The sequence below is a fragment of the Clarias gariepinus genome, chromosome 17 (assembly GCF_024256425.1).
Source record: "Clarias gariepinus isolate MV-2021 ecotype Netherlands chromosome 17, CGAR_prim_01v2, whole genome shotgun sequence".
Classification (NCBI taxonomy): Eukaryota; Metazoa; Chordata; class Actinopteri; order Siluriformes; family Clariidae; genus Clarias; species Clarias gariepinus.
This window is the reverse complement of record NC_071116.1, coordinates 25102309-25174397: the sequence shown is the minus strand read 5'-3', so window position 1 is coordinate 25174397 and position 72089 is coordinate 25102309. Positions and strand designations below refer to the sequence as shown.

Below are 72089 nucleotides of genomic sequence, written 5' to 3'. Positions count from 1 at the left end.
CCTGCGCCGAACCGGAAGCGGAGCGACTCCCGCAGCGTTGGAAGACCTCCCGCTCATCAGCCCGGAGGTCTTCCAACGCCCGTAGCGCGTCACCCTCCAACGAGAGGGCCACCCGGACGGCTGTTTCTGCGTGGGGATCGACGGCGCCGTTGTAGGTCGGCAGGCGCAGCTGCAGGTCGCTTCGCTGGCGGACGGGGCACGGAGCTGTAGCTTGCTCCGGTCCCGGCGCTGAGTCACTGGAGGAATTCCCTCGGAGGTCCAATGCCGGAACCTGGAACGCGCCGCTCCGCTCCGGTCGCCGCTCTTTGCCCGCGCTGGCCCCATCAGGGAGGGTCTTCTTCCTCCTCAGCTGCTCTGCTACTCAGCGGCCTATTTGAATCCTCCGGATTTCCTCCGGGGTGTGCTCTAACCCGCAACTCTCCATCCCACTTCTGACACCAATTGTAGCGTTTTTCACCACTTTGCAGGAACTTGGAGAGACAAGTCAGCTTCCTGGCTGCCCAGTGCAATGGCTGGGAGTATTTTAATTAGCTTGAGACACAACAGCACATTCACAATAAACAAATCACAAACCACAAGACACACTTCTAACCCACACGCACACAACCTAGCCGAAACCACCAACCCAAACACCTTTCCCCAACAGGGTGACAACATAACAACCCCTCCCGCAAAGCATAATGGTTCCCAACCGAAACCCCGCCCACGCCACTATATATATATATATATATATATATTCATTCATGTCTATTTTTGATTTAAACAAGTTTAAATCAAATTCAAATCAAATTCAAATTTTATTTCTCACATACACAGTCATATACAGTACGATATGCAGTGAAATGCTTATACGACCGCCTAAAAACTATATATAAGGAATAAATATTAATAGAAGAAATAAAATACAAGGGAAAATAAATGTAAGTAGTAAAATTAACAACTGTACAAATAAGCGCATGTAAAAATATCACAAAAATAGAATATAGGAATATGGGGGGGAAATATATATATAAAATTTTAAAAAATGTTTTAAAGTGGCATTGAAATGTCTTAAAGTGTCAGAGTGGCAAAGTGTCATGTGCAATGGCAAGTAAACTTGTATTGTATAAAGTGACATGTGCAATGGCTTCAGATATGTAAATATGTATTGCATGAATGTGTCCATGATTGTGAAAAAAATCAGTGTCAATGTTTAAAAGACATTACTCCTGTGTGGTGTGATGTGATTGAGAGACCTTATCGCCTGCGGGAAGAAGCTCCTCCTCAGGCTCTCTGTGTTGGCCTTCAGGGAGCGAAATCGCTTCCCAGACCGCAACAGAGAAAACAGTCCATCGTTGGGATGGCTGAGGTCCTTCACAATCTTCCTGGCCTTGGTCCAGCACCGCTTGCTGTAGATCAAGTGCAGGTCAGGGAGCTCGGAGCTCGTCTGTCCTGCATGGTGCTGTTTCCAAACCAGGTCGTAATGTTTCCCGTCAGGATGCTCTCTATGGTACAGGAGTAGAAATTCCTGGGCAGTCTATAGTCTCTCAAGCGTCCGAGGTGGTAGAGACGCTGCCAGGCCTTTTTACCACGGTGTTGATGTGACAGGACCATGACAGGTCCTGCGTGATGTGAACACCGAGGTATCGGAAGCTGTCCACTCTCTCCACTGGGTTCTCATTGATGATGGGGGTCTGGTAGTTCCTCTCCTGCTTTGTACTAAAGTCCACTATCAGCTCCTTTTTCTTGCTGACGTTCAGGAGGAGATTGTTCCTCTGGCACCAGTTCTCCAGATTTACAATCTCCTCTAGGTAGGCCGACTCATCATTGTTGGTGATCAGGCCTACCACTACAGTGTCGTCAGCAAACTTGATGATGGCAGTGGAGTTGGTAGTGTCCACGCAGTCGTGGGTGTACAATAAGATATGATATGGTCGTGGGTGTACAATAAGATATGTTATCAGGACATTCGCTTAGTTAACACTATTAGATTATAAGTTGCCTACTATCAGGTAATTAAATCAATTTAAGACCATTTAAACCGATATTACATTTTCCCCATGTCTCCGCTGCGTGTATTCATTCACAGGCTGCAGCACACACACAGGGAAATAGGAGACAGTTGTTTAGGAGTGGATTAGAGAGAAGTGAGCTGTTCATTTACTATAAAAAAAATAAGTAACAAATCTAAAAAATATATAAAAACATAATATGATCTGTTCTATAGCCTATCTGTTTTAACTTAGTTTTTTTTTATTATTTATAAGACAACCTTTCAGTTTTGTAAATATTCTAGTTATAGTGTGTTAAGTTTTCCAGAGCGCACCGGCAGAAGTTGACTAATGATTGTGAATGCGTCGGGAAAAACAGCAAGCAGCCCACTAAACATTGGACGTCGGATAGACGTGCAGATCACGTCTATATTGGGTCCGTCGGTCCATGACCAGTTCTGGACATCTATTCGACGTCCAAACTAGGTCCACTATTTGGACGTCCAACCATGACCCAACTTTGACGTCATTTTGACGACCTAATCTGGCTTTTTTTTATGTCATTTTGACGTCCAGACTAGGTCCACTATTTGGACGTCCAACCATGACCCAACTTGGACGTCATTTTGACGACCTAATCTGTCTTTTTTTTTTTGGACGTCATTTTGACGACCAAACTAGGTTCACTATTTGGACGTCCAATCATGACCCAACTTGGACGTCATTTTGACGTTCAACATTTGACCTAATCTGGCTTAATTTTTTGGGACGTCATTTGGACGTCTATGGCAGTGGCTATCAACATATGATTATACATATGAATACAGATTATTTATTAACAAACAAGATTTATTATCTGTATGACTATTTATTTATTTTGTAGACCATATATATATATATATTTTTTTTTTTACATTTTCCTGTTTCCCTAACAGTTTTTATTTTATTTAAAGTAGCCTATAATCAAGTCATTTAAATTTTTATTTTACATTGTATTGTGGCGTAGGCGGGGCGACGGCTGACGACAATCATTTATTGCGGGAGGGTTTTTGTGTGTTCACCATGTTCGGGAAGTTTGTTTGGGCTAGTGGCTTCGGCCATGTTTGTGTATTAGGGTGTGTATGACCTGTTAAATGTTCTCTGGTTCATGCTTAGGCTGAATTAGGTGTAGGTTCCGGGTGAATGTGTAGCTCATGCTATACAGTGCTGTGTGTAAATAAAGTACTATCAGCCATTAGCATTGGGCAGCAAGCAAGCAAGCTCACTCGTTCTCCAAGATCCTTCCGGCGATAAACTGCTACAATATTAAAATAAATAAATAAATATATATATATATATATATATAAAATTATGTAAATTATATTCTATATAAATAAATCATGATAGCCTATCCACCTTATTCCTATCTTACGAAAGACTGTAATTAGACGTCCAAAAATGACATGGAAAAGACGTTCCACCGACGTTAACATTAAACGTGCCGTAATCGTCGAAAAAAGACGTCGCCTGGCGTTACAAAACAACCCCATCAATAGACGGAAATTGGACGCCCAAAAATGACGTGGAAAAGACGTCACTACGATGTCACGTTGCGCAGTGGGAGACTGACTCTGACCATTTTAAAAAACGTTTGTGTTCATTTTCTGACGCACTTAAGTTCACCAAAAACAATACAGAACAGCACAGCTTATTTCCTTATTATTGAAAGCTTATTAGCTTTTAAACATTTACAAAATCATAATGTTTTTTCGTTATTGTGAGTGCGCTTAAATGAAAGTCTTATAAAGGCTTTGTAGTCTTATATAGTTTTATTATAGTTTTTGCACATTTATCAGTGTCCTCATCTGTTACATTTTTGAGGACAATAGGTTTTTTAGCCACGGCGTGCGCCTAATATCACTCCTCGCTCACTAGTTAGGCGGCCTCCCCTTCAGATATGCGAAAGGAGCGGGGCTGCGGAATTAGGCACGGCTGGTGAGCTATCCTTGCTGATAATCCCGCGCTATAAAATACTCGGAGTTTGTTGGGTAACAGTGGGTTTTACTACAGGGAGCGAGTGCGACGCCCGCGCAACAACACGGAAGTGCGGTATGCAGGCAGGGCAAATGGAACGCGCCCCAGGGACTTCAAAGAAGCGAGAGATGGGAGGGGCCGGTCCGGCCATCTGCGGAGAGCAGAATCAGTGCAAGCGGACGGAGGCAGGAGCTGCTGTTCTCGCGGGCCCGCATGCCAACCAAACCTACACGTGCACATTCCTTCCTTTACATTCTCACTTCTTTAACCCTTTTCTTCCAAACCCGTTACATGGCCCAAATGTAGTCAACAATATATATATTAAAAAACTTTTATTTTTGTTTTAATGTTATTTGGAAGTAAACAAAATAGTAATAGCTAAAATAGTAAAATGAATAGTTGAAATATTAACAAGGGGAATGTTTGATGTCATGTGGGCATTTTACAGTAAGATTTGTATTGAAAACTTCTAACTAAAAAGTGGCAGCTGGCACGCCTAAAATAGACGCAGATTAATGTTTTTAATAACCTAAATAAAAATTCTCCTTTTTAATTTCCTACATCATAATTTCCTACATTTTCTACAGTCTAATCAGCGTTCAACCGCACCAAAACGTTTTCCCGAGCGCGAAGGAATTATGTTGTACTAAATAATATTTATGCAGTAAGGGCCTCTTATTTCTATTAATCCTGGGTTGTTGTTTTTTTAGTGTTACTGTGTGTGCTTTACAATGCCAGACAACATTCAAATATAAATTATTCACCCTTTCCAGGTGTGAATCAGCTGTTCACACCTTTCAAGAGAAACTGAAATGCACCTCTCCACACTTTAAAAACCTCTTGAATCTGAGGCTCTTCTGGAGACTTTCAGTGATTTAAATTTGTTTAATTTTAATCTTCTGGATTCTAGATTCTAAAGTTGACATTGTTACCGTTTTTTTAATCCTTGGAATGGAAGAAATCGAGATTTTCCGTATGATTGCATAAATTGCATTGTTTTTAATCACTCTATACACAATAATATTCTTTGAAATTTTTTATTTAAAAAATAAAAACGGGTATGGGTCTATCTTGGTTTATTAATCCCCATGCCTGGCTTAGGTTTAGTATTCAGTGCGCACCGTTTGTACATCTGTTATTTTAACTATATCATAACACTCAGAAAGACCTTTTATTTGGGGTTAAGTGACTGATGTGCCTAACATTTTTCAGCAGATCCGCTGTTTGACTAAATAATCCTTGACTCTTGACCACTTTCTCTCACTCACACACACATACGCACACACACACAGCAGACCAAATCGTCATTAGCACGTCCCTTCCCCAAACAGCGCAGCCATTTACTTTCTTTCCATTTATTTACATCTGAACTGAGTCGTTTACATAAGTCACTAATCAATAGCTCATCATATCAATTTATTCATACAGATGTTCCTGTTTTACATGGAAATTTACAGATTTGTTACAGAATGATGACAGAGCCATCAGAACAGTGGCAGCTGGAACACCTAAAAGACATGCAGGATTATAGAATAAAAATGCTTTTTACATCTAAATAAAAATGCTTTTCTAAATGTGGGCTATTGTTATTTACTTACAATATTTGTTAATTTAATTTAAATGGGGTTTGGGCTCTGGGATTTTGAGCATCGTGATCCGCAACTTTACTTTCTGTCACAGCGTGTGCCTGTGATGGGTGTGCGCCCAAATCTACTGTCGCTACTCGCTTACTCCGTAGGCTCCCTGAATAGGCGGCAAAGGGACAGGGCTGCCTATTTGTGGCGGCTGGCTGATTATTGTAAATATATAGTATACAATAACATTTCTGCTTTTTGACAACATGGTTGCAGCAACAAAATGTTGTTATTCAACAAATATTTATAAAGATCCAGCAAAAAAAAAAATAAAATAAAAAAAAAAAAAATAATAATAATAATAGTAATAAAAAGAAAACCTGATTAGAAAGTCATGGATAAGCGTTGGCTTGAATGACAACCCATTTAGCGTTATACAACAATTTTCTTACTAATGGTATGCAAATAGACAATGAGAGAAAAAAAAATCTAAGCCATTACTTGTTTGCATTGTCTAAGAGGTACTTACTAATACCTTAAGTACATGCCTTGGACATGACATGGAAATGCAATTAATGTTCTTTTGAAAGTAATAGTGCCTAATCTTTTGATTTACTGAGGTTAATGTTTGGGAAGATATAGCTTGTTGAATACATATTGTTTAATTACACCAATCAGCCATAACACTAAAATCCAAAACACTGCCCAATGTTGTGTAGGTTTCATGTCTCTATAAGCCCTCTGGTGGCATGCTGTAATGTCTGGAACTGAAAAAATTAGCCCCAGATTCTTAAGGTGGATTGCAGGGAGGCCTACAGTATATGGATCAGAATTGTTTGTCTAGCGCATTTCATGAGTGCTTGATTTGGATTGGATTCTGGGGAATTTGGAGACCTGATACAAAGAGGTTGGAGACCTTCAACAATCTTGAAATCGTTGCCAACTAGGTCATCTGTGGCAGGCTGTGATGCTCTGGGTAACCCTGGGGATACATTTCTATTTTGCACTTTTTTCAGCAATTTGTGCTCCATTAGCTTTTTTCTTGGTTTTTTTCCTACAGCCATAAATGAGCCATGGGTACCCATAGTTATGTCAACAGTTTACTGGAATATAATTGATAATCAATGTAATCAATGCTATTCAATTCACCTGCCAGTGGTGTTAATGTTGTGTGTGTGTGTGTGTGTGTGTGTGTGTGTGTGTGTGTGTGTGTGTGTGTGTGTGTGTAAAATCATTTACCTTTTTGGACTCTTTTGACCCAGCAGGCAGCATGGCTCACAGAAATGAGAGCAAGTAGGACAAAACCCACAAACACCGACCTCTTCAGCAGCTTATGCAAGAAAAAAAGGCAAATAATTCTATATCCTTTGAACTTTTTTAAAACTTTAAAAATAAAATCAGATGAAAATAGAATTTATAATACAGCACACCTGTTAGGAATTTTTGTTAACAATTTACATTTTCTATTATGGTTTCTATTATGGTTTAATATATATATATATATATATATATATATATATATATATATATATATATATATATATATAATCTTCACATACAGTAATATCTTTTTTTAAAAGTTTAGGAGAAATGCAATATAATTTCAAAATAATTTACTAAAACAAATGTAAATTTTGAATACAATGAAATTTGGAAATAACCAAAGTAGCTTAACATTTTATTAAGTTGAGACAATCCTATTTCAAAATTTATTCATCAAAGAGAATACATGGTTTTAAATACAGCAGAATAAGGTGTGGAGTTACCAGGATCACATGACCAAAAAAAAGTAGGTAAATAAATAGTTATGACAGGCATCTGTTTAAGACAAACTCACTATTACACATAGTGCAATTACAGACAGATGCAGTTTTATGGTCACTTTTGTAATGTTTTTTGCTCAACTACTAAGTTTTTTGCCCAATTTATACTATTTGCACATTAAACTTTTTTTTAACTTGTGAATTTGAAACTTTATATTGTTTTTATATATCATGCAGTTTTGTTTTTTTTTGCTCCTAGCATTGCACTAGTAACTTCTGGTCACCTCTCACATTACCCTGTGTGTATTGACTATATGTAAGATATAGTGTGCAATTGACCTGTCTTTGTGTTACCATTTCTATTGCTGCTGAATATATAAATATATTTTTTGGGATCAATAAAGTATCTAACTATTTATCGCTATCTCTCTCATTATATATATACAGTATAATTAGAGGTTATTCCAGGTATTAAACCATATGGGCCAAAAAGCAGTCAATCACTAAATATCTATATACTGTATACACAGTACTGTGCAACTGTGCACAGCAACTATGTTCATATCTTTTTCTTACAAAGCCCCAAAGTCATGGAATAGTCTTCCAGTCCCCTAATGTTCGGGACTCAGACACAGTCTCAGTGTTTAAGACTAAAAAGGCTAAAAACCTATTTATTTAATCAAGCATTTTTATAAATAGTTCTGCCTTAGGTCAAGGAGCAGATCTGGGGGACAAATAGACGTAGAGTATTATGGTGAACTGGTATGATTAGATGCTGTCCTCCCCACTCTCATTGATCACTTATGTTTGTTCACGATAAGGTGATGTCCTCATGTCTGTGGGAGCCCTCATATCTGTGTTTCCTTCTGGCTATAGTTAGTCCTGCCAGAGTCTCTGTTAGCACTCAACAGTAAATATACATTCAAATTATACATTATGTGACTGTGACCATACCTAACTGTTATCTCTCCTCTTCTGCTCTCTCTTCCCTCTCTCCCCCGCTCTCTCTTTCCCTCTTTCTGTCGAGCTACACATGTCGTTCCTGAGCTGCCAGTGATCCAGACTCCCTCTGCCCTCCGGACCTGTCTGACCCATCCTGGTGCCCCGCTTCTGGTTGGAGATCTTGTTGCATTGATGTGCTGTGCGTTTCTTTGGGATGTATCTCGTGTCTGGGGATGGTTCTCGCTACCTAGAAGACGGTTCTGGCCTCGACTGGTGTTGGCAGCTGTTTCTCTGAGGACTTGACAGTTCGATAGTTCATACAAGTCTACCTAAGTTGTTAATAACTAACTGGACTCCATCAATTAACATCAATTAACATCAACTGTTATGCCGAACTGCCTGCCACCTAACACACAGTATGAATGCAGATCAATTCCTGCTCTCTGTTTCACCCAGATGAGGATGGGTTCCCTGTTGAGTCTGGTTCCTCTCAAGGTTTCTTTCTACTACCATCTCAGGGAGTTTTTCCTTGCCACTGTCGCCCTCGGCTTGCTCATCAAGGACTATCTGACGATTTTGATTTATACACATTCAAATTCCATACAAACTTAAATAATTCTTTTGATTGTGTATAGCTGCTTTGGGACAATGCCAATTGTTAAAAGTGCTATACAAATAAAATTGAATTGAAAATTGAATTGAATTTTACACCAGTGTGAAGTAAATTTTTTGTAATAAAATTTGCTAAAATTTATTTTTAAATACTAAAAAAATCTAAATGAAATGAACATTTGGCTTCAAACCAGCATCAGTCCTTACACTTGCACAATTGCACCAAATTTAGTTATAATAACGTACATCTTTCTGAGAAACGTTCCACCACATTTTGGTCTGTGCCTGTGTGCATTTGTGGTAATTTAACTTCTTCAGTGAGGTGAGGCACAGATGTTGAGTGTGGAGGCTTCAGGTGCAGTCAGAGTTCCAGGTCATCGCAATAGTGTGCAGTGTGACTAAACATGCAAAGGTAGAGGTACAGAAAAATAAGACAATCCAAAACACTGTCCAGTATGGCAAAGCAGAGTTTAGCGGACTTTCTTATAGTTTTAAATAAGCACACCCAGAAAGCAGCAGAAAAAAGGGAAGGAAGTGACTTGCTACCTCAAAGACCAGAGAGGAGGAATGACAAAAAGTAATATAACTAAAGCACATGAAGATATAAACTCCCAGAGTACTCTAAGGATAAACAAGCTAATACCGGCTTTTAAACCATCTGGTAAAAAAGAAAGAATCATTTGTATGGTAATAAACTAAAGACTTTGTTCTGTAAATGTGAGCTTGAGCATTACTGGAATAAAGGTCCACATTAACAAACAAATTTTAGCATGTTTGTTTATATATTATTTTTTTTTAATTATTAATTAGAAAGATAATGCCAGAACACCCAGGAGTCTGCTAAGCCCTCCTGTCCAAACAGGACATACGAACGGTTCAAAACTTACAAAATCACAAATGTATATGCCATAGGTTGATTGGATGTTATGCGGCAAATCCCTGTATTATGATAAGGTGCTGTTGAAAAAAGCAAAAACTGAAACTTGTAGGGGACGATGCTTTACATTATTATGTATTTATTTTTAATGTTATTGTTTTTAATGGTTCTCATGATTTTAAACAAACTTTTTAATTATAAAATAGGCCAAACTGTGGTAGGTGTAGTTACAACTTTTTGCGAAATCATCCAAAATTGAAACAAAACTTATAATTTGTTTCAAAATTATGTAAAACTATTTTCTAACCGCATGTAATAATTTTTACTTCTTTTTCAGAGATATTAATTTTACAGTGAAACTGTTCATATTTTGCATCTAATCACCTTCCCAGGACTCCAACAGCACCATTGGACATTTGCAGTTTGTTCAGCAGAATCCGACCCGGTAGCATGTCCTGTTCACATGTTTGTGCTTATGATTTAAATCGAAACTAGAGCCAGTGTCCAACTAAATACAGTAAATATAGGCAACGTTTTTTTAAATTAATCATCTTTGTTTAACCTGGCAATGACAGTTAATGTAAGTGCAAACACAAGATTAGACAAACTCATTGTGCAAATTCTGCGAAGCTGTCATTTGATTGTTATTAGTGGGCTTGTGTGTTATTGCAACAATACCTTTTTCCTAGGCTTTATTTTTTTTATTCTAGGAGTTGCCACGTCAGATCACTTGATCTGCAAGTTCTGGCACAGGTTTTATGCTGGATGCCCTTCCTGTTGCAACCTACCCAGTTTCTCTGAGCTTAGGAAAGGCACTGGATCTCAGTGGCTGGGAAAAGATTTAAGCGGTTGGAGTTATTAAGGGCCTAGCAACCAACAGTAATGACTTAGTGTAACATGTTCAAACCCCCATCCCTATGATCAGCAACCATCAGCAACCTCAAATGTCTAAGGCACAACTGCCCCTGTAACAATTCATAGATAAATAGATAGATAGATAGATAGATAGATAGATAGATAGATAGATAAATAGAATATTTCATGAGTACTGTAAATTGCAACAATAATGATATTTTACTGATTAACCATTGATACCTATTCATTGCATTGAAAAGGATTGGTTTTGTTATATTTGGGCACTTCATTTTCTTTTCTAAAGCCACAAACCCAGAATGCATACTTGTGAAAAATAAAAAAACATAAATCTCTGTCCCCAGTCAACTTTAATTATTTTATTTTAATTGTCAATTATTTGTATCATTACTATGCTATATATATATATATATATATATATATATATATATATATATATATATATTTAGCATAGTAAAAAGACTGAAATCCCTTCCTCATCAGCTGTGTCTCTGACCAGGTTGAAGTTGGTTTACAGTTAAAACTTGTGTGAAACCTGGGGACAAAAATCTAAGAAATGTGTCAAGTGTCATTTTTCTGAAGTTGTAAGTTGAAGAACAAACACTGATATGTGTTTTCAGAGCAGGTGTGGCAATATGAGCTTGTTTGAATAGTGGATGTATAAAAACTAGGCAGGGTTCACTAAGTCTCAAGAGAAAAACATGCACAGCCAAATAAACAGTAATAATCATGGAAAACAAATTGATCTGAAAGGCAAATCCTTCATAAGGATATGCATGCCTGATGTCTGACACTAGTTATAAAATTGGTAACCTATTTCATATTGTAAAAGTTATTGTGTTTAATTACTGCTAAATGTAGTACTGTATGGTCTGCAGTACTGAGAGGAGAGCAGCTACATGCCAAAACTAATGTTAACAACTTTTTGTTTCCTTATAAATTGCTAGAAGTAGTTCCTAGGTATTACTGAAAAGCAAGCTACAAAGCTTACTCGATTCTTATACAAGGCTAAATCCCAATACCCTTTTTAACCCTTGATTAAGGGTATTACTTGGTGTGTAACAAGTGATTGGAAACCTAGTAGGGTGTACATTCAACGATATTTGGGATTTTACCCAGGAATCCAAAAGTTGATATTCCAAAACAAAATAGGACAAAATATAAAAATAATGTCACAGGTTTAAGAGGGCTGGTGGATTTAAATGCAGGTGGAGTTTTTAATAATAATATATGGCTGAACAGTGCACAAGACAAACATGGCAGATCAAGGCTGACTTTGTCAAAAAGTGGGTAATGACATGGCTTGAGCTCCATAGTGAGAATGCAGAAGAGAGGGAGCTGGCACCAAGGTCCTACATTTAACCTTGATGTGAATGATTGCTGCTGAGTGCCGTTATGGAAAGGGAAAAAACAAAAGTGGATTCAGATCCACACGGGTCCATGATAGTAAAGAGAGTCAGTTCACCTGTTGATGTCTTGAAGTGTGTGAAATCGGCTCGTGACAAACAATAGCACAGTCGAGGGACGAAGCGTGAGGTAGTTTCCGTGAAAGCAATCAAAGCCAGATCGAACAAATCCGAAGCGGTAGACGATAGCGAAGTCGAGGGGAGAAGCGTGAGTCGGTGTTCGTGAAGCAATCAATACCAGGTCAATCTAATCCGAAGTGACAAATGATAAGCGAAACCCGTTAAACAAAACACTTGGTAAAGGTAGACATGAATCATAGAAAATAACCGTGAGAAAACTGTGCTGTGGAGCATGCAATAATCCGACAGCAAGATTGTGCGCTGCGCTTTCTTAAATGCCAGTAGAAATTATTTGTGATTGGGGAACCGGGAGGAACGGTTAGGGCTGCGGAGCAACGTCGGCCCGCTTGCTTTTTATAATTCTTGGTTGACTGGAGAAGTTGTCTTCTGGCTTGTAGCCAGGTTCTTCTGCAACGACGAACAAAAAGCTGGGCAAAAGTAAGATTCAGTATTCAAAGAACTTTATTAATCCCAGAAGAAAATTGTTCAATTTGTGACCTCCTCCTCCTGAGAAGGAAACAAGACAGGGTAAAATTAAACCTGGAGAAAAATAAGGACCATGCTTAAGTCTCTTAGCTGTTTTCAAGTACTCCAGGTTTTTATGATCAGTCCAGACTAGAAAGGGGTGTTCGGTTCCCTCCAGCCAGTGTCTTCACTTCATCATTGTCTTCACTACATCATTGGAGATCAAGTCTAGAAGTGGGAGTAGGCCAGTCAGTGACAGCTTTTACTTTGGTGGGGTCCGTCTGGATCATGAGAGTAGAGTCCTGTAGGGTTAAAGGCAGTCTTCCATTCATCCACCTCCCTTATTCGGACAAGGTGGTAAGCGTTTCTAAGATCCAGCTTTATGAATATTTGGGTGCCTTGAAAAAGTTCAAAAGCTGTGGTCATAAGTGGGAGCAGATAACGGTTCTTGACTGTAATCTTGTTAAGGCCTCTATAATCAATGCAGGGCCGAAGGGCATTATCTTTTTTCTTGACAAAAAACAAAACAAAACACGCCTGCAGGGGATGAAGATGGTCGAATGATGTCTGTGGCAAGGGACTCTGTTGGGACTCTCCGAGGGACTTTGCCCTTGCTCCCCTTCACCACCCCAACAACACTGAACATCTGGAGCTGTAGGCCTAGCCCAACACTTGGGGCTGTACGGAAACATAGAATAAATAAGATGGGACAAGATGGGACAATACTTGGACCCAGTTCCTGTTCGAGAGACTGTGGGACCAGGTTCTCTACGTCCAGTCAGGTAGCGGCCTCAAAACAATAATTCCTAACTAGGAATAGTTTCTATGATTTGTGTGTCCTGAAAAGTGAACAACTGTCTGGAGAGGGTGCCGGGTTTGACACTCGGGTTTGAACCAGGGCGGTATGACAGCAATGAGAAAAATGAGAAAAAAAGAGTGACCATCATGCCTAATACGAATTTAGTTTTTTGCTGATTCATAAATACTTAAGGTTCTTATGATCCCTTCAGACAAAAAAAGGGTGTTCCCCTTTCTCCAGCCAGTGTCTCCATTCTTTGAAAGCCAGTTTGAGAGCTAACAGTTCATGGTCCCTGATATCATGTCATGGATCATGGATGTGAGTTGATAGGAAAAGAAGAAGCAAGGATGAAGCTTATTATCTTTGGTTGATCTCTGAGAAAGAACGGCCTTAATTCCAGTCTCATATGCATCAACCTCAACGACAAAGTGAAGAGAGGAGTGAGAATAAGTGCTGTGGTAAATCAGCTCTTGAGCAGGGTTTGGAGAAGGCTTTGTCTGCTAGGCGGTTCTATTGAAACAGGGTTTTTGTTGAGGTGTGTGTCATGAGTAGACCCTCCACCATAATGCGGTGAAAACTGGCGAATCCCAAAAAGTGTTGAAGTTCATGCCTTGACGAGGGCCAGATGGTGACTGCTCTCACTTTGGTTGGGTCTATGCATACCCCAAGAAGGAAGTGGATTTGCATTGAAAATTACACCTTTTTATACCTTTGATATAAAGTTTGTTCTCTAAAAATCATTGCAGCACCTAATGTACATGGAGCTTGTGTTCCCGTAAGGACCAGAGGAAAATCTGGGCTCTTGATCTGATCAATTGACCTGGAAAATGTTTAATTATAAGTCACCTCTTTATTTCAAATCAAATTGGCTATGCTTACTTTTCTAATACTTTGATTTTACCTTACCATACCAAGCTATTTCATATGGTAGAGAGCAAGGAGAACAAAAAGCAAGTAATCAGGGCCCGGTTTCTCGATAACGCACAATCTTCGCACACCAAGAAGAGTCTTAAGATATATCTTACGTAAAGTGATAACTTTTCTAACTGTATTTCTTGAATTGTTCCTTAGGAGTTTTCTTAAGTCGCTGCCTCTCACGTCTGATGTTCCAAGGCGCTGTCTACAGTGAAGGTTCTGAATTAGCTGACATCGATTGCTCAGGAATCGATTTTTGACCCCTTTTGTATGACAGCGTTAGGAAAGACGGCACTTTCTATGCAAACGTTGCACTAAATTCTTTTAAAAGCGTTTATTTCGATATGGGTTAACTTATCAATAGCAAGCTATAATAAACAAATATATAAAATAAATCACCAAACTGTCACTAACCTGTAGTGACAGTAAAACGAACCGAGTATACAATCATAGTTGATTGACAAACAGCTGACTACACTCTTCACCAGCTTCAGAAACAATGTGAAGCATGTCAGTGGTTGGGGTTGTATAGAGCACTTATGGAATGAATACGATGAGATGACAGAGTAGAGGTTTAATACCCCTATCTTACCTACGGTGGCCGTAAGTACAGTTCATCATAATTTAGCGCGAGTTTTGGTGCCATGGTTACATTTCCATTTTACCACACAAAAAAATTAAACATGTTTAACATGCAGAAGCTCACGGACCTTGCAGATCTTCGCGGAACGTCGGGTGGTAATTCGAGACGGTGCCTAATATCCCTATCTCAGCTATGCGCTTTGACTCACGGTAAGATGTGATGTTAGGCCCCGTGAGTTGCCGAGTTAGCCCGCCGACGTTCCGCTAATGTTCCGTGAAGTTCTGCAAGGTCTGCAAGCTTCCAAGACCGGCAAAAAAGTTTAAACATTACATTTTTAACGCGGAAAGATGGAAATAGACGTGCCATAATGTGCTTTTATACATCGCTAATTTATAAAGACTGCTGCTCAGGGGCGGCGACTAGTGTCTTCAGCTAAAACTACGCTAAGAATAAGTTAAGGTTGGTCCAGACCACCCTTATGAACGTGTGCTTCGCCTGAGAGATACTTAGCGTACGAACGTTTTGGGAAATGCGCCCTAATGTTAGGAGAGAGGTTAAGGAGGTTCTTAAGGTACAACTTAAGAACTACCTAGCGATAAGAAGCTTTCAAGAAACCGGGCCCAGTTGGAATATCGCTTTCTCTCTACTCCGTTAGAAGAACTTTAACTCATTTTAGATTTTGTGGTTTTTAATTTTCAACATACAAGGTATTTAATTATCACAAATGAATTAGGTTGTATTAAACTCCCATAAGCCATCAACAGGACAAAACTATAAAACCTACATTTCTTACACTCACTCCAGCACTTCACTCTGTTACAGCTTAGAATGACATAAACTTAAACCGGACTATATGTCACAAATCTAATTTTAAAACAAAGTAATCCTGTAATATTAAAGTGGAGGGAGTATATATTTTTCCAAAATTACATATAAATAAAAACATAAAAGGCTCTATTCTTATTGGCTGTAAAACCTAATTATTAGTAGTTACTACTAATATTGATAACTAAAATGTTTCATAATATTATTTTAGACTTTACCAGCCATCCACTATGATATAATTAGTAATATAAAGCTTTAAAATATTAACATGAATGTGTAAAATTTATTGACATTTAAAGAAGACTTCAAGACATCAGTAAAACATTTGAATAGTGCAAACACTTTAAGCAAGTCCGAGGCCCTGTGAATGACGATCCCATGCAAGTTGACTCAGAGCTCACTGTGGAATGTCAGCTCGTGGAGTGCCAGAGCATTAATATAATAATATCTAATGATTGATAACATGTCGCCATTTGCAGAAGAGACACATTTGTCTGTGGAAACTGTATACAGTAATTCACCAACACCATTTATACATTACAGGAACTCGGATGTGTTTTTTTTTTACTTTCTGCATGTTTGGGGCATTAAAGGACTTCCTGGGAGGCCAGCATTTCAGACCTGAATGAAATGAGAAAAAAACATGGCAGTCTGATCATGGCTCTGAGGTATTAAGACAAATTTCTACTTTCATGATATCCTAGCATTAGTGAATCACTGTGATACAGCAAGTGCATTAGTGCAGAGGGGATTATATAAAGAAGTAAAGGTAGCTTTTACTCTCAAAATTGTGTTCTGTTATCCTGCACAGTCAAAACTCCCGGTTTGACATAAACACCATCTGTTTAAATATCATCTGATAGTATTGTCACTGTTATCATTACAGATATCATGTCACAGAGAAGGTTTGTAAACTTTTTTTTCTGTAGTGGCTTAAAGAAGCTATTTACATTTACAGATTATAATCAAGTAAGACCAAAGCTGATTTTAATACAATTTGCGCAAAACCTTCTGTAACAGTTCTAAAAATTAGTGACATCCCTGAGGCATTTTGTTAAAATGTGGAATTTTCTAAAGCTCCATCTGGAGAGAATAGCAAGTGTGATGTCCAGATGGACCACATTAAGCTCCAAATGAGGAAACTAAGGTTAGAAATTAAATTAGTTAGGCAGTGAATAAAGGTGTCTAAAATAAATTAAGGAAAGTTAAAGAATGTCTTTGTCATTTTGTGTGTGCATCTTGAGGCTAAATTAAAGACATGCACATAAATACCATTTAGTTTGGCCTTTTTAAATACTAGTAAATAGTATTTGCATTAAAAAGGCATCGGGAGCAGCACCCTGGCTTATCATTCGCATGCTAATTTATATGTTGTGTGTAAAACTGTACAGTATTTACTGTATTTGTTAACCATAAAGAACATTCTAACCTTTTGTTCTCCACATTTAGAAATATGTATAAACAAAAGAGATTTATTCCCCAGTACAAAACATCAACAGTTTTTATTTGGTACATCTAAGTGCAGTTGCGCAATGCCACTAATAAACTGTGTTTTTATGAAATTCTCAAAAATTTGTGTAAAATAAGCTCTAAATCAATATCATTTCCTCTTTCAGGCATGAAATTCCTGTCTTAGTAGAACACGGTTTGTGTTGTGTAAGTCCTAATGGCACACATACAACAATAGCATATGTAATCAAAATAGCTTGTTCATTGTACATCTTTATTGTTGTAAAGCAAGTGGTAATTTTTTCTGATCACATAATATTTCAAATAAATCCGAGTAAGGTTCATTGTGGTAAACTACTAATTTGTGCATATTTTTGGAAAAAAAAAGAAGAAAAAAAGAAAAAATATAGCAGTGGGGTACACTGCCCAGGCTAAAATAAAATAAAATAAAAAGGTGCACACACTAATACTGTATTTGATTACAGCACACAATGTGGTGGTCAATTCATGTGTGAGAGTGATTACTCATGCTCATGCTTTCACAGTTTTAGTCCTGGATGTATGCCTGTGCCATCAGAAAAGAAAAACTTCATAAATGTGATAACCTGGTCATTCTGTATGTTCAGGTCATCAGCTGACTTTATTTTATAGCCACATAACATTGCTTGATTAGGCCTGAACAACTGAAGCCACTACATTTTATAACAGAGACTTGTACAGTGTGCAATATGCTTTGTGGTGCTTTGTTTCATGCTTTCTTGACGCGCCCATCACTCTGGAATAGCATCATTTTATACTCATGAGAGGACATGGCCTTTTTCCATTGCTCCAAAGTCTTCATGCTTCCTACCAAACAGAAGAAGCTCAGGTTTTGGCACTATCCATCCAAGTTTTACTAATCTGTTTTTTTTTTAACATTTATTAATATTTTTCTTTAAAAGATTCAGATTTTCTTGCCTTTAATAGACTACCTGAATAATCTTTTTGGCTCTCACTTTTTGCAAGATTTTGGTTCTCAATATAGTTCTCAACACATTTAAATCATGTATGAAAACATGGGCAATTGTGTTCCCTTTCAAAAGCTACACTCGATGCTGCGTGAAAGCGCTATGGGAAACGTTTCGTCGTGACCGGTTGTGAAACACGTGTGTGTCAAACACGCCAAAATTTTTGCCATATATAACCTCGATCAAGTGATGTCACTCGATTAGGTGCACCTGGAGGTTATAAATAGGCATGAACCGGAAACATCCTCAGATCTTTTCATCTTCAGGATCCTCTTTTGTGAGTGTGCGTGTGTGCAAGCTTTTTTTTTTTAAAGAAAGGAAGTGTCTTATTACTCACCAGAAAGATGGCAGAGTTAGACACGAGTCCGTCCCTCCGTGTAAAAGAATATCTCGCTGAGGGCGTTCTCCTCGCTTTCTGTTTTCAGTGTTTGGGAGAAAAGCACTCTATCTCGGGCTTGAGGGAGCAGGTAAGTATTGCGATTGCTCCCCATTAAAGTCCCTCGCGCTTAGGTTCGCATTTTTTAAAAATGAAACCCCGAGCCGCGACACATTTTTCCCGTGCATATCTGGCGGAAGCGTACGAGACAGAATTTTCCTTTTCCCTCGCTCTCTTGCCGGATCATGAGCCTTTTATTTTCCACTTCTCAAGCGCGCTTTGGCGCTTCTTGTGAAGGGGGGAACAACTTCTCTCTCGCTTCTGCGGAGATGGAAACTATCACTTCAGAGTGCTCCTCTAGTGATGAGCCAGTGTGTTAGTTGTTGTTAGAGGTGGTAACGCGCGGTCTAATGTGTACATCTCAATTCGTCGTAAAAATAAATAAATAAAATAAATCCCCCAAACGCTCAAGGTCAGACGACAGGTGCCTGTCAGGTGGCCGTAGTAGGGGCCTCAATGATGGCCCATCCCCTTCCTGGCGACCTTAATGAGTTAACTCTTTCATGGAATAAGCTGTATTTATTCTGTGTTTTTGTGCTATTGATATCAATTTGTTCCAGTGTCATTGATGAAAGCGCGGTCCTTTATGATGATGTCCCAGATCAGAGAGACGCTTGCTTGCTATCTCTCTCCTGGGAGCTCACCCCCCCGGGAAAATTCCACACTCCCCACCAAGCGTGTAGACTAACATCTTTGTTGGTGGAAGGAGATTTTTCATGCAGCGGGTCAGCCTGGTGCTGTCCTGCACACAAGGGCTTTGCAGGCATACGAGACTGACCTACTGAGAGCTGAGCACTGGCAGGAGGCCATGGTTAAATCTCCGCCACCACTGGTGTTTCGGGGAGCAGCGGTCTTCAGTAAAATGTTAGGTGTTCGGTCCCTTCCTCCCATGTTCAGGATGCCAAACATCTAACACACCCACCTAGCCAAAGTGTCAAAATTTGTGCAAATTTTAGAGAGGCCAGCAGTGGGGAACCTGCTGCCAGGTATGTCTCTTTAGGTACGAAGCACTGTGGAAGAACAGCACCCTCAGGAGACCTGCCGCCACTGGTGTTTCAGGGGACAGCAGTTTCCAACAAAGTGTTAGGTGCTCGGCTCCCCCCTGTTGTGTTTCAGGACACAGAACACCTAGCAGCCACCACCATCACCACCACTCCTCCACCTAGCTAAGCGACAAAGCTACCGCCCCTTCGGAGAAGCTGCAGCGTGTAGGCTACTGCCAAGCATTTCTCCTTGGCTACAGGATTCAATCATTGTGTTTCAACGGCGTGGGTTTTCCACTTCCGCGAAACCACAGTGTGCACCTCTGTTAATCCCAGACGGAGCCATTCGGCGTCAACACGTCGCCCTAGCTCACTTCATTTTCTTAGGGTGGAGTTTTAACGCCACAGAAAGCGTCCTCCTTCCTACATGAGGTATGGCGTTGGGTGTCATGCAAAATCCAACCACAATGCGGGCACAGCTATCTCCTGCACGCACTAGATCCATTATAGCAACCTAAAGGAGTCCAAGCTAGGCCAGGAGGTAACTTCACCGCTCCTAGAGTGGTTTCAGTGGTGGCTAAGTGCTGGGGTTTTTATCCAAGGGCCAATCCCCAGAAGCAATAAGGCATATGCGCAGAGAGCTTCGTACCCTTTCTATGGAGCTAGCACCTCGGCATCGACATGTTGTCCTAGCTCACCTCGTTTTCTCTTTCCTACACAAAGTATGACATTGAGTATCATGTGGGATCCGACCGCAATGCGGGCAGAGCTGTCTCCTGCGCATGTCTAATCCATTTTAAACACTTTAAAGGAGTTCAAGCTAAGCCAGGAAATAACTTTCACCGCTTCAGTGGTGGCTAAGTGTCGGGGGATTTCATCCAAGGGCCAATCCCCAGAGACAATAAAGGTTACGCGCCGAGAGCTTCGTACCCTCTCTATGTGGTTCAGACCCTCGTTATTGACTCTGGGTCCCACTTTTTGTCCGTGCTGTCGTGGCAAGTTACTAACGGCAGATGGTTTTTCCTCACGGGCCGGAGTGCCAAGGGATCTGGAGAGGTCATCTTCTCGTGTGGCGTATCAACCAACTTGTATTGATGACTTTATTTTTGGCCCTGAAATACTCCCTCCAGCAATCAGGAGGCTAGCACGTCCTAGCACGGATGGACAACATTACGGTAGTCTTGTAAATATCGCCCGGGCAGACTAGATTTACTACATTAGGGAAACCAGCTCACTAGGTTCTGCTTTAAGGACAGGACAATTCTGTCATTTACATTCCAGGACATAAAACATGTAGACCCAGTCCACTGCCAAACTGTTTCAGTGCTGGAAGTTTCTGCAGGGAAAACTAACCTCGGGCTTGTGCCCTAGTACACTTGGAACGTATGCAGCCGCTATTTTGACCTACGTCCTGACTGATGGGGTTTGTGGAACGCACCCCTTAGTTGCCGGCTTATTGGCAGGCCTCATCAGCCTTTCTATGGTGTTTAGGCTTTGCCAATTGGCTAGCTAGAGCTATTCTGCATCCTCGCCCAACTACCTTCTGCAGTTGTTCTCGAAGCCTCTGTCCTCCGCCGTTACAGCTCCAGAGCAGTAAGACTTCATTCACTGTGTCTAGTTCATGCTCTTCAAAATTTACAACACACCACCGCACTGCCGAAGGGCAGCTGCCACTGGACGAGTCGGGTGAGAGATGCTACATTTACATTTACATTTACATTTAGGCATTTGGCAGACGCTCTTATCCAGAGCGACTTACAAAAAGTGCTTTAATGTTTACAACATTGGATACATACTTACACTGGGTTAACTAGGTTAGTAACTAAGTACCATTAGTCCAACACAACTGAGAAGAGTTTTTTTTTTTTTTTTTTTTGGGGGGGGGGGAGGGGGGTTAGTCCAAGTACTGTAGAAACAGATGCGTCTTGAGTCGTCGTTTAAAGATAGTCAAAGTCTCTGATGTACGGACATCTAGAGGAAGTTCATTCCACCATCTAGGTGCCAGAACAGAAAAGAGCCTGGATGAATGCCGCCCTCGATCCCTGAGAGATGGTGGGATGAGGCGAGCAGTGCTGGAAGATCGGAGGGAACGTGGTGCAGTGCGTGGTGTAATTAGCGCAGAGAGGTAAGTGGGTGCTGGGCCATTTTTGGCTTTGTAGGCAAGCATCAGTGTTTTGAATTTGATGCGGGCAGCTACAGGAAGCCAGTGCAGGGAGCGGAGGAGTGGGGTGGTGTGGGAGAACTTGGGAAGGTTAAAAACGAGTCGTGCTGCTGCATTCTGGATCAGTTGCAGAGGACGAATCGTGGACAAAGGCAGGCCTGCCAGGAGTGAGTTGCAGTAGTCCAGTCTTGAAATAACAAGGGACTGAACAAGCACCTGAGTAGCCTGTGAAGAAAGAAATGGGCGAATTCTTCTGATATTGTAAAGAAGAAATCGACAAGAGCGAGTAAGGTTAGCGATGTGTGGGGAAAATGACAGATGATTGTCCACGGTTACCCCAAGATTGCGGGCGGTGGTTGAGGGAGTGATTTGGTTGTTGTCCATGGATATCACAAGGTCTTGACCTGGAGATGAGTCACAAGGGATAAACAACAGTTCGGTTTTACTGAGATTGAGCTTCAGCTGATGAGCAGCCATCCAAAATGAGATGTCTGCCAGACATGCTGAGATCCGGGTGGAAACCTGAGTGTCAGAGGGAGGAAAGGAGAGGACAAGTTGGGTGTCGTCTGCATAACAGTGGTATGAGAATCCATGCGATGATATGACCTTACCAAGAGACCGGGTATAGAGGGAGAACAGAAGAGGACCAAGTACTGAGCCCTGCGGGACACCAGTAGAGAGTCTACGTGGGGCAGATGTAGATCCCCTCCATGTTACCTCATATGACCTATCTTTAAGGTAAGAAGCAAACCATTGCCACGCTGTTCCACGAATTCCAAGGCTTGTAAGAATAGATAATAGAATCTTGTGGTTCACGGTGTCAAATGCAGCTGACAGGTCCAGGAGGATGAGGACAGATGAAAGTTTAGCAGATCTAGCAGCATGGAGCTTCTCAGTGACTGACAGAAGGGCAGTCTCTGTGGAATGTGCCACTTTGAATCCAGATTGGTTTGGGTCATTAAGGTTGTTCTGTGAGAGATAAAGAGACATTTGATTATAAACCGTTCTTTCAAGAATTTTGGAAATAAAAGAGAGCAGTGATACCGGGCGATAGTTGTTAACTTCTGATGGGTCCAGGCAGGGTTTCTTGAGGATGGGAATAACCCTCGCCTTCTTAAAAGCGGCAGGAACATGACCAGATGATATGGATTGGTTGATGATGGCTGTGGTGAAGGGAAGGAGGTCTCGTGAGATGGCCTGGAGCGTTGTGGAAGGGATTGGGTCTAATGAACAGGTGGTGGGGTTAGATGACGAGATGATCTGTTGAATCTCGTCAGATGACAAGTTGGAAAATTCTGCTAAAGGAGGGAAGGAAAGGTCCTGAGGTTCTGCCGTAGGAGTTTGGTTGAGAGCGAAGGACTGGCGGATTGCTACAATCTTCCCATCGTAGAATGTGGCAAAATCGTCAGCAGTCAGAGAGGAAGGGGCATGAGGAGTCGGTGGGTTGAGTAGTGAGGAGAAGATGTTGTGGAGTTTGCCAGGATCATGTGCAGACGCTTCCAACTTTTGTCTGAAGAAGGTAGTTTTGGCAGAAGTCACATCACATGAGAATTTGGAAAGAAGAGTCTGGTAAGAGATGAGATCTGCATCAAGCTGTGATTTCTTCCATCTTCTCTCTGCAGTTCTTAATTCTCTCCTGTTGTTGCGCAGTACATCAGATAGCCAAGGAGCAGGACAAGATGTCTTCCTTGGTTTAGATGACAGCGGGCAAAGGAGATCTATGGATGAGGAGAGAGAGGAGAGGAACGTTTCAGTCGCAGTCTCTAGTGGTAAAGAGGAGAAGGAGTCTGGGTCTGGGAGGAATGATAGGGTGTATGAAGACACAGAGGAAGGGGAGACAAATGATGAAAAACTGAGATGAGACAGGGTGATGGGCGAGAAGGACCACCTCTTGGACAACAGGAGACCCGTACCACCACCTCTGCCAGTTTCTCGTGGAGTGTGAGAGAATACATAGGCAGAGGATAGGGCAGCCGGTGTAGCTGAGTTCTGAGGAGATATCCAGGTCTCAGTTAGTGCCAGAAAGTCAAAAGAGTAATGAGTAGATGCTAGATGCTAGTGCCCTAGCCTATGAGGCACATGGCACACTTCGCCTCTAGTGTTTAGGGCCCATTCGACCAGGACATTTGCCTCATCAATTGCTCTGGCAAGAGGGTTTTCTAAGTATGTAATGCAGCAGCCTGCCTTTTTCGCAAGACATCTGTCAGGCTTCAAAGTTGGATGCCAGGCTCGCGGGTCCTCGAATCAGCATCCTAGAATTATGTCTAAGACTCTTTGGGGGCACTGTGCGCACACTACACAACCCTGGGGGTCCAGACACTTGCAGTGCGGCGGAGTGGGTATTCTCATTCCCATAGTGCTTTCATGCAGCATCGAGTGTAGCTTTTAAAAGTGAACATCTCGGGTTACTTTGCTGGAACCCTGTTCCCTGAAAAAGGGGAAATAAGATGCTGCGCTCCAATGCCGCACTGCATGCGTGACTGGACATCCTTCAGACAAAATTGACCTGAGGATGTTTCCGCTTCATGCCTATTTATAACCTTTAGGTGCATTTAATCGAGTGACATCACCTGACCGAGGTTATATATGCCAAAAATTTTGTCGTGTTTGACACACACATGCTTCACAACCGGTCACGATGAAACGTTTCCCATAGCGCTTTCGCGCAGCATCTCGTTCATGCTTTTTCAGGGAACAGGGTTATAGCAAAGTAACCCGAGACGTTTATGGTTATGGCAAATGTTTAGCTCCTATATGTAACTAGTTAGGTTTGGTTACAAGAAAAACTGTAATATAGTAATTTTAGTTGTACTAATAATTGTATATTATGGTTATGATGGATCCAAGATGGAGGCGCGGCAGTAGCACGCAGCGGCTGTTTCGGAGCCAAAATGGTGCCACATTGTTTACGTTTTGTGTGTAGCACGTTTATTTTACTATGTGTATGGATATCGTTGCAACTGGTATCCATACATACAACAGCCAGACACTTTTCAACCTAAATAACCTGGTTAATGATATCCACGATGAGCTGCGGGAAAAGCTACGCAACCTCGGCTTGCTGCATGAACCAGGCCTCGAAGCCTCTGCGTTGCCTGATGCTGGAGGCCGAAGGAAGGGTCATCGGAAGCGGTGCGCGAGGAAGCGGAAGCGCGGCAAGCGGGCGGGAAACAAACCCCGGGTGCTAGGCTAAAAACAAACCCTAGCCGGCCGGCTCTCCCGTCCATCCTCTTATCTAACATCTGCTCCCTGGACAATAAACTGGACTACATCCGACTCCAGCAGGCTACACAGCGTGAGGTTAGAGACTGCTGTGTCTTTGTTTTCACGAAAACATGGCTCAGCGACAGAGTACCGGACGCCGCTATTCAGCTAGACGGGCTAGCCTCGTTTCGTGCCGACAGAAATGCAGCTCTGTGCGGTAAGACTCGCGGTGGCGGCTTGGGTGTTTACATCAACACGAAATGGTGCAAGAACTCTGTGCTAGTTTCTAGTTATTGCTCGTTGCTAGTGGAGTTTGTGACTGTTAGATGCAGACCATTTTATTTACCACGGGAATTCACCACTGTTTTCATTATCGGAGTGTACATTCCACCTAGTGCTAATGCTAAGGAAGCGCTATGGGAACTGTATACAAAGATCAGTGAACTGCAAAATACACACCCAGATGGACTGTTTATTGTTGCTGAAGATTTCAACCATGCAAGTCTCAAGTCAGTGCTTCCTAATGATTCCATCAGTATGTGGACTTTGCAACAAGAGGGGAAAACACGCTGGATCTTGTTTACAAAAACATCCCCAGTGCATTTCGGGCAGAGCCCCGCCCCCACCTCGGCTACTCAGACCACACCTCTGTTATGCGAATTCCAGCATACAGACCACTCGTCAGGCGCTCAAAACTGGTTCTGAAGCAGGTGAAAACCTGGCCAGCAGGAGCCATCTCTGCTCTTCAGGACTGTTTCGAGAGCACTGACTGGAACATGGTTAGGGAGGCTGCAACTTACGGCAACTTCACTGACTTGGAGGAGTACACGTCATCAGTGACCAGCTACATTAAAAAGTGCACCGATGACGTCACTGTCTCCAAGAACATCATCTCACGACCCAACCAGAAACCGTGGATTACTGCGGAAGTGCGTGCACTTCTGAGGACCAGAGACTCTGCCTTCAAAGCGGGAGACAAGGTGGCCCTCAGAACAGCAAGAACCAAACTTTCTTGGGCCATCAGAGAGGCGAAGCGCGCACACGCCCAGAGAATCCACAACCACTTCAGAGACAGCGGCGACACACGGCGCATGTGGCAGGGCTTACAAGCCATCACAAACTACAGGATGACATCACCTGCCTGTGACAGTGACGGCTCCCTTCCAGATGTGCTGAACAACTTCTACGCTTGGTTTGACAGACAGAACGACGTGGCGGCGAGAAAGACCACCCCTCCTCCGAACGACCAGGTGCTGTGTCTCACTACAGGTGAGGTGAGAAAAACTCTAGGCAGAGTCAACCCACGTAAAGCTGCTGGACCAGACAACATCCCAGGCAGAGTGCTCAGAGAATGTGCTGAACAGCTGGCATCTTTAACATCTCTCTGAGCGGCGCCATCATTCCCACGTGTTTCAAGGCCACCACCATCATCCCCGTGCCCAAGAAGTCTACTGGGTCCTGTCTTAATGACTACCGTCCCGTTGCACTCACACCCACCATCATGAAGTGCTTTGAGCGGCTTGTCATGAGACACATCAAGACCCTGCTGCCCTCCTCACTGGACCCACTGCAATTTGCGTACCGTCCTAACTGCTCAACGGACGACGCCATCTCCACTACACTACATCTTGCCCTCACACACTCGGACAAGAAGGACACATATGTCCGAATGCTGTACATAGATTTCAGCTCAGCATTCAACACTATCATTCCCCAACAAATTATTAAGAAGCTGAACCTGTTGGGCCTGAACACCTCCCTCTGCAACTGGATCCTGGACTTTTTGACAGTCAGTACGGATCAGAACCTGCACCTCCGGAGCACTGGGGCCCCACAAGGCTGTGTGCTCAGTCCCCTGCTGTTCACACTGCTGACTCATGACTGTGTAGTTCGCTGATGACACGACCGTGGTGGGTCTCATTAGCAAGAACGACTAGTCAGCGTACAGAGAGAAAGTGCAGAGGCTAACGGAATGGTGTAAAAACAACAACCTGTCTCTAAATGTTAACAAGACAAAGGAGATGGTTGTTGACTTTAGGAGGACACAAGGCGACGATTCTCCGCTGAGCATCAACGGCTCCTCTGTGGAAATCGTTGAAAGCACCAAATTCCTGGGTGTCCAATTAGAGAAGAACCTCAGCTGGTTCCTCAACACCAGCTCCCTACACAAGAAAGCCCAACAACGTCTCTTCTTTCTGAGAAAACTGATGAAGGCCCAGCTTCCGCCAGTGATCCTAACCACCTTCTATAGAGGAACTATCGAGAGCATCCTGAGCGGCTGCATCACTGTCTGGTTTGGGAATTGTGCCATATCAGACCGCAAAACCCTACAGCGGGTAGTGAGGACAGCGGAGAAGATCATCGGGGTCTCTCTCCCCTTTATTGAAGACATCCACACCACACGCTGCATCCACAAAGCCCCCAGCATTGTGGCTGATCGGACACACCCCTCTCACACACATTTCACACTCCTGCCATCTGAAAAAAGGTACCGAAGCATTCGGGCACACACATCCAGACTGTGCAACAGCTTTTTTCCACAAGCCATCCGTCTCCTCAACAAAAAGGGACTGAACTGACAAACACAAACACACACACACACATACATTATCACACAGCTTAACTCAGTTACCTCAAAATATTGGGACTGGACTGAATAATCAACACAAGTGCAGACACACTGACCTACACCACCAAATTATCGGACACACCAACCTGTAAATGCTTCACTGTTTATCTCTTATGCACAATGATCATTACCGGACTTGCTGCTGTTTTAAGGAATGTTTATGTTTACCCACTACCTCAACACCATAGTTCTGTTATGTCATAGTTGCGCCTTGTCACTTTGTTGTTGCTCTTGTTTGCATATTTGCACGTGAACTTTATGTTGTCCATAAAAATGTTATACTTAGCTAGTTAGCTTTTGTTAATTTATGTTGTAATTTATGTTAGGTCTCTCTGTCCTGTCTCTGCTAGCCAGCTTACTAGGCCTCTTGGTTAGCTAGTTTAGTGTCTATGTTAATTTATGTTGTAAATTTATGTTGCATGTAGCACCTTGGTCCTGAAGGAACGTTGTTTCGTTTCACTGTGTACTAACTGTTATGGTTGTAATGACAATAAAGCCTACTTGGACTTGAACTTGATGTATATAATATGTAATAATAATTACATTTATTTTAAAGATGGTCAACAAGTGTGTCTCGAGGCTGCACCCTTAAATATGTTTATCACACCTGTACATCTGACCAGATTCATCTCGCTAAAAGTGTTTCATGTGGTGCTGCTGGAAAGTGACTGTCAAGATGAGCAGAATTTAATGTTTATCACAATTGCTCAAAAATCTTTATAGTCCCCAACAAATTGAAGCCTTTTTTTAAGCTCAGGTTTTAGCACTGGCCTTCAAAGTTTTAATAACCTGTTGAAGTGCTTTTAACAATACTTTATATTTTGCCAGAATGTCTTGTAATTTTTTATGTAGTCTTGAGAAATTAGTTTTTCCGGCTTCTTTTATGACTTATTGACTCTAATTTTCAGTTAATGTCCTGTACTTAACCAGTCTCAGAGGATTTTTGTTGTTGTTGACTTATTAATTATTTAATCATAAAAAAGCCCATTTAACTTAAGGCATAAACCAGTAAAAACAGGTGCAGATGATGACAGATGATTAGGCCAATGATTAGTAAACTGCTGATGCTGAATGGTTGCGAGAGGGGAAATGAGTTTGCATTTAAGTTAGTTTAATATGAAGAAATAAGGCGGCGGCTCAGGATTCATGCACTGTATTTCATAATATTTTTTTCCAAATATAATTAGGTGAATGAAATGTGCTTACAGGTGAAAAAAATATGAAGGTTAACTGCAAGCCTTTTATGCATCATGCTAAAGTATAGTATGTGATATGGTAACATACAGTATAAAAATGTAAAATGTAAAAATGACAAATTAGGCATCACAACCCAAACCTTTTTTTTTTTTCAGTTTCATTTGCACTAGTTTTTGGGTTGCAATAACACCCTTTTTCTGCACTTTCTAGTTATCTGAAATGTAACACACCTACATCCTGTTTGCTAGCTAACTACTGATATTTAAAAACACTTTTTTTGAGGTTTTATTATTTCATTCTGCTTGTTTTGACTGCAGTGCTGCTGACCATTTAACTATCAATGTATTGCAACTACATTTACCTGCCTCTGAGTTCCTGACCTATTCATATAAATTTCCAACTGTCTCAGCATTGGTCTAAGTATTGGAAAGTATACAAGATTTTTATTTTTTTTGAACCTGAGATCAAACCCAAAAACATTCAGCAACTTTTTTTTAAAGCAGTAATGCTTTATTATACTGTATGTTCATATTAAAGGCATTACTAAGTTATTTTTATGTTTGTGTCCTTTTACGAGTTGTGATAAACCTTAATTCGGTTCATCTTGACAATCACTTTCTAAGCACTTTTATACACATAAAGCAGTTCAGATGTACAGGGGTCATAATCATATTTAAGGGTGCAACCTCTAGACACATGTGTGACATCTGTAAAATAAATTAAATTATTGTTCTGTTTTACATACAACATAACATACAATAAATAATATTACTGTATCATAGTTTTTCCTGGGTGCTTGCACATTGTAACCAGGCCTAAGTGGTTACATTTAACCAGAAAGGAGCTAAACATCCTAAAACATTATCCCACATACCAAAAGAGCGACCCATTTACCATAACCATGAACACTATTGGCCATGTTTTTATACATTATTCAGATTTGTTAAACCTTTTGTGTGAAAAGCTTTTCACACAAATCCCTGTGTATATCACAGGCTGCATCATGTGCTCATGTGGAAAACACTGACATTCAATATCATTACCTTCCTTATGTCACAGCTTAAACCCAATTAATACACAAAAGAGTCAAATTATTCAGATACAAAACAAATCTTTAGTATAAATAGATAAAAGGACCATGTGTCAGTTTACAAGTAAACTGTTGTAAAATCTCTTTTGTAAAATGAATGGTTTGCAGTTAATCCCAGTAGTACTTCTGCTAAGTACTGTTTGTAATGAAGGCAAACAATGACAACTTTCAGATATAATGAGGTCAGAGATAAAAAAAAAAAAGAAAACTAAGGTCATAGACAAAAATATAACTTTGTTCCATGAAAAACAAAAGAGCATTATTGAAGAGCCGCACCACGAGATGTTGGAATGTTTTAAAAGGCCTGGCGCAGGGCTTTAAAGTGGGTCAATGAAATAGGAGTCTGTGAGAGTGCATATGACAGGTACGGGAAGACGCTTCTGTTTGGAGATGGCATGAGATTATTAACTCTGTCTCCAGATGCCTACAGCACGGTCCACACTAACAGACCTCCCACGAGAACCATGCCTGCCAGCCCCTCCCACTTACGGCAGAGAGCCAGGTACATGCAGATCCTTTCTGTCTCAATGTTCCCTGATTTTTGAACTTCAGGCCTCCACCTTATCTTCCGAAAGATCCAGGGTAGCCTACGTTATCATTCTTCTCACAGGTAGGGCTCGGGAGTGGAGCACGGCCGTCTGGGACGCACATGACCCATGTTGTGACACGTTTGCAGACTTTTCTTGAGAAATGAAGAGGGTCTTTGACCGATCTTACGTCGGCAGAGAGGCCGGAACCAAGCTACTACTTCTCCGGCAGGGGTTGCGTTCCGCTTATGACTACGCCATCGCGTTTCGGACTTAGCTGTCTCAAGTGGATGGAATGCTAGAGCCCTAGCTGACATCTTCCTGGAAGGGCTGTCAGAGGCACTCAAGGACAAGTTAGTCACCTGCAAACTTCCTTCTGACCTCCACGAATCTCACTGGGAGGATTAACACGCGTCTTCGCTTAAGACAACCAACCCCGCCAGGGGACCTTTACCCCCCAGGTCACCCTATTCCTCCTCTCCTGCACACAGAGTAATCAGGAAGGGCCTATGCAGCTGGACAGAACTCGCATCTCAGATGAGGAGAGATGCCGCCGCCGCCTAGAACGAGCCTGCTTCTACTACGGGGGCTCAGGTCACGTGCTGAAGGACTGCCCATTAAAAGGAGGCGCCCTCTAGTCAGACTGGGAGCCCTAGAGGGCGCTCCCCCCGAGAAACTCCCAGAACCCCGCCCACCTCTCTCGATAACACTAGTTATCAGCGGCCGATCTCACCAGGCGCTCATTGACTCCGGCTCTGATCGGAATCTTATCAGCTCCGCAACGGCCAAGGCATTGTGGGTCCCCTGCACTCCGCTGAATCATCCACTGTCCGTCCAAGCCCTAGATGGAAGCCCCCTTTCAGTCATCACCCACAGAACCCTTTACACTCACTCTAAGAACATATAGGAACCATTCTAAAGATCCACTTCTTCGTCATCAATAAGTCTCACACCATCTTGGTCCTCGGTCTTCCATGGTTAGCTCTTCATGGTTCCCAGATTGACTGGATCAAACATGTGATCACGGGTTGGAGCCCCTCATCTGCCACGTCATGCTTTCGCTCTGCACTCCCTACACTCCCTACTACAGCCAAGGCCGAATACACCCAAGATATCTCCAACGCCCCCGCTCATTATCACAATCTCCAGCAGGTTTTCAGCAAAACCCGAGCCATGTCGCTTCCTCCTCATCGCCCTTAAGACTGCCCCATCGACCCTTCTCCAGGGCACCTCCCCGCCCAAGGGCAGACTGTACTCCTTATCTCGTCAAGAGAGAGAATCCATGAACACATACATCACAGAGGCCCTGGCCGCCGGAATCATCTGCCCATCCTCCTCCCCTGCTGGGGCAGGCTTTTTTTTTCGTGAAAAAAAAAAAAACGGGTCCCTTCATCCATGTATTGATTACAGGGACCTCAACGAGATCACTGTCAGGAACCGCTATCCACTTCCACTTATGGCGACCGCCTTCATGCTACTTCAGGGGGCTGACACATTTATGAAACTCGACCTATGTAATGCTTATCACCTTGTCCGTCCATGAGGGAGATGAGTGAAAGACAGCCTTTAACACCCCTACGGGACATTATGAATATTTGGTGGTTCCCTTCGGCCTCACCAACTCTCCCGCCATCTTCCAAGCCCACATTAATGATGTTCTCCGCGACGGAGGAAAATCCGTCACCATGTTCGTCAGGTTCTCCACCACCGCCCCAGCACCAAAGCTCCCAGATACCGTGTAGGAGATCGAGTCATGCACTTGGAGAACAACTTCTATGTCAAAGCGGAGAAATGTGAGTTCCACAAATCCTCCACCACCTTCCTGGGTTTAGTCGTCTCCCTGTCCAGGCTGGAGATGGAACCAGCCAAGGTTTAGGCCGTCACTATACCCATACCAGCCTCACGGCGAGACCGCCAACGGTTCCTGGGTTTTGCCAACTTTTACCGCACCTTCATACGAGGGTACAGCTCCATCGCCACCCCCCTGACCTCGCTAACCTCTGCAAAGACTCGGTTCTGCTGGGATAAGGAAGCCGACCAAGCCATGACTAACCTTAAGGAAAGAATTACCTCTGCTCCCATCCTCACTATCCCTGACCCATCTCATCAGTTTGTGGTGGAGGTCCACGCGTCTAATACCGGGGTTGGTGGCATCCTCTCCCAAAGGTCCACCCAGGACAACAAGATGCACCCATGAGCATTCTACTTCCGTCGCCTAACCCCAGCTGAGAGAAACTATGACGTGGGGGACCGAGAACTCTTGGCCATCAAGCTAGCCCTGGAGGAGTGAAGACATTGGCTAGAGGGTACTGAGCTTCCATTTCTAGTGTGGACAGACCATAAGAACTTGAAGTAGCTAAGCACTGCCAAGAGACCCAAGGCTTGCCAAGCCAGATGGTCATTATTTTTCTCCAGGTTTAATTTCACCCTGTCCTACCGGCCAGGCTCAAGGATTTCCAAGCCGGACGCCCTCTCACGCCAGTTTTCACCCTCCCAGGAGCCCACGCCATATGACATCATCCTCCCGTCCCACTGCCTCGTCGCTGCCATGGAACTGGACATTGAGAGCAAGGTTCGGAAGGCCCTGGCCCAGGAACTGGACCTAGTGATGTTCCACCTAATTGTCACTTCGTTCCCCCTCGCCTGCGCTCACAAGTTCTGGAGTGGGCCCACGAATCCAAGCTATCTTGTCACCCGGGAGTTGCCTGAACTCGCTTCATCGTCCAGCAACGATTTTGGTGGTCCACGTTGGGGGAGGACATGCCCAGATTCGTGGCAGCTTGCAACATCTGCACACGAAGGCTGGCCTTCTCAGAGCCTTACCGGTTCCTCGACGCTCTTGGTCCCATATTGCGGTTGATTTTGTAACCGGCCTACCCTTGTCCGACAGCAACAACTGCATTATGACCATCGTGGACCGCTTTTTCAAATCTGTGCACCTTGTACCCCTTCCCAAGCTGCCATCTGCCAAGGAGACCGCAGAACTGCTCGTCCATTATGTATTTTGGCTCCATGGCCCACGGACATTGTGTCAGACCGGGGCCCTCAGTTCACCTCTTGGTTTTGGGGCGCGTTCTGCAGGCTCGTCGGGCCCACTCCCAGCCTATCGTCAGGTTTCCATCCCCAGTCCAATGGACAGACTGAGCGTATGAACCAAGCACTAGAGGTCTCCCTCTGCTGCATGACAACCCGGGACTTGAATATGCCCACAACTCTCTGCCCTCCGCGTCGACAGGCGTGTCTCCGTTCCAGTGCTACTAACCTCCACTCTTCCCAGTCCAAGAATTCGTCTGCCGCTGCAGGCAAACGTGGCTACGCGCTAGACGAACTCTGCTACGAGCCATCTTTTCTTATAAGAAACAGGCGGACCGCCACCGCACCAAAGCTCCCAGATACCATGTAGGAGATCGAGATACCATGTAGGAGATCGAGTCATGCTCACCACAAAGGACATCCCCTTGAAGACACTTTCACGCAAGTTTCCCCTGTTTCGTCGGACCTTTTACGATAACCAGGATAATCAACCCGTGCGCTTCTACTTCCCTTGTCCATGCGACAGATCAACCCCACGTTCCACATATCCCAGCTACGACGCGTCATAAGTTGTCCATTAAATCCAATTCTCTCACGTTTATCTTGATAGCCTCCACGTTGGCAAGCTTTTTTCCCCGATTCTCGTTTCTCTTCTCCTCGCCTTCCGATTCTGATTTGTTTGCCACACTGACGGATTTTACGGCTCACAAGTCAACGCACGCTTTCTAGACCGTGGCTTATCTTCATGGCTCGGCACAGACACCACGCTGATGGATTTTACGGCTCACGACCCAACGCGCTCTCTCCTCGACTACGGCCCAGCTCCACGCTCGCAGCAGCTGACTTCTCGGCTCGATACGCACGCACTTATTCATCCAAGAACAGTCAACTCCTCATTCCTGCACCTGCGCCTGGATCCGCCTCTGCGAACCGACAAGTTGGGTTACTGCATGAATAATCTAGTGCATAGATGTTACTAATTGATATAGTATTTGTGCTATGCACCACTATATGCTTTGCCCTATTAATTCAACATATTTATGTTTTGAACATTATTACAACTTATATTTTCTTTCATCCTATCCAATTTGATTTGAAATTCTAGAAAAATTTTACCTGATCTATGATTAGTTAAAAATAATGTGTTTTGCACAGGTTAGTTAATTCCTTGTCATTAACATGTATTGTGTATTAATTAATCTCAATATCACTGTGAAAGTCAGTCTAAAACATGTTCATTCAACGTTTTAGTTATTTTATGAATAAGATTGATGTTAAAGAAATGTTGTAGAAATTTTTATTTGTCACATTCACATACATACACGGTACGGCATGAAGTGAAATGTATTGCACGACTGCCCAACAAATTGACACAATAAGAAAACACAATAAAATAAAATAAAAAGAAAAGCATAGAAGAGGCATACTGAAGACAAATGGTATGTAAATTCCACTCATTTATCTCCACGTAGCCTTTTTCCAGCATAAAAACTACTACCACTAATAGAAAAATATATATTTACATAAGTGTGCAACATCTGGTGTTTGTGTATGTGTGTGAGAGTGATCAGTATTTTAGCAGTTCATTGGTGTGATCTGTTGGCACATATCTGGCACTGCCACTCAGTTTCCTTTTTGCATTTTCCACATGTGTACTTTTAGCAGGCTACACAGCGTAAGGTTGCATTATTTTTCTTGCACTGGAAGATCACCTGACACTTGGCCCTTTTCCCTGGGTGTGGTGTGGCAGGTTGTTGCCAAAGCAGCTGCTCCTTGTCCATCATCCTTGCTTGCATAAACTGCTTAGCAAGCTCAGTTGCAAGCTGCGTCAGAAAATCCACCTTCTCTCCTTCACTCCAGTGCATGCCTGATACAGCACATGAGCATTCATTGCTGCCATGTCAATCAAGTTGTAAAACACAGCAACTGGCCATAGCCGTCTTCCTGCCCGTACGGTGTACTGTCAAACCTTCTGGTCCATAATGTCCACGCCACACTTTATGGTGTTGTAGTCAGTGACTGTGTTTGGCTTCCTCTTTCTGTTATCCCCAATCCCAACTATGTTGTGCATGGTGCTGAGGATGCAGATGGTCTTCCTCCACTTGGGTGCATAAACTGTGAGTGTAGTGCCAGTTGTTGAAAACACCTAATAAGTAAGATAAGAAAAGATAAAACGTTATAGTCATTGCACTTTTATATATAGTATAATAGCACAATGAAATTGGGAGCTCTTGCTCTAGGTTTAAAATAGAAAAGAAAAAATAACACAGCAGTTATATAAATGCTTATATTAATATAGATCAAATAAATAATACAGCACTTTATATAAAAATAGATAAAAATAACGACAACATACCTGTGTGGTGAATTCGTTGCGGTCCGAAGATTGTTTAGCTGATTGTGGAAGCTCACGACAAATCTTGTTTATGGTGCCAACAAGGGTAGTTTTCCGGCTGGGCAGTCGTCCAGCAAGTGACAATGAAGTGAAGTAATTGTCAGTGGTAACAGTTCTTCCCTTGTCCATGAAAGGCTTCATCAGCTTTATGACCACATTCTCGGACAGTCTTTCCCCAGAGGCTCGACTGAGGTCCTTGCCAAGATAAGGGATAGATAAGTCACATGCAACCCAAAACTTGATTCCAAACTTGTCAGGTTTTGTGGCAATGTACTGCTGGAAAGGATAGCGAGACCTGGTTGGAAAAAGTTGCTCGTCGACAGGGATGTGCTGGCCCGGGTTGTAAGACTTGATGCAGTTAGTGACAAACATCTGCCAAACGTTTGAGATTGCTGCGAACTTGTCCGTTGCTACCCGTTGAGTGCGTGTGTCCTTGTTATCGAAATGTAGGTGTCTCATGATGTCCTGGAAGCGGTTTCGGGCCATCGTGCTCTTGACGTGCGAGATCCCCAATGTTGCCGACCATGCATCAGTCAGCGACGGAATTCTGATTACCCCCCTCCAGAGAAGGATGGAGATGAACGCCATCAGTTCATAGACAGACATGTCTCAATCTGCTTCCATCCTGCGGCCATACTCAACTGTACATTCTCTTACAGTGTGAAGGATCGCTTTGCAAGCGATTTTTGATGATTCTTCTGACTGAGGGAGCGGCCTCCCTACTTCTTCCTCAACCCACACTGTGTCATCTTTTGCCGTCTCATGGCTGGAATTCTTCTGTGTGGTCTGTGTCTCCAGACGACTTTTCTTCTTAAGAGGAGTTCTACTTTCTAACCCGGAACACATCTCATCACCTGAAGACATGTCAGAGTCCGAACTCTCTTGCAAGTGAATGGAAACTTCCCCACCATCCGAGTCACAAGAGTCCATGTTTTGCAGCAGAGCCAAAGCCTCAGCAGCAGTGTAATGTCTTGGCATCTTTGTAGCTTGTTCGTAACGATAAGTTCTTGAAGAACTTATCATTCTGTGAATGCATGTAGTAAACTATCCCTTTTACTCCCAAGTTTAGCTTGTCATCAGTTCCATGTGTGAGGTACTTTGGAGTACACTTCTTGGGGGGAAGGGGAGTGACACATTACGATGGGCCACCCATTTACAAATTCATTTTGGTCACATATAATTGTAGAACAGTTTGTGCTAAAACTTAAAAGAAAAATACAGGTTGGTCAGTAATATGTTATAAATAGCTGAAAAAAAGTACAAATATCAGAACATGTCTAAACATCTCAAGGGCCCCAAAATCACCTCGGGCCCCAGAGGGTTAACCACATGAAGGCATATTTTAGGTTTCAGACATTTAAACACACATATGTACTAGTAAAACAACACATGTTGAGCTTGTTAAATACACAAAGATGTCTATGGAAGCAACAATAACAACCCATTCAAATCTAATTTGCTCATGTGTTTTATTCATAAAAGATACACATAGTGTAAGTAACTATAAAGTTCACTCTGTTCTTCACACATATTTAAGATAAAATAGAATGAAATGATGGATGAAGTATGTAAGCATATAGTGTTTCACCTTTCATGTTTGTTAATTCAATACTGCTGAATACACCTAATCTTCCTAAAAAAAAAAAAAATGTTTTTTATTCATATTATAATTGTTTGTAATGTGTATCTATTCGAATAACAAAGATAAATTGACACAGATTTATATCTTTGCTCATTCTGCTCTTTGCTTTATTTTATATTTTGTTACCTGAAAGGCTTTCTTTTTATAGAACGGCTCAGACAACTTAGTAAAATCAATGAGAAGGAATCATGATGTAATCCTGATATATATATATATATATATATATATATATATATGTCTTTGACCTTCATTATGTACATTTAAATTATTATATATGGTATGTGGTTTATTTTGATAGGTTAACTGTTTTTGTGGTGTTTAGTGCTCCTCAGCGTGTTCAGAGAGAGAGAGAGAGAGAGATCACATCACACATAAGCTTCTTCCACAACTCTTTAGGTGGATTTTTTCCTGGTTTTTGTTTTCCTCTTCGATTTAAATATGGTTTCCCAGCGTCCTTCAAAGCTTTTCTTACTCTGCCCTTCCATTTGTGGGGGGAAGGGGAGTGACACATTCCAATCGGCCACTAATGTGTGTGTGTGTGTGTGTGTGTGTGTGTGTGTGTGTAAAAAATCTACCTGCTTTTAGTCTCTCATGCCAGCATGACTGTTTTTGGCTCTCATTATTTTCGCAATCTTTTGTTTTTCATTTTCAGTACTGTCCCTGTACCTTACCAAATTGTTACAAAAAATTGTTTGTTAAGCCACACAATGACATATAAATCATTTAAGCATAAAAAAAAAATAACTTAAGGGATGAATTAGTGAGAAACAGGTTCAGATGATGACGGATGATCAGGTTGGTGGTTAGTATACTGGTGATGCTGAAGCCTGAGTGGTTGGAACAGACAAGAGAAAAATGAGGTTCGCTGCTGAGGTTGTTACATAAACAACTTTAATTTTTGTACAGTAGTACCTCAACATACGAATGCCTGGCCTTAAGAATTAAGAACTGAAAGATTGCAAGAAATTTACTTCGCCATGCAAAGCATTTTTGGCATACTGTACGAGCATACAAACTGAGTCTAAACGCATGACGGCAAAGTTGCGCATACGCCCAGAAGACGTTCAAAACTTGCTTGTCTCAGTGGAAAACAAAGCAAAGTAAGTGTACATATATTTTTTGTGGGTTTCTTCGAAATTTGTGCAAGATCTAGTAAAGACATAGCAACATGGGTCCCAAAAATGTTAGCAAGGATAGTAGCAAAAAGGAAAAGGGAGCTGCTTTTAGTTTTGTTTTTGAAGCAACAAGTGCCAAAAGGAAACATAATTTTGACTTATATAACCTCGGTCAGGTGACATCATCTGATGAAGTGCACCCGCAGGTTATAAATAGGAGTGAACCGGAAACATTCCTCAAATCTTTTTGCCTTTAGGACTGGTATTGTGTTAGCGTGTGTGTGTAAATCAGTAAAGGTAAGAAAATCTTTTACTCACTGATATGGCTGAGCTTCAAGTGAGAGGTGTCCCTCCGTGTGGTAATCCCATCCCGGAGGGCGATCTCGACTCTTACTGTTTCAAGTGTTTAGGGAAAAGTCACGCTCTCCTCGGGCTTCAAGGAGAGAGTGAGCACTGTGACCTCGTCCCGATTGTGGTTCTCTATAAAGAAGGCGAGCTGTGGCGCATTCCTGGGGCTCGCGCATGGATCTGGCAGACATGCACGAGACGGATTCTCCCCTCCTTTCTCTCACGCTCTCACCGGATCGGATGAAAATTTCTCGGCCCGCTTCTCAAGCGCGCTCCAACGCTTCTTGTGAATGGACAAGAGACATCCCTTCTCTCTTCTGCAGAGATGGAAATAGCTACCTCTGAGCGCTCTTCCAGTGAAGACTAAGGCGTTTAATGAGTTACGTGAAGTAGTAACGAGTGCGGTCGAGCGGCTGCATATCGACTGGCCCCAGCAGCAGATATTATCCTCCCTGCAAAAAGCCACCACTTCTCTCCAAACCGTGTAGACTTTCGTCTTCCCTGGGAGGAAAAGCGTTTTTTAGGCAGCAGGTCAAGCTGGTGCTGCACTGCACACCATGGCGGTTTTGCAGGATTACCAGACTGACCTGCTGAAAGACTTGAGCACTGGCGAGGCTCTTGATGATAGAACATTCTTGGGATTACGCCAAAGCCACAGACTTGTCTCTTTGTGCAATAAAGCAGACGGCCCGTGCTATTTGCCGTTTTATGGCTGCTATGGTTTCCGCGGAGAGGCACTTGTGGCTGAATCTTACGGCATCAAGGATAAGGATCGTGCATTCCTACTTGATGCCCCGATCTCGCCTTCCGGCCTGTTTGGCGACGCCGTTAACTCGGTCGCCACCAGGTTTAGGGAGGCAAAGCTATACGAACAAGCCTTCTGGAAATTCGTTACCTGCCGTGCTCAGGAGTTGGGACTGTCAGCCACCCAGTCCCAATAGCGTCTGAGTCTTGCGAGGCGTGAAGGACAAAAGGAGACTGTTTTGAGCCGGGCTTAAAGACTGGGGTGCGGAGCGCCACACTTCGCAATCCACCTTAAAGTAGTCGGACTGGCGTACTGTCTTCTTCATGAAGAAGAAGCCCTGACACTCATCCGCCCAGGACCACCAAGGGGGACGCAGAATTCCTGTTGAGAATAAAGTCCTCTTCCTGGCACCACTAGTGTATCGGGCAACACCGGTCTCCAACGAAATGTTAGTTCTTCGGTCTTTTCCAGGATGCCGAACAGCTAACACCCCCGTGTGTAACTGAGCCGCCAAGACTATTGCCCCTTTCTGAGAACCTGGCAGCGTGGAAGCTACTGCCAAGTATATTTGCTTGGGTAGAAAGCACTGTAGAGAGAGGCTACAGGATCCAGTTCATACATCGCGCTCCGCGTTTCAACAGCGTGGTCTCTACCTCTGTCAAACCGGAAAGGGCGCATCTGCTGAGTCTGAAGTTACTGACGTTGCTGGAAAAAGGGGCCATAGAACATGTTACCCTACCAGACAGAAAGTTAGGCTACTACAGTCGGTATTTCTTGGTTTCCAAGATGAACGGGGAGCTGCGTGCAAATACATAGAAATACTGCCACAACACAGTAAGTTCCTGAGGTTCGCTTTTTCCTTCCATTTGGTCTAGCTCTCTCACCCCGCACATACACAAAACGCATGGATGCAGTTCTGGCTCCTTTATGACTCCAAGGCATCTGTATTTTAAATTACAAAGACAACTGGCTGATTTTGGCTCAGTCTCAGGAGCTAGTGCTTCGACATCGGGATGTCGTCCTAGCTCAACTCCGTTCCTTAGGATTGAGACTCAACGGCACGAAAAGCGTGCTCTTTTCTGTTCAGAGAACAATGTATTTGGGTGTCACATGGGACTCAATCGCAATGCGGGCACAGCTGTCTCCCGCTCGTGTCCATTTTCAACACTCTCAAGGAAATCAAGCTAGACCAGAAAATTACTGTTCATTAATTTCAGAGATCCTTAGGTCTCATGGCAGCTGCGTCCACGGTGATACCTTTGGGCTGTCCGCACATAAGATCGTTTTAGTTGTGACTAAAAGCCAGGGGATTATACTCTAGGGCCAATCCCCGGAGGCAAATAAGGTTTACGTGCCAGGGGCTTCGTACCCTTTCTATGTGGTTCAGACCCCGGGTTTCTGACTCTGGGTCTCACTCTAGGTCCGTCTTGTCGTTGCAAGAGGCTAACAACAGACGTTCCACTCAAGGGCTGGGGTGCGGTTTTGGATGGCCGTCCAGCCCAAGGGAGCTGGAGAGGTCATCTTCTTGCACGGCACATCAATTGCTTCAAAATGATGGCTCTATTTCTGGCCCTGAAGCACTTCCTCCAGCATTTGTAAGGCTACCATGTCCTAGTGCAGGTGGACAACACTACGGTAGTCTCGTATATAAATCGCCAGGGCGGACTGTGCTCGCGCCACTTGAACAAGCTAGCGCACCAGGTTCTGCTTTGGGCACAGGACAAGCCCCTGTCCCTCAGGGCGATTTACATTCCAGTTCATATGAATGTGGCGATAGCTCTGCTCCCGGGAGTCCTGGCGAGGGTCCGTCAACAGGGTCTGTGCCTCTTACTGATAGCGCCCCGTTGGCCGACCAGAGTGTGGTTCTCGGATCTAATATCGCTCCTTGATGGCTCGCCGTCGGTGATTCCAGTGAGGAGGGATCTTCTGTCTCAGACGCAGGGGACAATACTTCATCCCGAGCTCTGGCCCCTGAGGGGAACTAATTAAGATATGCTGCTCTTTGAGCCAGTGTCATAGAAACTATTTTAAGTGCCAGGGGTCCCTCCACTAGAAGAACTTATGCCCTCAGATGGAGTGTATTTGAAAGTTGGTGCATGGCAAAACGTGTAGACCCAGTCCACTGCCGAATTGTTTCAGTGCTGGAGTTTCTGCAAGAAAAGTTGTTTTTGGGCTTATGCCCTAGTACTCTCAGAACGTACGTAGCCGCTATTTTGGCTTGTCATGTTCTGACTGACAGGGTTTCTGTGGGAAAGCACCCTTTAGTTGCCTGTTTTATTCGTGGAACTAAACAGTTTAGGCCACCCACCAGAGCGACGGTTCCTTCTTGGGACCTAGCTATTTTGCTTGAAGGTCTCATCGACACCCCTTTTGAACCACTAGAGTCAGCGCCCGCCAGGATTCTGGCTCTCAAGATGGTTTTTCTTATGGCTATTATGTCCTTGAAAAGAATTGGAGATCTACAGGCTTTGTTTGTCTCCCCATCCTGCCTAGACTTTGCCCCTGGACTAGTCAAAGCCATTCTGCATCATCACCCGAATTATCTTCCGAAAGTTCCATTCTCAACCATGCACTCAGTGGTTCTCAAAGCATTCTGTCCTCCGCCTTTTACATCTCCGGAGCAGGACAGACTTCACTTACTGTGTCCAGTACGTGCTCTTCAGATTTATGTCCACCGAACTAGCCAGTGGCGTAAGTCAGAGCAGCCAAAACAGGGGGGTGGCCGCCACTAGACAAACGCTGTCATATTGGGTGGGAGATGCTATTGCCCTAGCCTACGTGGCCACACTTCACCTCTAGGAATTTGGGCTCATTCAACCAGGGGGATTGCCTCATCTATTGTGCTGGCAAGAGAAGTCCCCTTGCAGCAAGTGTGTGATGCGGCAAGTTGGTCCTCTCTGCACACATTTGGTAAATTTTATAGTTTGGATGTTTATGCTTCTCCAGGCTCACAGGTCCTCGAGTCAGCTTCCCAGAGCTAGGTCTGAGACCTCCTTGGCTATTTTGCGCACACGCAACACAACCCTGGGTCTGGACCGCTTGCAGTGTGGCAGTTGGTATTCTCGTTCCCATAGCATTTTCACGCAGCATCGTGTGTAGCTTTTGAATGGAAACGTCTCGGATTACTTAGCTGTAACCCTGTTTCCTGAAAAAGCGGGAACGAGATGCTGCGCTCCAATGCCGCACTTCTTGTGTAACTGGACGTCCTTTCAGACAAAATTGATCTGAGGAATGTTTAGGGTTCACTCCTATTTAGAATCAGATGATGTTACCTGACCGGGGTCATAGAGGCCAAAAATTTGGCGTGTTTGATACACGCAGGCTTCACAACTGGCAACACAAAAAGATGTTCCCATAGCGTTTTCACGCAGCATCTCGTTCCCGATTTTCCAGGGAACAGGGTTACAGCAAAAGTAAACGTTTTCTAGCGCGTATTTAAGAGCACTTTTTCTAAGGTTTGTTATGTTATACTGCTTATTTTAACTACAGTTTTGCTGACCATTTCTTTGATTATTAAAGACCTTTTTTGCAACTACATTAAGAGGTCGAGGTATGCTCTGGAAAGCAGAGGAATGAAGGTTAGCCGCAGCAAGACGGAATACATGTGTGTAAATGAGAGGGACCCAGGAGGATCGGTGAGGCTACAGGGAGCAGAGGTAAAAAAGGTGCAGGATTTTAAGTACTTATGGTCAACGGTCCAGAGCAACGGAAAGTGCTTAAAGGAGGTGAAGAGCCTGGTACAGGCAGGTTGGAATGGGTGGAGAAAAGTGTCAGGTGTGTTGTGCGATAAAAGAGTATCAGCGAGAATGAAAGGAAAGGTGTACAGGACAGTGGTGAGACCAGCAATGCTCTACGGCTTAGAGACAGTGGCGCTGAAGAAAAGACAGGAGGCAGAGTTGGAGGTAGCAGAGCTGAAGATGTTGAGGTTCTCTTTGGGAGTGACAAGGATGGATAGGATCAAGAATGAGTTCATCAGAGGGACAACCCACGTTAGATGTTTTGGAGATAAAGTCAGAGAGGCCAGATTGAGGTGGTTTGGACATGTTCAGAGGAGAGATTGTGAGTATATCGGTAGAAGGATGCTGAGGTTGGAACTGCCAGGCAGGAGGTCTAGAGGAAGACCAAAGAGGAGATTTATGAATGCAGTGAGAGAGGACATGAAGTTAGTTGGTGTGAGAGAAGAGGATGCAGAAGATAGGGTTAGATGGAGGCAAATGATTCGCTGTGGCGACCCCTGAAAGGGAACAGCCGAAAGAGAAAGAAGAAGAAGATTAACCTGTCTCTGAATTAATGACCTATTTATATGAATTTTCAAGAGATCATGTCTCAGCAATTACTAAGTATTTTAAAGAATAGAGTATTTTCTTTATTTTAAACCTCAGTCTTTAGCCTGGATCACTTAAATGTCAAACAACAACAACTTTGTTTTTTGTTCAGTAGCTTTACTGTATGTTCACATTAAAGTAATCATCATATTATTTTTGTGCTTACATTCGACCTTATACATTTGTGATAAATCTTAATTTATCTTGACACAATCACTTTCCAACACCACGGCATGGAACACTTTTATCTGTATGAATAATCTGATATGTACAGGTGTCATAATCATATTTAATGGTGCAGCCTCCAGATACACGAGTTGGCCATCTGTAATATAAATTAAAATATTGTTACATATTACATACATCATAAAATAAAGTAAATAATACTATATTATTATGGTACTTAATTAATATAATATTAAACTAAATATAAAACTATTAATAAAACTATATTATAGTTTTTCTTGGGTGCTTACACACTGTAACCAGGCCTAACTGGAGCTAAACATTCTATATCATGATGCCTCATAACAAAAAACTGACTATTTCCAATAACCATGGACATACATTTCATAGTTTACAGTAAATCCCTTTAGTACTTCTGCTAAAAGATGCTACGTAATGGTCGCATTCAGATGGTAGGGTCAGAATTCGTCTTTAACATCCATCCTGCCTTGTTGGTGGTTTAATGGAGATGGGCTTTTTTCTTGACACTCTTTGTCCCCCTTAGTACTCTACCAATTCGGTTAAATGCCACAGCCAACATAAGTCTTGTTGATGACCATGTCCCTTCATGACCAAAATTGGTTTCCCGGACTTGACAGTGAGTTCACGTTACTTAAATTGCCTCCACAGTCACCAGATCTCAATCCAATTAAGCCCCTTTTGGGATGTGGTGGAATCAGCACCTGCATGATGCTGTCATGTAAATATGGAGCAAAACTTCATTTGGAATGTTTCAGGCACCTAGTTGAAACTACAAAACAAAGAAACAAATAATTTCTGATGGCAAAAGAGTGGCCAACCAAGTACAAGCAAGGTGTATCTAATGAGGTGGTAAGTGAATGTAGACTGAAGTACAGCACATATCTTTTGTATAGGATATTTGAAAATGTTGCCAGAGAAATTCCCCATAGACTCATGTCTGTTTACAATGCAGGATTGTTGTAAGAAAAGAAGGTACATAAATTGTCACTGTAAATGTCCATGTGCAGCAAGAAGTGAACTTGATCATATGTGCTACCCTCACCCACAGAGACATCCCCCTGCGCTATGTCGCCCATAACATCATACGGGACCTTCAAATTCAAATTCAAATTCAAATTTTATTTGTCACATACACAAACATACACAGTACGAAATGTAGTGAAATGTATTATACGACTGCCATTGACTCTAAAAGAGAGTTAAATTTTACAAATAAGAAATAAATATGAATAAAAGAAATACGATAGAAATTAAATTACAAAATTAAATTAAACTAGGAAAAATAGAACTAAAAATAAAAATAGAAATGTGCTATGAAAAAATAGAACTAAAAATAAAAATAGAAATAGGATGTACAAAATAGAAATATACTGTGCAAATTGAAATATACTTTACGGTGTGTGCAAATATGCATGGAACAAAGTGTCTTAGTGCAGAGGTTATTAAAGTGACTTTGTGCACTGGTCCAGGATGTAAACGTAAAACTGTAAAATGTAGTGTAGTTGTGAAGGTAGGTGTGCAAAGTTATTGAAGTGTCTTTGTGCAATGGTCCAGGATGTAACGTACGACATGTAGTGTATATATGAAGGAAGGTGAGCGTGTAATTGTCCATAGTGTTCATGGATGTAAGAAGATTGATGGATTTGACCAATTATGAAAATATTGTGTAGTTCTGCATAGTGGGTGGTTGTGGTTGAGAGACCTTATCGCCTGCGGGAAGAAGCTCCTCCTCAGTCTCTCTGTGTTGGCCTTCAAGGAGCGGAATCGCTTCCCAGACCGCAACAGAGTAAACAGTCCATTATTGGGGTGGCTGAGGTCCTTCACGATCTTCCTGGCCTTGGTCAAGCACCGCTTGTTGTAGATCGAGTGCAGGTCAGGGAGCTCGATGCGGGTGATGCGCTCAGCTGATCGCACCACCCTCTGTAGAGCTCGTCTGTCCTGCATGGTGCTGTTCCCGAACCAGGTCGTGATATTTCCCGTCAGGATGCTCTCGATGGTGCAGGAGTAGAAATTCCTGAGCACCTTGGAGGGCAGTCTAAAGTCTCTCAAGCGTCTGAGGTGGTAGAGACGCTGCCGGGCCTTTTTTACCACGGTGTTGATGTGACAGGACCATGCCAGGTCCTGCGTGATGTGAACACCGAGGTATCTGAAGCTGTCCACTCTCTCCACTGGGCTCCTGTTGATGACGGGGGTCTGGTAGTTCCTCACCTGCTTTGTACTAAAGTCCACTATCAGCTCCTTTGTCTTACTGACGTTCAGGAGGAGATTGTTCCTCTGGCACCAGTTCTCCAGATTTCCAACCTCCTCCAGGTAGGCCGTCTCATCATTGTTCGTGATCAGGCCCACCACAACAGTGTCGTCAGCGAACTTGATGATGGTGGTGGAGCTGGTAGTGGCCACGCAGTCGTGGGTGTACAGAGAGTACAGCAGGGGGCTCAGAACACAACCCTGGGGGGCTCCAGTGCTGAGAGTGAGAGGGGCTGAGACATGTCCGCCCATCCTTACTGCCTGTGGTCTGCCAGTTAGGAAGTTGGAGATCCACTGGCACATAGATGAGCTGAGTCCCAGGTGCTCCAGCTTGGTGGTAAGTGTGGAGGGAATTATGGTATTAAATGCAGAACTGTAGTCGATGAAGAGCATTTTCACATAATTCCCCCTCAGTTGACTTTCCTCAATAATCTGTGAAGTCATGTGTATTGACAAGACTTGCTATGGGATCCTCTAGTTTGTGAAGAGTTGGGTTCTCAAACACAATTAGACATCTTCCCAAACCCCATTTTAAAGGTATATTATAAACAAGGTCATATTGGCTTTTGTGATTCCAGAATTAAATAAATCAATGCATTTCAGTTACTGTCAGTTACCAAATCCATTTAGTTTACTGTAGATAAAGTTTTCCCAAGCAAACAGTAATCATGCATATACATATTGTGGCGGGGGCGGGGTTTCGTTTGGGAACCATCATGCTTTGCGGGATGGGGCTGTTATGTGTTCACCCTGTTTGGAGAAGGTGTTTGGTTTAGTGGCTTCAGCCAGGGTATGTGTGATATGTGTGTGTGTTGTTTATGCTGCTGGTTCAACTGTGTGTAGTAAATAAAATACTCCCAGTCATTTGCATTGGGCAGCAAATAAACTAACTCGTCTCTCCATCATCCTTTCCGGCGTAAAAATGCTACAATTGGTGTCAGAAGTGGGATGGAGAGTCGCGAGTTAGAGTGCACCCCGGAGGAAATCCGGAGGATCCAAATAGGCCGCCGAGTAGCAGAGCAGCTGAGGAGGAAGAAGACCCTCCCTGATGGGGCCAGCGCGGGCAAAGAGCGGCGACCGGAGCGGAGCGGCGCGTTCCAGGTTCCGGCCTTGGACCTCGGAGAGGATTCCTCCAGTGACGCGGCGCTGGCACCGGAGCAAGCTACAGCTCCGTGCCCCGTCCGCCAGCGAAGCGACCTGCAGCTGCGCCTGCCGGCCTACAACGGCGCCGACGATCCCCACGCGTTTATTGCCCAAGTAGAGCTAGCCGCCAAATTCGCGGGCTGGTCCCCGGCAGAGACAGCCGTCCGGGTGGCCCTCTCGTTGGAGGGTGACGCGCTGCGGGCGTTGCAAGATCTCCGGGCTGAGGAGTTGGCAACCCGAGTGCGGAGCGCCTCTGAGCCACTGGGGGCGTTCGCCATGGACCTGCGATCTCTTGCGCGCCAGGGCTACCCGGATTTCGGACACGGCCAGCAGGAAGAGCTAGCTCGTCGCGCGTTCCTTCGGGGAATCCGACCATACCGGCTTCGTGAGCACCTCCGGTTAGCGGCACCGGCGTCCCTGTCCAAGGCGCTGCGCGAGGCCGAGCGCGCCAAGCCCATCTTGGGTGAACACCGCGGCGAGAGAGCCAAGCGATCTTCGGTGGCTCGCGGCCGCTGGGTAGGTGAACCTAGCCGGGGACAGGGCTAACCGTCGCGGCTAGGCCTCGACCCCGCCTCCCGCAGCCATCTTTGTTTCCCCAACTGCCGAATTTAACTTCCGGTCGGGACATGGCGGAAATCGCGCGGGGGTCTACGTGGACTGTGGCCTGGACAACGTTTCGCTGCGGGCGCTCGTGGACACCGGCTCTACAGTTTCACTGCTGTGCGGGGGATTGTTGGAGCGTGGAGAGCGCGGTCGCGTGCTGCCGGACCTGGCCGTGAACATTCGCACCGTGTCGCGGAGTTATTTGAGGATACGGGCCTGTCGCACAGTGCGAATACAAGTAGGTGCAATCATTTTTTTTCACCCATTCTTTGTGGCGGATATCGAGGATGATTGTATCTTGGGGTTAGACATTTTGGAAAGGTGGGGTGCGGTACTGAATCTCGCGGACGGGACTCTGCGTGGTAGTTTCGGTTTAGCTAGGTTGCTAGTGCCCAAAGCGCAGCCGGACGGGTTAGTAGCACGCACCAGGGGGGCGGAACTTCCGGTGGACGCGCCATGTAAACATCCGGTAGCTGTCCGAGCGAGAATAATGGTCGAGCTGAAGCGGCGTAGCAGTGTGGGGCTAAATCAGACGCAGACCGACGCCGTGAAGTCCCTTTTGCACGAGTTCGCAGATATTTTCGCAGTAGATGAGCACGAGTGCATTCATACCAATTTGGTGCAGCACAATATCGATACGGGTAACGCCGCAAAAAACTGTCTTTCTGGGACATGTGATTAGCGCTCAAGGGATTGCCACCGATCCAGCCAAAATTGCCGCGGTACAGAATTGGCCCGAGCCATCAAATGTGTCGCAGCTACGCACCTTTCTCGGGTTAGCGTCGTACTATCGCCGGTTCGTGAGGGATTTTGCCACGATCGCCAGCCCGCTGCACGCGCTCACGAGAAAGAACCAGCCGTTTCGCTGGGACAGGGAGCACGCGCGTGCGTTCACTCGGTTACGGGAAGCTCTGGTTACGTTCCCTGTTCTCGAATATCCTGATATAGCTCGTACGTCTATTCTCGACACGGACGCGAGCGATGTAGGGCTGGGGGCCGTCCTGTCTCAGGTTGCCGGGGGCAAAGAGCGTGTTGTCGCGTACTTCAGCCGCGCGTTGTCTGCGCCGGAGAAGAATTACTGCGTCACGCGGCGCGAGCTGCATTTTAGGCCGTATTTATACGGGCAATCCTTCTTGCTGCGGACCGATCACGCTTCGCTGGTGTGGCTGCTCAGTTTTAAAGAGCCCGAGGGGCAGTTAGCGCGTTGGCTCGAGCGGTTGCAGGACTATCACTTTACCGTTCAGCACCGAGCGGGAAAATTGCATGCTAACGCCGATGCGTTATCCCGCCGACCGTGCAGCAAAGAGCGTTGTCGACACTGCGAGCGGGTTGAAGAGCGTGTGGGTGGTCACGACATCGAACACACCCCGACCCCCGTGAATCAGAACATTCTCCCTGCGCAGTCTTCCGAAGCCCCCGTCGGTAATCGGCCGTCCGAGCCGGCGTGCAGCCGAGTCACTGCGGCACCTAAACCATCGCCGGTGGTCGTTTCGCCTGTGCTGCGTGCTCGGTTCTACTGGCCGGGTTGTCATACTGATAGCGAACTTTTTGTTCACAGATGCGATGTCTGCACGGCAAAGAAGGGCCCTACCCAGCACTCGCGAGCACCCTTGCAAGACTTTCGGGTGGGGGCGCCCATGGAACGTATGGGCATGGACATTCTGGGGCCGTTTCCCATCTCTGATCGCGGGAATCGTTATGTGCTGGTGGCCATGGATTATTTCACGAAGTGGCCGGAGGCGTTCGCTGTTCCGGATCAGAGCGCTTCCACCACGGCTCGAGTGCTGGTGGATGAGGTGTTCAGCCGATTCGGCGCCCCGGAGCAGTTGCACAGCGATCAGGGGCGTAACTTCGAGGCGGAGGTGTTTGCGGCGGTGTGCGAGCGCCTCGGGGTGAAAAAGACCCGCACCACGCCCCTGCATCCACAAAGTGACGGCCTCGTGGAACGGTTCAACCGAACACTCACCACCCAACTCGCCGTGCTTACCAGCGACCGGCAAAAAGATTGGGACGAGCATTTGCCTCTCGTGCTTTGGGCGTATCGTACAGCGGTGCAGGAGTCCTCGCAACTGACGCCAGCTGCGTTAATGTTCGGTCGCGAGTTGCGCACGCCTGTGGATCTGGTGTTCGGGCCCCCTCCACAAGTGGATTTACCCACGAAACCAGGTTTGGATTATTTTTGTTCGTTGAAAGACAAACTGTTCCGTGTCCACGAATTGGCGCGTAGACACTTGGCGGACGCCGGGGTTAAGCAGCGCCGCGTGTACGATACTCACAGCCGGGGGCGAGACTTTGCTACTGGGGAGCAGGTTTGGGTGTATTCCCCCGGAAGGAAAAGGGGGCTCTCACCTAAGCTTATGTCGTACTGGGTGGGCCCCTGCACGGTCGTCGCACAGCTCTCTGATGTGGTCTACCGGGTGCGGTTGACGGGGCCGTCGCGACTGGTCGTGCTCCACCGGGACCGTCTGGCTTCTTATCAGCCCCACACCAGGGCATCGTCGGATTCTGTGGAGGCCAGTCCGCCTCAGGAGGAGGGCGACGGTCCCCCTTCCTCCGCAACCAGACTCCGGCGTTCCCAACGCCGGCGCCGACCACCGTCACGTCTGTTAGACTGAGTGCGCCATGGTGACCGGGGACGGTCACAGCTCGGGTGGGGGCAGTGTAACGGGGGCGGGGTTTCGCTTGGGAACCATCATGCTTTGCGGGATGGGGCTGTTATGTGTTCACCCTGTTTGGAGAAGGTGTTTGGTTTAGTGGCTTTAGCCAGGGTATGTGTGATATGTGTGTGTGTTGTTTATGCTGCTGGTTCAACTGTGTGTAGTAAATAAGATACTCCCAGCCATTTGCATTGGGCAGCAAATAAACTAACTCGTCTCTCCACCATCCTTTCCGGCGTAAAAACGCTACAATATATTGCATGCAGGATTATTGTGCTATGTTCTGTGCATTTACCCATCACAACATCTTATTAAATCGTCCATGCACCAGCAGCGATTACACTTGCTGTTTTTCCAGCTGGATCCAATGGGATGCCATGTCTTATCCACAATATCCTGACAACGAGTCGCACCTAAATTAGAATTAACGGTTAGCATCACAGTGTAATATATACTTACTTGTCACTTTATGGAGAACATCTATATGTGTGATCAACTTATCTAACTTATCTAATTAGGCCATTGGGTGGTAGTACTATGCCTAATACCGTTTAAATATTCAGTGTGTGTGTGTGTGTAAAATCCTACCTGCTTTTAGTCTCTCATGCATGCAACCAGCATGACTCTCAGCGACAAGAACAAGCAGAAGAAAACCCAGAAACACTGACACCTTAAGCACAAACTTAAGAACCAAAAGGTAAATGATCAGATTGATTTGCACAAACAAATTCTGACAAACTTTACTTCTGGAGAACATTTACAACCCTGAGTAAGTGAGGTTATTTCCATGACCAAACTATTACCTGTTTTTACACAAAGCCAGTGACCAACTTTAAATGGTTAAATTTATAACTTTCATAACTACAGAACCATTACAGCACGTTGCATAAGTATTCACCCCATGAACTTTTACAAATTCTGTTCTGCTATAATACGGTGCTTTAATAAATATCAATGGTATTTTTCTTTTCATAAATTTACACAAAGTAGCCCATAACAATGAAATAAAAGGTAAAATATTTTTTTCTGAATTTAACTGAATTGAGTTTATGGTCATGTGCACGGTAAATACACAGTTTAAACAGTACATTGAAATTCTTACTTTACCTGACTACATTTACATTTAGGCATTTGGCAGACGCTCTTATCCAGTGCGACTTACATTTTTTTTTTTTTATCTCATTACACATCTGAGCAGTTGAGGGTTAAGGGCCTTGCTCAAGGGCCCAACAGTGGTAACTTGGTGGTTGTGGGGTTTGAACCTGGGGTCTTCTGAACCGTAATCCAATGCCTTAACCACTGAGCTACCCCTGGCCCACTACATACATATGTGTGTGTGTGTTATATATATATATATATATATACAAATACACAAAACACATATAAAAACCTATATATTAACACACATATGAGATTAAATTGAATTCAGGTTTTTAGGATTTTAAGATCCTGCCTTTTAAAAGTGTTATGGCTTGTGAAAACTAAAATATAAAAACTAAAATATAACTAAAATGAATTTAACTGAAATTAGATACACAATTGACAACACAGGAAACATTGTATAAAATGCAAAAGGATTTGTTCCCATTGGTATGAAAAAGTTTCAGTGGATTTAATAAATAGTTTTAATCTGGTTTTATAACCCTAGGTATAGTACTTTATAAGTGGTTTATGATAAAAATAATAAAATTAACGGAACTCAGGAAATAATAATTATACCAATGTCACACATAGTTTAAAATTATGTCTAAGTAAAAGATCTTATATAAAACCAAATACAGGTCAATTCAGGATCTGTTGATGAAATGTTTAAACACAGATAATAATATAATAATATAAGGTCAACTTACCATGTTTCCAAGTTGGGACACACTAAAGTGGGTGCATTGGTTTAAATACAGCAGAAAGAGGGCTGGGGTTATCAGCAACTCACATTTTTCCTAGGAAACACTTTCTGAGAGTGAGTTGTACAATTCAGTTTAGTTATATTCCAATACAATTATATATATGCTATAACCTGATGTACTGACACAGCACCCTGAATCATAAAATAATAATTTTAAGAAATAATAAAATATAATTTATGAATTTGTTTATGAGTATATGTATTTATGAGTGGTTATGTTAAATGTACAACTTGTAGAAAAAGACATGTTTTGGTTTGTATTGTTGCAGGAAACACTTTCTTTATTTATTTATTTGTGTATTTAAAAATCTATCATATAAGATATATTACATGATACATTCCACCTTTTAGATGGTAGGCTTTACTTAAGAATTCCTGGCATGATAGTATATATTTGGCATCTAAGTGTACTTTCTTACATTGTATGTTTACTGATAAAAGAGTGCTGCACCAGCACTTTGAACCCTTGCTGTTTGACTAAATCTAACCAGCTGACACATCTTGTCCAATTTATCTTAATAGTGAGTTAAACCTATTTTTGTAAAGTACAGAAGACAGTTCAATAAAGCTGATGCAAGATTAGTAGTAGTGGTAATGTTGCTTCTAGCAACAGTATTGGACTGATATCACAAATGTTCAGATATTTATAATTGCTTGTGTACAAGCACCAGAAAGCAACTATCATGGCTGAATGATGACAACAGTGACCTGGAAAATGTTCAGTCATTAGTGTCTTGTTCATTCCTGTTCAAATTACCTATGCTTTTTTTTCCTAGTACTGTACCTCACCAAGTTTTTTCACATCGACAAGAGCAAGAAGGACAAAACCTACAAATGCTGGTCTTTTCAGCATGGACTTTGAAAGCAAAAAGCAAATGATTAATTTGAACTTTGCTCTCTTCTCCCTATTCTTACAGGAGAAAATTAACATATTTCAGATTTCTTTTCCTTAAAATTTTCCACAAACAAGCTATTTAACTTTGCAAATGAAGTTGCACAAAACACCAATAAGCCATCAACAGGAAGAAGCTTACAAATGTACATTTCTTAAATTCAGTGTTACTGTATGACATAAATCTACTACAAAATTTCCTGTAATATTTACGTGGAAGGTGTGTGTGTGTGTGTATATATATATATATATATATATATATATATATATATATATATATACACACTGAACAAAAATATAAACGCAACACTTTTATTTTTGCACCCATTTTTCATGAGCTAAACTCAAAGATCTGTAACATTTTTTTACATACACAAGAGACCGATTACTCTTAAATATTGTTTACAAATCTGTCTAAATCTGTGTTGGTGAGCACTTCTCTTTTGCCAATATAATCCATCCCACCTCACAGGTGTGGCATTTTAAGGTGCTGATTAGAGAGCATAAATATTGCACACACAGGTGTGCCTTAGACTGTCCACAATAAAAGGCCACTCTGAAATGTGCAGTGTGATCACACAGCATAATGCCACAGATGTCGCCACCATTTGCCTCACGCAGTGCAACACATCTCCGTCGCATAAAGTTAATCAGGTTGTTGATTGTGGGCAGTGGAATGTTGGTCCCCTTCAATAGCTGTGCGAAGTTGCTGAATATTGGCAGGAAGTGGAACACGTTGTCGTATACGCCGATCCAGAACATCCCAAACATGCTTAATGGGTGACATGTCCAGTGAGTATGCTGGCCATGCAAGAACCAAGTTGTAAAATGTATTTTATTTATTATTAATTTAAAATTATTTTTAAAATAAAAAAGCATTTATTCTCATTGGCTGTAAAACTAAAACTGTAACACAGAGTGGACTCACACAGAAAGATGGTTGTTAGAAAGAGTGAAGTTTATTGACAGTTCAGAAAGTATAAGCAGAAGTTTAGAATATGCAGTGCATTGGTGGTAAGACTTATTTCAGTGGAAACATTAAATAGAGTGAATGGGGTTTTACTGATTATCCTTTGTTACTTTTCTGAAGCGGATGCGCGGACGACAAGGAGTGTTGATTCTGGGATATCTAGGATGTTACACATACATCACTAATTCATGGCAGCGACACGGAGGGAGACAACTGAAACACTTTTCTGAGAAACACAATAGGTAAATATTTTGGGGAGGTAATCTCTTTAACTTGTGTGTTGAAAATTCGGTCCACTTTCGATGATACGAGCTTGGACATAGAGTGTAGCGTGGTGTGTGTATTTCTAGATGTGCCTTGTTTAACCTTAGGTGGTGATATCAAGACACATCTTGATATATTATCTTGAATAATATTATTATTACTAAAGTGCTCCTTAAAATTATTGGGTACAATAAATTAGAAACCAGCAGGATAATAGCATGCATAGTACCAGCCAAATGTTTGGACACATCTTCTAATTTTATTTAATTTCATTTTAATAATTATTTTTCAAAACTATAAAATAGTTATGTTGATGAAATTATGTAATATACACCAACAACTTTATTTAACAATTTATAAAAACAACAGCATTAATGTCTCGGGTTACTCTGCTGTAACCCTGTTCCTTGAAAAGGCGGGAACGAGATGCTGCGTGAAAACGCTATGGGAACATCTTTTTTCGTGTTGCTAGTTGTAAAGCATGTGTGTATCAAACACGCCAAATTTTGGCTTATTTAACCTTGGTCAGGTGACGTCATCTGATGAGACGCACCTGCAGGTTATAAATAGGAGTAAACCGAAAACATTCCTTAGATTGATTTTGTCTGAAGTGACGTCCGGTCACGCAAGCAGTGCAGCATTGAAGCGCGGCATCTCGTCCCCACCTTTTCAGGGAACAGGGTTACAGCAAAGTAACCCGAGAAGTTCCCTTTCAAAGGCTACACTCAATGCTGCGTGAAAACGCTATGGGAATGAGAATACCAACGCTGCCGCACTGCAAGTGTCTGGACCCCAAGGTTGTGTAGCGTATGCGCACAAGGCCGAGGTGGTCTCAGAACTATCTCTGGGAGGCTGACTCGGGGACCCATGAGCCCGGAGTAGCATGAACATTTAGACTATAAAACCTAGCAAATGTTTGCGGAGAGACGTCACACACTTGCTGCAGGGGAATACCTCTTGCCAGCACAATTGATGAGGCGATCCCCCTGGTTGAATGAGCCCTAATTCCTAAAGGCGAAGTGAGCCCATGTGCTTCATAGGAGTGGGCAATAGCATCTTTCACCCAGTGTGACAAGGTCTGTGTAGTGGCAGACGCCCCCCCGTTGCGGCCTCCATAGCATATAAAACACTGCTCTGACTTACGCCACTGGCTGGAAATAGTAAGTTAAGTCTCTCCTGCTCCGGAGCTGTAAAAGGTGGAGGACAGAAAGCTTTAAGAACAACAGTGTGCATTGTTGAGAATGGAACTTTCAGAAGATAGTTCGGGTGAGAATGCAAAATGGCCTTGACTAGCTCAGGGGCAAAGTCTAGGCAGAATGGGGAGACTGAAAAGGCATGCAGATCTCCAATCCTCTTTAGAGAGGTAATGGCCATCAGAAAAACCATCTTAAGTGTCAGAAACCTGACAGGCGCTGACTCTAGTGGTTCGAAAGGGGTGTCAATTAGACCTTCGAGCATGATAGATAAATCCCACGAAGGGACAGTGGGTCTAGTGGGTGGCCTCAACCATTTAGCTCCACGAATGAAACGGGCAACTAAAGGGTGCTTTCCCACAGTAACCCCATCAACAAGAACGCGGCAGCCTAAAATAGCGGCTACATACGTCCTGAGTATGTACTGAGTACTAGGGCACAAGCCCAAGGACAACTTTTCCTGCAGAAACTCCAGCAATAAAACATTTCGGCAGTGGACTGGGTCTACATGCTTTGTCATGCACCAATGTTTAAATACATTCTATTTGAGGGCATAAGCTCTTCTAGTGGAGGGAGCCCTAGCACTTAGAATAGTCTCAATAACGCTGGCTGGAAGTCCAGCTTGAATTAGTTGGTCCCGTTCAGGGGCCAAATGTGAAGGTTCCAAAGCTTGGACCGGGGTTGAAATATTATCCCCTGCGCCAGAGACAGAAGATCCCTCCTCACTGGAATCACTCATGGTGAGCCATTGAGGAGAGATGATAGATCCGAGAACCACACTCTGGTCGGCCAGTAGGGCGCTATCAATAAGAGGCGCAAACGCTGTTGACGGACCCTCACCAGGACTCCCGGGAGCAGAGCTATCGGAGGAAACGCATAAAGAAATAATTTGGGACACGTATGGGCCATCGCGTCCAGACCCAGGGGAGCTGAAAGAGTCAGAGAGTAGTAGAGGGGACATTGTGCTGTCTCTTGGGAGGCAAAGAGGTCCACCTCTGATGTAAAGAATCTTTCCCAGATCTGACTGACTATTTCGGGATGAAGCCTCCATTCCCCTTGTGTCACAGCTTGTCTGGACAGTAAGTCTGCTCCCACATTTATGTCCCCCGAATGTAAGTTGCCCTGAGGGACATGAACTTGTCCTATGCCCAGAGCAGAACCTGGTGTGCTAGCTTGTTCAAGCGGCACAAGCGCAGTCCACCTTGGCGGTTTATGTACGAGACTACCGATGTGTTGTCCACCCGCACTAAAACATGGTAGCTTCTCAACTGCTGGAGGAAGTGCTGTAGGGCCAAAAATAGAATTTGAGAATGGAACTTTCAGAAGATAGTTCGGGTGAGAATGCAAAATGGCCTTGACTAGCTCAGGGGCAAAGTCTAGGCAGAATGGGGAGACTGACAAGGTGTGCAGATCTCCAATCCTCTTCAGAGAGGTAATGGCCATCAGACAAACGCTGTTAACGGACCCTCGCCAGGACTCCCGGGAGCAGAGCTATCGGAGGAAACACGTAGAGGCGTAATTTGGGACACGTATGGGCCATCGCGTCCAGACCCAGGGGAGCTGGAAGAGTCAGAGAGTAGTAGAGGGGACATTGTGCTGTCTTTTGGGAGGCAAAGAGGTCCACCTTTAATGTAAAGAATCTTTCCCAGATCTGACTGACTACTACTACTAGCCTCCATTTCCCTTGCATCACAGCTTATCTGGACAGTAAGTCTGCTCCCACATTTATGTGCCCCAGAATGTAAATCGCCCTGAGGGACAGGAACTTGTCCTGTGCCCAGAGCAGAACCTGGTGTGCTAGCTTGTTTAAGCGGCGCGAGCGCAGTCCGCCTTGGTGGTTTATGTACGAGACTACCGATGTGTTGTCCACCCACACTAGAACATGGTAGCCTCTCAACTGCTGGAGGAAGGGCCAAAAATAGAGCCATCATTTCGAGGCAATTGATGTGCCATGCGAGAAGATAGCCTCTCCAGCTCCCTTGGGCTGGACGGCCATCCGGTAAGGGAAGTGTCTGTCGTTAGCATCTTGCAACGACAAGACAGACCTAGAGTGGGGCCCCAAGTCAGGAACCGGGGTCTAAACCACTTAGAAAGGGTACGAAGTCCTTCGCGCGTAACCCCTTTTTGCCTTTGGGGATTGGCCCTTGCGTGAAATCCCCTGGCTCTTAGCCACAACTGAGATGCTCTCATGTGCAGAAGGCCCAAAGGTATCACCGTGGAGGCAGCTGCCATGAGGCCTACACATTTTTGAAAGTGATGTACTTTCACTTTCTGGTCTAGCTTGATCTCCTTATGGGCGTTGAGAATGGATTCGATACGAGCGGGAGACAGTTGTGCCCGCATGATGATCGAGTCCCATGTGACACCCAAGTATGTCGTCCTCTGAGCTGAAAAAACAACGCTTTTCACAGTGTTGAGTCTCAATCCTATAGAATGGAGATGAGCTAGGACGACATCCCGATGTCAAAGCGCTAGCTTCTGAGACTGGGCCAGAATCAGCCAGTCATCTATGTAATTTAAAATACGGATGCCCTGGAGTCGCAAGGGAGCCAGGACTGCATCCATACACTTTGTAAATGTGCCAGGTAATAATGCTAGACCAAATAGGGCCGATCTCTTTAAGGCGGCTTGTGAAGGGCGGCAAGCCGGGTGGGTGGCCGACAGTCCCGACTCTTGAGCACGGCATGGGAGAAATTTCCAGAAGGCCTGTTTATATAGCCTGGCTTCCCGAAACCTAGTGGCGACGGAATTAACAGCGTCGCCAAACAGGCAGGAAGGTGAGACAGGGGCATCAAGGAGGAATGTTCGATCCTTATCCTTGATGCCTGTCAAGTTTAACCACAGGTGCCTCTCTGCGGACACCAGGGAAGCCATAGAACGACCGATAGCTCGGGCAATGCAATGAAGCACCGGCCTGACCAGCTGCTTGAAAAGCCTTTCCTACCAGGGTAGAAGAAAGTGTACACAGTTTGGAGAAAAGTGTTGGCTTCTTAAGTGAGGATGATTTCCCAGGAGAGAGATAGCATGCGAGCGTCTCTTTTATCTGGGGCATCATCATATAACCCCGTGCTTTCGCATCAACGATATTCGTATAAAATGAAATCGATGGTACAAAAATACAGGGTGAGTAATGCTTGCTCCAAGAATGAGTTAATTCGTTGTGGAGGTCATCAAAAAAGGGGAGAGAGCGGCATTGTGGCTCCATCTCCTGGCCACCCGACAGAAATCTGTCCTCTAATTTAGAATGTTTGGGGAAGGCTTGCTCCTGCAGCCAATCAATGTGCAGCCTTTCGACTGCACGTGTGATCACTTCAAGCAGCTATTCATACTTTCTATCCTCCTTGAAGGAGCGTTCTGAGGTAGCTACTTCCATTTCCACAGAAGCAAGAGAACGAGTCTCTTCTACACACTTACAAGAAGCACCGGAGCACTTGCCACATTCTCCCAGAGTCAACAGTGGATATAGAAGCAATCCAGCTTCTCTCTGTACTGCTTTTTGCTGTTGTTATAGCTTTCCTCAGTCCGTACTTTGTAGCTTTAAACTCTGTCACATTCCCTGATTTAAATGCAAAGCATGTAGCGTATCTGACTGTTTATTCAGGGTTTCTGGTTGCGGAACTACCTGACTTGTATGGTGGGCACGATGTTATTAACACAGGTGCTAACATACCCAGTTTTATACTTTGCATAGTCCTCTATTCTGATTGAAACTGGGTCTCATGAAGAGCATACCAGAAAAGAAAGACCAAGACTTACCTCTGCTGCAGAGGAGAAGTTCATTTAGAGTTACCAGGCTCAGAAAACACCAATTCACAAATATCATCTCAGAATATCAAGGCTTTAAAGAGTATAAGTAGAAGACAAGTCTCAATATCAACTTTTCAAAGGAGATCACTGCAAATTTGGACAACTTCAGTGTTGTTTTACAATGTAGAAAGACAACGTAATTAAAAGGTTTGTTCTGACCCTCAACTGGTAGTGTAAAACACGAAGGTTTTATCTACAGGTAATTTTAAAAAAATTTGCATATTGTGATAAAGTTCATTATTTTCTGTAATGTACTGATAAACATTAGACTTTCATATATTTTAGATTAATTACACACAACTGAAGTAGTTCAAGCCTTTTATTGTTTTAATATTGATGATTTTGGCATACAGCTCATGAAAACCCCAAATTCCTATCTCAAAAAATTAGCATATCATGAAAAGGTTCTCTAAACGAGCTATTAACCTAATCATCTGAATCAACTAATGAACTGTAAACACCTGCAAAAGATTCCTGAGGCATTTAAAAACTCCCAGCCTGGGTCATTACTCAAAACCGCAATCAAGAGTAAGACTGCCGACCTGACTGCTGTCCAGAAGGCCATCAGAGACACAGAAAGAAATTTATGAACAAATAGGCTGTTCCCAGAGTGCTGTATCAAGGCACCTCAGTGGAAAGTCTGTGGGAAGGAAAAAGTGTGGCAGAAAACGCTGCACAACGAGAAGAGGTGACCGGACCCTGAGGAAGATCGTGGAGAAGGACCGATTCCAGACCTTGGGGGACCTGCGGAAGCAGTGGACTGAGTCTGGAGTAGAAACATCCAGAGCCACCGTGTACAGGCGTGTGCAGAAAATGGGCTACAGGTGCCGCATTCCCCAGGTCAAGCCACTTTTGAACCAGAAACAGTGGCAGAAGCGCCTGACCTGGGCTACAGAGAAGCAGCTTTCAGATGAAAGCAAATTTTTCATGTCATTCGGAAATCAAGGTGCCAGAGTCTGGAGGAAGACTGGGGAGAGGGAAATGCCAAAATGCCTGAAGTCCAGTGTCAAGTACCCACAGTCAGTGATGGTCTGGGGTGCCATGTCAGCTGCTGGTGTTGGTCCACTGTGTTTTATCAAGGGCAGGGTCAATGCAGCTAGCTATCAGGAGATTTTGGAGCACTTCATGCTTCCATCTGCTGAAAAGCTTTATGGAGATGTAGATTTCATTTTCAGCACGACCTGGACCTCACAGTGCCAGAACCACTGGTAAATTGTTTACTGACCATGGTATTACTGTGCTCAATTGGCCTGCCAACTCTCCTGACCTAAACCCCATAGAGAATCTGTGGGATATTGCGAAGAGAAAGTTGAAGGACGCAAGACCCAACACTCTGGATGAGCTTAAGGCCGCTATCGAAGCATCCTGGGCCTCCATAACACCTCAGCAGTGCCACAGGCTGATTGCCTCCATGCCACGCCGCATTGAAGCAGTCATTTCTGCAAAAGGATTCCCGACCAAGTACTGAGTGCATAACTGAACATAATTATTTGAAGGTTGACTTTTTTTTGTATTAAAAACACTTTTCTTTTATTAATCGGATGAAATATGCTAATTTTTTGAGATAGGAATTTTGGGTTTTCATGAGCTGTATGCCAAAATCATCAATATTAAAACAATTAAAAGGCTTGAACTACTTCAGTTGTGTGTAATGAATCTGAAATATATGAAAGTCTAATGTTTATCAGTGCATTACAGAAAATAATGAACTTTATCACAATATGCAAATTTTTTAAAAAGGACCTGTACAGTTTTTTTTTTATTGGTTTGGCGCAGTTCTCACAAGCAATTGGTACATTTTTAAAACTCTTAGTACTTATCACAACTGATCATCAAAATTGAACTTTTTTTAAACATTTCAGCATATTTATTTTATTGTGTTAGTACAATACGCATAATCACAAAATATCCTATTCACTACACAAAATAAGTGTTTCATCTAAATAAATGTTTTGTTTACAGTAACTGCCTTTTATAATGTTATCACTATCAAATATTTGATTCGCATCTTTTATTATTCAGTTTAATACATTTGTCTGTCATTTAATTTAACTGATTTTAATGTTTAATCAATGAATTATTCATTATGTCCATGGACTTTCAACTTGACTGATTGCTGTCTGGTCATTTGTAAGTTACAAATCGCTGCAAGAGCTTTCAATCAAGAAATACTAATTACCAATTGTTTCCCCTGATGATAACAATTACAGTAGTTACCATATAAGTAGAACTGTTCAAATATGGAGCAAGATAGACTCGTAGGGAGAGGAAACCTTCATCAAAGAGTTGGCTGTGCTCCTCGACAGAGCGGAGGGCACAGACAAAGGGAAAGAGGTGGTGGTGCTTCTCGACAGAGAGGTGGTCTTCAGAGAAATGAAGGCAGAAGATAACGCACCATCATCTCTAATGAAGTCCGGGCCATTATTGTTAACCATGTGGTTAACAGAGGCTTTACCATGGCTGAGGCTGCCAGGTTGGTACAGCCTAATTTACAAAGGTCAACTGTCAGCTCTATCATCAGAATGCTAGAGCAACTTTACTTCTAAAATATAGTACTCTATTGTATAGATGAGCAACATGTAATTGTCAGTTTACAGTAATGTAATTTGTAATACTACAATATTGACAGTACTGTATATGGTTGTCCTTAGAGTTAACAGGATACAATCTGGTGGTGGTTGCCCACGTGTTTTGACTGACTAGCAGGAGTTGGCTGTGGTGGAAATGGTCAGGGCAAGGAATGACATACGGTTTTTGAAGAAGCACTAGGTTTCCATGAAACAAATTTACTTGGTTCCTTTTGAGAGAAACAATGTCCGGGTGAAACAACTGCGTTCAGAATATATTCAGGTACAACACTAAACTGCCATGCAATTACTGTAACAGTACTGACAACTATTAATTGTAAAAAAAAAAAATTACCAAATTATCATTTTAGACGGGGATGGAGCTGGACGCTGCTGTGAATCATCACAAGTATATTTTTGTTGATGAGGCCGGTTTCAATCTGGCAAAAACTAGACGCAGAGGACGTAACCTTATTGGACAAAGGGCAACCATCCAAGTCCCTGGACAACATGGGGAAAACCTCTCAATGTGTGCAGCTATATCTGAAGATGGTGTGGTAGGCTGTAGACCAGTTCTAGGGAGAAGACATCATCTATGTTGTTGTGTGGGACAATGTCAGCTTCCACCATGCACAGCTGGTTCAGAATTGGTTTTAAAAACATCCTCGCTTCATGACCCTCTAACTTCCACCATATTCCCCTTTTCTCAACCCAATTGAGGAATTCTTCTCTACATGGAGGTGGAAGGTGTATGATCGCCATCCCCATGAGCATGTCTCCCTTCTTTAAGCCATGTGTAAAGCTTGTGGTGATATAACTGCTGATGTAAAGGCTGGATTCGTCATGCCAGGAGATTTTTCCCACGGTGCATGAACAACAAAGACATCCACTGTGATGTGGATGAAAATTTATGGCCCAATGTTAATGACCGGCTTGATTAATTGTGTGAAAGTGATTTTCATAAAAATATATTTTGCTCATGTAAATGACTTTTTTTATCCTCTTTCGTGTGTGTGTGTGTGTGTGTGTGTGTGTGTGTATATTATTAATTTTTTTTTTTACAGTAATGCAACCACGGGGGGCTCAATCCAGTGTCTTCTTGTGCCAGTCCCAAGTCTGGATAAATGCAGAGGGTTGTGTCAGGAAGGGCATCCGACGTAAAACATTTGCCAAATCAATGATGCGAATCACGAATATAATTCCTATACTGGATCGGACGTGGCCTGGGTTAACAACGACCGTCACTGGTGTTGTTGACCTACAGGGTGCTGGTGGAAATTGGGCTACTGTTGGTCGAAGAAGGAGAGGAGGAAGGCGTGCTCGAAAGCAGAGAGAGAAGAGGAAAGGCAAGAGTTTAGGAGTGATAGTAGGGACTTTGAATGTTGGGACTATGACAGGGAAGGGAAGAGAGTTAGTTGATATGATGCAGAGAAGGAAGGTGGATATACTGTGTGTCCAGGAGACCAGGTGGAAAGGTAGCAAGGCTAGAAGCTTAGGATCAGGGTTCAAATTGTTTTACCATGGTGTGGATAGGAAAAGAAATGGAGTAGGAGTTATTCTAAAAGAGGAGTTTGTAAGGAATGTTCTAGAGGTGAAGAGAGTATCAGATAGGGTGATGAGTCTGAAGCTGGAAATTGAAGAGATAATGTTCAATGTTATTAGTGGTTATGCCCCACAGGTAGGATGTGAGTTAAAAGAGAAGGAGAAATTCTGGAGTGAGTTAGATGAAGTGATGCAGAGCATCCCCAAAGGTGAAAGAGTGGTGATCGGTGCAGACTTCAATGGACATGTTGGGGAAGGGAACAGAGGTGATGAAAATGTGATGGCCAGGTTTGGTCTTCAGGACAGGAATGTAGAAGGACAAATGGTGGTGGACTTTGCAAAGAGGATGTAAATGGCAGTGGTAAATACTTTCTTCCAGAAGAGGCAGGAACATATGGTGACATATAAGAGTGGAGGCAGAAGCACTCAGGTCGACTACATCTTGTGTCGACGTTGTAACCTGAAAGAGATCAGTGACTGCAAAGTGTTGGTAGGGGAGAGTGTAGCCAGACAACACAGAATGGTTGTGTGTAAAATAACCCTGGTGGTGAGGAAGGCGAAGAGGACAAAGGCAGAGCATAGGACAAAGTGGTGGAAGCTGAGAAAGGAAGAATGTTGTGTAGTCTTCAGGGAGGAGTTGAGACAGGCTATGGGTGGTCAGGAGGGGCTTTTAGTTGACTGGACAACTACAGCCAATGTGATCAGGGAGACAGGTAGGAGGGTACTTGGTGTATCACCAGGTAAGGGGAAAGTGGACAAGGAGACTTGGTGGTGGAATAAGGAAGTCCAGGAGTGTATACAGGGAAAGAGGCTAGCTAAGAAGAAGTGGGACACTGAGAGGACTGAAGAGAGTAGACAGGAGTACAGGGAGATGCAGAGTAAGGTGAAGGTAGAGGTGGCAAAGGCCAAACAAAGAGCATATGAGGACTTGTATGCTAGGCTAGACAGTAAGGAGGGAGAGGTGGATCTGTACAGGTTGGCAAGGCAGAGAGATAGAGATGGGAAGGATGTGCAGCAGGTTAGAGTGATTAAAGATAGAGATGGAAATGTACTGACAGATGCCAGGAGGGTGATGGGAAGATGGAAGGAGTACTTTAAGGAGTTGACGAATGGGGAAAACGAAAGAGAACAAAGAGTAGAAGAGGTGACTGTTGTGGAACAGGAAGTAGCAAATATTAGTAGAAGTGAGGTGAGAAGGGCGTTAAAGAGGATGAAGAGTGGAAAGGCTGTTGGTCCTGATGACATACCTGTGGAGGTATGGAAGTGCTTAGGAGAGGTCGCAGTAGAGTTTCTGACAAGTTTGTTTAACAAGATCTTGGAGAGTGAGAGGATTCCAGAGGAATGGAGGAGAAGTGTATTGGTGCCAATTTTTAAGAACAAGGGAGGTGTGCAAAGCTGTGGCAATTATAGAGGTATAAAGCTAATGAGCCAGACAATGAAGCTGTGGGAAAGAGTAGTGGAAGTTAGGTTAAGGGCAGAGGTGAGCATTTGTGAGCAGCAATATGGTTTTATACCTAGAAAGAGTACATCAGATGCAGTATTTGCTTTGAGGATGCTGGCGGAGAAGTACAGAGAAGGTAACAGGGAGTTGCATTGTGTCTTTTTTAAATTTAGAGAAAGCGTATGACAGGGGGCCAAGAGAGGAGCTGTGGTATTGTATGAGGAAGCCTGGAGTGGCAGAGAAGTATGTTAGAGTGGTGCAGGACATGCATGAGAGCTGTAAGACAGTGGTAAGATGTGCTGTAGGGGTGACAGAAGAGTTCAAGGTGGAGGTGGGTCTGCATCAAGGCTCTAAGCCCCTTTTTGTTTGCTCTGGTGATGGACAGGATGACAGATGAGGTAAGACAGGAGTCTCCATGGACTATGATGTTTGCAGATGACATTGTGCTCTGTAGCGAGAGCAGGGAACAGGTGGAGGAAAATTTGGAGAGGTGGAGGTATGCTCTGGAAAGCAGAGGAATGAAGGTTAGCCGCAGCAAGACGGAATACATGTGTGTAAATGAGAGGGACCCAGGAGGATCGGTGAGGCTACAGGGAGCAGAGGTAAAGAAGGTGCAGGATTTTAAGTACTTAGGGTCAACGGTCCAGAGCAACGGAGAGTGTTCAAAGGAGGTGAAGAGGCGGGTACAGGCAGGTTGGAATGGGTGGAGAAAAGTGTCAGGTGTGTTGTGCGATAAAAGAGTATCAGCGAGAATGAAAGGAAAGGTGTACAGGACAGTGGTGAGACCAGCAATGCTCTACGGCTTAGAGACAGTGGCGCTGAAGAAAAGACAGGAGGCAGAGTTGGAGGTAGCAGAGCTGAAGATGTTAAGGTTCTCTTTGGGAGTGACAAGGATGGATAGGATCAAGAATGAGTTCATCAGAGGGACAACCCACGTTAGATGTTTTGGAGATAAAGTCAGAGAGGCCAGATTGAGGTGATTTGGACATGTTCAGAGGAGAGATGGTAAATATATATATCGGTAGAAGGATGCTGAGGTTGGAACTGCCAGGCAGGAGGTCTAGAGGAAGACCAAAGAGGAGATTTATGGATGCAGTGAGAGAGGACATGAAGTTAATTGGTGTGAGAGAAGAGGATGCAGAGGATAGGGTTAGATGGAGGCAAATGATTCGCTGTGGCGACCCCTGAAAGGGAACAGCCGAAAGACAAAGAAGAAGAAGATATTTTTACAGTTCTGTTACACTCATTCAGCACAAAGGACAATTTGAAACGCTTACCTTGTATTATTTGCTCCTGAATGAAATGATTGGTAAAAGTACTAAGTTGAAAAAAGATCTTAGTGTTTTGTTTGGGTGATTAAAGCCAAATGTTCTCAATATATATCACTGTAGTTTTGCTCCAAGGTCTCTGACAACTAAAAGGGTATGCACCAGGTGCATTACGGTATCCATCCTCCCTTGGGGCACCATCAGCAGATCATGCTGTTTTTTGCATTTCTCAAAACATGGTGGCCTCATGCAGAATAGGCTCCTATGGGCTCATTGTAGGAGCCCATTCTGCATGAGGCCGCCAGGTTTTGCTGGTTGCCTCTTCCAGTCTCTCCCTAGAATGAGAGGCACAGGAAGGTTAGACATTAGACTGGAAGTCACAGCATGTTTTTCTGTGTTGATTTTCAATGATGTTGCAGACCATGGAAATCTCCTGGCAATCACTGTGTATGCACAACGATGCTCTTCCCGAGAAGACTGAAGGATAAGCTGGAGTGGCTAGGGCTCGAGTGAGCTAGCGCTCCTCTGTGGCAACCCTCCCACACAGACCCATCAGTGTAGAGGCCCACCCGTGAGTAGAGACTGACGTTTAGGTTCTGTTGGCATCGGCTCATCTCTTAGACTTTCTATTTAATGCAGACATTGGAAAGTCTCTCACCTCTAAGGTGGGATGTAGCAGAGGGTTCTTCTGTGGAATTTTTATTTTTTTCTCTTGGCCAAGAGAGAGCATAGACAGCGCACATTAGAGGGTGTCAATCATTTTGCTCAGGGAGGTAGCAACTCCCATGCCTATGGCCTTTCTTTCCTCTCTTGGAGTGGGTGGTTAGCTGGGCGGACTGTAACCAGTGTGTGGCTAACTTCATCAGCTCTTGGCGGAGTTTGCAGATCATAAGCCCAGCGGTGGAACTCAAGGGCCACTTGGTTGCTAGAGAGACTGCAGTATGCCATGATCTCTTTCTTTAACTAACTGTAGTCATCTGCTTCCTCTGCTGGAAGGATGTCGTTCAAACTTCGCCTTGGTCATCCTTCCTACTTCACTTTCTTCTTCTTGAAAGTCTGTAATAATGCCCTAACATCATTCTGCAGGGTGAGCTTTGTTAAAACATAAAATGACCTGTTGTAGGCATGCAAGCTCTGCTGTAGCTGCCAGGAGTCCCTAAGTAAACTGCCAATACAGCATCTGTTAAATGCTTGTTTCTAGCAAATGTTCCAGGTATTGTCCGGGGTACCCTTGGCCTCTGGGTCTGGTTTATTCTTTACCAGAGTAAGTGGGCAGTAAGTGAAACACAGATGCCAGGAGACGGCAATTGCAGTGCTAAAACAATAAGTCTTTTATTTTTAGTTCAACTCCGGAAAACTTAACACAAAAAGACCTCTGTTTCCTGGCAAAACTAACTTGTGCTCTATCACAGCTGGGGAGTGGATGTCATGAGCATATGGGACACTCCCGGGGTCACTGTCAGGAACCATGGTCAGGCAAGGCGCTCCGATGAGCTATGCCAGATAAGGCAGAAGGTATGTGAACTGAGGAGGGTTGGTGAGCGCTGGCTTCTTCAGCATTCTTCTCTTTGTCGGTAATTTCTTAGGTCTCAGATCCTGTGGGGAAAAGAGACTGTCCATGGTACTGACTGCATGCTGTGTTTTTCTTTTCCCAGCCGAAAGGTAACTGCTAACCTGCTGTGCAACATGCGAAAAGTATGCAATTATAAAAAAATATTAAATGTGAAGTTTGCAAATTATGCACTACTTCTCAGAGCACACATTTTACTTTTTCTTAATTTTACTTTTTCTTAATCCTAAATATTTGGTTTAATGTTTAACTTAAACTTTAGCCTAGTTTTTTGACACATCAAACTACAAAAGACTCAGCAAACTTTTTTGGTAAGTAATGCTTTATTGTAATTTTATCCGTATATTATTTTTCAGCATGTACTCTCTTCACTTCAAAATAGAACTACATGGAACACTTTTATCATATTTAATCAGTTCATATGTACAGGTGTCATAATCGTATCTAATGGCACAACCTCCAGACACATGTCCTGGCCATCTGTAAAAAAAATTAACATATTATTATTATTATTATTATTTTATATATATATATATATATATATATATAAAACATATAATAAATAAATAACAAAAATAATAGTTTTTCTTGGGTAGTTACACACTATAAAAGGGGTTAGAGTTACCCAGGAAGGAGCTAAACATTCCAAATCATGATGCCACATACCAAAAGACAGATCCATTTCCTATAACCATGAACCCTCTTGCCCATGTTTTCATGTAAAACATTTTTTTGCACTCTATACAAAAATCCCTTCATATATCACTGACTATGCTACGTGCACATTTAGAAAACACGAATTCAACATCATTGCCTTCCTTATGTCACAATATCACAGGCTGAACACAATTAAAACACAATTCCGAGGTGAAAGTCAAATTATTTACTGAACAAAATCCTCAGGATGGATGGATGGATGGATGGATGGATAGAGGACAATGTATCAGTTTACATGTTTTGTACACACGTAGACTCGTCTTTTGTTAGATAGATGGTTTACAGTCTTCTTCTTCTTTGTCTTTCGGCTCTTCTCTTTCAGGGGTTGCCACAGAGAATCATGTGCTTCCATCTAACTCTATCCTCTGCATCCTCTTCTCTCACACCAACTAACTTTATGTCCTCTCTCACTGCATCCATAAATCTCCTCTTTGACCTTCCTCTAGACCTCCTGCCTGGCAGTTCCAAACTCAGCATACTTCTACTGATATATTCACAATCTCTTTTCTGAACATGCCCAAACCACCTCAGTCTGGCCTCTCTGACTTTATCTCCAAAACATCTAACATGGGTTGTCCCTCTGATTAACTCATTCTTGATCCTATCTATCCTTGTCACTCTTAAAGAGAACCTCAAAATCTTCAGCTTTGCTACCTCTAGCTCTGCCTCCTGTCTTTTCTTTAGTGCCACTGTCTCTAAGCCGTAGAGCATCGCTGGTCTCACCACTGCCCTGTACACCTTTCCTTTCATTTTCGCTAATACTCTTTTATCGCACAACACACCTGACACATTTTTCCACTTATTCCATCCTGCCTGTACACGCCTCTTCACCTCCTTTCCACGCTCTCCGTTGCTCTGGACGGTGGACCCTAAGTACTTAAAGTCCTACATCTTTTTTTACCAATTGTCCCTGTAGGGTCCTCATTCCGTCTTGCTGTGGCTAACCTTCATTCCTCTGCATTTCAGAACGTACCTCCACCTCTCCAAATTTTCCTTCACCTGTTCCCTGCTATTGCTACAAAGCACAATGTCATTTGCAAACATTATCCATGGAGACTCCTGTCTAACCTTATCTGTCATCCTGTCCATCATTATAGCAAACAAGAAGGGGCTCAGAGCTGATCTTTGGTGCAGACCCACCTCCACCTTAAAAGTCCTGCACCACTTCTCTGCCACTCCAGACTTTCTAATACAACACCACAGCTCCTCTCTTAGCACCCTGTCTGCTTTCTCTAAATCTACAAAGACACAATGCAACTCTTTATTACCTTTTCTGTACTTCTCCACCAGCATCTCCAAAGCAAATATTCAATTCAATTCAATTTTATTTGTATAGCGCTTTTAGCAATTTTCATTGCCGCAAAGCAGCTTTACACAGTCAAAAGAATTATTTAAGTTTGTATGAAATGTGAATTTGTATGAATCAAAATGGTCAGTTTGTCCCTGGTGAGCAAGCCGAAATACTGCATCTGATGTACTCTTTCTAGGCATAAAACCATATTGCTGCTCACAAATGCTCACCTCCGCCCTTAACCTAGCTTCCACTTCTCTTTCCCACAGCTTCATTGTATGGCTCATTAGCTTTATGCTTCTGTAATTGCCACAGCTCTGCACATCTTCCTTGTTCCTAAAAATCGGCACCAATACACTTCTCCTCCATTCCTTTGGAATCCTCTCACTTTCCAAGATCTTGTTAAACAAACTAGCCAGAAACTCTACTGCCACCTCTCCCACGCATTTTTATACCTCCACAGGTATGTCATCAGGACAAACAGCCTTCCCACTCTTCATCCTCTTCAACACCCTTCTTACCTCACTTCTACTAATATTTGCTACTTCCTGCTCCACAACAGTCACCTCTTCTACTCTTTGTTCTCTCTCATATTCTTCATTTATCAACTCTTTAAAGTACTCCTTTCATCTTCCCATCACCCTCCTGGCATCTATCAGTACATTTCCATCTTTATCTTCAATCACTCAAACCTGCTGCACATCCTTCCCATCTCTCTCTGCCTCGCCAACCTGGTCAGATCCACCTCTCCCTCCTTACTGTCCAGCCTAGCGTACAAGTCTTCATATGTGCCTAGCGTACAAGTCCTCATATGTGCTTTGTTTGGCCCTTGCCACCTCTACCTTCAACTTATGCTTCTACTTATTGCTCATCGCTAGTGGAGTTTGTGACTGTTAGATGCAGACCTTTTTATTTACCACAAGAATTTAGTTTTCATTATAGAAGTATACATTCCACCTAGCGCTAATGCTTAGGAAGCGCTATGGTAACTGTATGCAAAGATCAGTGAACTGCAAAATACACACCCGGATGGACTGTTTATTGTTGCTGGAGATTACAACCATGCAAATCTCAAGTCAGTGCTTCCTAGATTCTTTGCAACGAGAGGGGAAAACACGCTGGATCTTGTTTACGCAAACATCCCCGGTGCATATCGGGCAGAGCCCCGCCCCCACCTTGGCTACTCAGACCACATTTCTCTTATGCTAATTCCAGCATACAGACCACTCGTCAGGCGCTCAAAACCGGTCCTGAAGCAGGTGAAAACCTGGCCAGCAGGAGCCAGTTGTTTAAAGAGGCTGCAACTTACGGCGACTTCACTGACTTGGAGGAGTACACGTCATCAGTGACCAGCTACATAAACAAGTGCACTGATGACGTCACTGTCTCCAAGAGCATCATCTCACGACCCGACCAGAAACCGTGGATTACTGCGGAAGTGCGTGGACTTCTGAGACTCTGCCTTCAAAGCGGGAGACAAGGTGGCCCTCAGAACAGCAAGGGCCAACCTTTCTCGGGCCATCAGAGAGGCGAAGCGCGCACACGCCCAGAGAATCCACAATCACTTCAGGGACAGCAGCGACACACGGCGTGTGGCAGGGCTTACAAGCCATCACAAACTACAGGACGACTTCACCTGCCACCTCCCTCCCAGATGCGCTGAACAACTTCTACGCTCAGTTCGACAGGCAGAAAGACCTGGCGGCGAGAAAGACCACCCCTTCTCTGAACGACCAGGTGCTGGGTCTCACTACAGCTGAGGAAAACTCTACACAGAGTCA

At 43.6% G+C, this 72089-nt stretch overlaps 2 protein-coding genes across 2 annotated transcripts; both read right to left on the bottom strand.

The window, feature by feature from the left end:
* Positions 1-21319: 21319 nt before the first annotated feature.
* Positions 21320-22294, bottom strand: LOC128505628 (uncharacterized). The gene is made up of 2 exons (XM_053476155.1): positions 22110-22294; positions 21320-21998 (listed from the first exon to the last, which is right to left on the bottom strand). The coding sequence occupies exons 1-2, from the start codon at positions 22248-22250 to the stop codon at positions 21507-21509; spliced, it is 633 nt and encodes a 210-aa protein (XP_053332130.1). The 5' UTR covers positions 22251-22294; the 3' UTR covers positions 21320-21506.
* A 21815-nt stretch (positions 22295-44109) lies between these two features.
* On the bottom strand, positions 44110-52815 carry LOC128545354 (beta-microseminoprotein-like). Its single transcript, XM_053515533.1, has 4 exons — positions 52731-52815; positions 51469-51562; positions 51176-51293; positions 44110-44348 (listed from the first exon to the last, which is right to left on the bottom strand). The coding sequence occupies exons 1-4, from the start codon at positions 52731-52733 to the stop codon at positions 44237-44239; spliced, it is 327 nt and encodes a 108-aa protein (XP_053371508.1). The 5' UTR covers positions 52734-52815; the 3' UTR covers positions 44110-44236.
* Between the last annotated feature and the right edge of the window lie 19274 nt (positions 52816-72089).

Excerpts from the sequence above, each read along its gene's own strand:
- LOC128505628 (XM_053476155.1), bottom strand. The coding sequence starts at position 22,250 with ATGGCTGCTCATCAGCTGAAGCTCAATCTCAGTAAAACCGAACTGTTG. Across the intron at positions 21,999-22,109 it reads CCACCGCCCGCAATCTTGGG|GCTACTCAGGTGCTTGTTCA; the intron begins GTAACCGTGGAC and ends CTTTCTTCACAG.
- LOC128545354 (XM_053515533.1), bottom strand. Across the intron at positions 51,294-51,468 it reads GCATGAGAGACTAAAAGCAG|GTGCGACTCGTTGTCAGGAT; the intron begins GTAGGATTTTAC and ends ATTCTAATTTAG. Across the intron at positions 44,349-51,175 it reads TTAATAAGATGTTGTGATGG|ATGGCCAACTCGTGTATCTG; the intron begins GTAAATGCACAG and ends TTTATATTACAG.